The sequence below is a fragment of the Coloeus monedula genome, assembly GCF_965178545.1.
Source record: "Coloeus monedula genome assembly, chromosome: 5".
Classification (NCBI taxonomy): Eukaryota; Metazoa; Chordata; class Aves; order Passeriformes; family Corvidae; genus Coloeus; species Coloeus monedula.
The window spans coordinates 61,492,925-61,565,013 of NC_138785.1; positions in this window are offsets into that span (position 1 = coordinate 61,492,925).

Below are 72,089 nucleotides of genomic sequence, written 5' to 3' on the forward strand. Positions count from 1 at the left end.
CCTCACTTGTCCCAACTACTATCTGCAGGGATTTCATGGAAGCACTGGAATATATTAGGCTTGTTCAGCAGGCTGGTTTGCTTTTGTCCTGGTCCAATTTATTGATCCCTTTCATGGTATTTTCCCCTGCCTCCACAAACAGTTCTACTGCACCACTGCAGGTACAGCATGTATGGTGACATATATAACAATGATAACTTTAATGAAGAAATATTTAATTTCAAGTGTTTTAGCACTTGAAGAGATTTAACTTGTAATATAGCTAGATTATGTAAAAAGAATGGCCTTTTTTTTCCACTGGAAGCACTCTGAGAGATTTCAGCATTAGAATCTAGAGATGATTTCATCCTCTGAAGGACAAGGTGCGAACATGTTCAATAACTTAATTATTGACTGCTGCATCAGGCAGCAGATCTATTTCTTCAGAAAATGTAGTCACCAGTAATTCACTCACTCTTGGCTGTGTAAAAAATACTAGGTAGAGAAAGAAATGAGAATAGTGCTTCTCGCATAATACAGAAACAGTTTAGACATAATTTTGAAACACTATCCCAAGGAAACATTTCTTTCTTCCAACCTACTTAAGTTAAAATATTTAATACTAAACTACCATGAAGTTAAAATTGGATAAGGAAACATGTTGTGTTCCAGAAAGTGCCTTATTTCAAGTCTGTGCACAGAAATGGTAGTGGTCCCTTAATGGAGTGTGTGCAGCAATGGAGAGGGCAGTGCCTGTGTACTGCCAAGCAGCCCGCAGGAGGTTACAAGGAAATGTCTATGGAAATGGAGATGAGGAAGAGACACAGGATGAAAAGAGTTCAGTTCCCTCCCTTCCTTCGTGTGTGAGCTCACTTAGGACTCATTCATAAACATCACAGTAACACTCACATTTTAGATATGATTCTGCTCATTTCAGGAGTAATTCTAGTTCAAGCCTCCCTGTACCATGGCAAGCAAGAATTATTCACCTAAATCAACAAGATTCAATGATGCCAGAATGATAGGCAAAGAGCTTAAAAATATGCAGTCATACCCTGTACCCCTGAGGTTGATATAGCAAAGTATGGTCAATGACGCTATGAAGTCTAAAGGAATAGGAACAGGTAAGATAAATCATCATCAAACTCAGTATTAATTATTCTTGTTCCTCTCACTTCTGCTGAGTAGAAGGTGTAAGGGTGTCAGAGCATAAGGAGAACACGGCATCAGTCAGGTGACTGACATTCATCTGCTTCCTTGTGAAATAGATATTAGACAATACACATATATATACACTGATACATATATGTGTGTGTATATATATATACACACACATATATATATATATATATATATGTGGAGAAGATTTTGACATGGAATTCAGTTGTGGGGTGAATGTGATCTCCAAAACACGACTTGATCCAAAGATGGTTCCTCCACTCAGTCATCACACCAATACAAGTTCAATAAAAATTAAATGCTTGATTCAGAAAAAGCTTTTGACTGTAAACATAAGCCCCTTCCCTGTTCCAGTGCTATTCTTATTTTTAAACCCAGAGAAAGGGCTACTTGTATTGTGGATATGCCAGCCAAAAATCAGGATTTAAAAAAGCAAAACAAAAAAACCTTACATTTTCTTAATCTTTTCACAGTTTTCTTTAACATAAATGTTTCCTATCCATGACTTTTTCCATTGAAAAGATGATTTTTGCCCACTAGTCCCATATACATTTTAAAACATAATAGGATAACAAAAAAGATGCATTTTTCCTGAAGACTTCTGCTTATTCTATATAGTTGTTTTTATTTTCCTTAACTTGTTTTTCTTATTCAACCCTTAACTCCATATACTCATCTGTACTGTTCTGCCTCTTTTATGCTTATTTTCATGGCTTAGATTTTCATCAGCAAACTTGAAAAGATTTGTTTTGTGTCTTGATTTAACTTACCATTTCAGTAAATTTTTTCTGACAATGTTCATACTGTAGTTAGTGTGTGTACAGATTATAAGAGTTGCATTGATTACTTTACTGACAATAATAAAAGGAAGGAAACTAACTGCAATGGCTTCTCAAGGAATGAGAATTTTTTTTCTGTATTATAAAGGGAAAGGCGAAATGATATAAGCTGTACCAATAAAGAGGAAAATTAATTCCAGGCTTTTACAGATGGCTGCAGCTGTATTGCTTAGTATGCATGTCAGCTGGAGGAGAATGTTTAAGAAAGGAGATTCAGCTCTACAGTAACAAACCACAAAGCTTCTTAAATGGGCCAAATTCAGCAGTAGAGTAAAACACTGAAGTCAGATGAATTACAAAGCAGGTAAATTTAGCACCTGGTGTTCTGCATCTTTTAATACTTAAAACAAAATTAGAAGGGAAATACTTGGTCTCTACTAAGTTGCTGTTACGGACAGGTTATCAGTACCATATTAAAGAGAATTGTAAAGCAAGATAAAGTGATTTCCTTTCATTTTTTATGTATTTCTCTAGATAAAAGAGTATTGTATGACCTTTCACACTAGAATTAATAGACTTTGATAGAGATATTTATTGCCATACTTCTTTATTTCCATCTATAGGGAATGCAGATTATGGTATTAGATTGAGGAGAAGTTTAAAAATAGAAGCACAATCTTTATTAAAACAGAAGTCACCATTACAGTCTTCACCTCACCAAAAAGCCCACTGAAAAGCCACAGTGTGCTCCAATGGGTAAAGACAGAACTAAATGAGAGTTAAGTGCATTACCCTGCCATGAGTACAGGTAGCATAAAAAAGCATCTGTGAGCTGCAGTAACAATTAATCTCCAGTTTTATAATAGTTACAGTATTTCTCAAAATATATTCTTTCATACCTGACACAGCATATTTCTGATTTTCTTTGCCAACAAGTAAGTTTAAACACTTTAAAGGCATAATAAATTAATACATTTTTCTTATAAAATTGATTGCTATTACATTTCACATTGATTGTTTTTTACTTGTTTAAATTCTAAATGCAAAAGAGCATTCAAAACCTTACCGACAAAATCACGATGGAGTTTTATTTTGAATCTTTTACTTTACAAGAAAAGCAGAAAGAGAGAAGAGTGGTTTACTAGCATGTTCCTAAATCTATGATGACATTTTTGGAAAATTCTAGGTGATTTGGGCTTTAAAGTCCTCTTCTCTAAGAAGACTTGCAATTCCAGACAGGCACTTTACAGAGTGTATGTTTCAAGAGTTGCATCTGTACTGCAAGATAACTGTTCTCTGTGGAACTGAGAATCTCAGCAATGATATTCTTTGATCACCAAGCCCAGGGTGCTGCTGGATGATCTGTGTGGACTCCTGCTGGGTTTCCATCAAAGAAAAACAGCCTGCAGGAAGGTTAGTGACAAAGCAGGTTTCATCCTCAAATTACTGTCATGAGGAAGGCGTATTGTAACAGAATAAGGGGTGAATGGAGATGGCATTTCATTTGCCAGAAATTTTATTTTAGTTTGAATTTTCATCAACCTCACTGGGACTATTAATATATTGAAGTTAAGCCTGTCACTCAGTTTTTGAGGATTGGAACCTAAAGTGAGCAGAAGTGGGAATACCTGTAGTGCAGAACTGAAGTTAGGGTGGTCTCCTCCCCAAATCCACTTGCTCTGGAGGGTGCCTCCTGATTTAGGGGACGCTGACCAAGCTGGTCTCCTCTCTTGTTAAAAAGTATCAGGCAAGAGCAGAGGAGTTTCTCCATTACTAATACCCAAGTGCAGCTGCTTGGGTGCTTCCTGGATGGACTCTGGCCTTGGCAACTGCATGCAGCTCTATCTCTCACATGCGATCCAGCACTTACACATTCATCTCAGTAAATTCTGGAATGTTGCCACCTTACTACAGAATCACAGAATCAATTAGGTTGGAAAAGACCTCTGAGATCATCGAGTCCAACCCATGACCAAACACCACTCTGTCAACTAGGCCTTGGCACTGAGTACCATGTCCAGGCTTTCCTTTAAACCTCCAGGGGTGGTGACTCCACCACCTCCCTGGGCAGCTCATTTTAATGTCTAATCACCGTTTCTGTGAAGAAATTCTTCCAAATATCCAACATAACCTCCCCTGGATTATGATGTCATATCCCAGCTCTAGCTAGCCGGAAGAACAGACCGACCGCCACCTGGCTGCAACCTCCTTTCCTTTCATGTAGTTGTAGAGAGTGATAGGATCTCTTCCCAGCCTCCTTTCCTCCAGGCTAAACACTCCCAGTTTTTTCAGGCACTCCACATCAAACTTGTGTTCCAGACCCTTCACTGGCTTCATTGCCCTTCTCTGGATGTGCTCCAACACCACAATGTCTTTCTTGCAGTGAGGGGCCAAAAACTGGACACAGTAGTCAAGGTGTGGCCTCACCAGTGCTGAGAGAAGGGGACAGGGGACATTCACTGCTCTGGTCCTGCTGGCCACATTATTGCTGATACAGGCCAGGTGCCATTGGCCTTCTTGGCCACCTGGGCACACACTGGCTTATATTTAGCTTCTATCGACCAGCTTCTATCGACCAGCACCCCCAAGTCCTTTTCCAGCAGGGAGCTTTCCAGCCACTCTGCCCCTGTAGTGCTGCCTGGGGTTGTTGTGTCCCAAGCGCAGGACCCAGGACTTGGCCTTGTTGAACCTCAAACAGTTCCACAGACCTGGCCCCAGTACTGAGCCCTGGGGACACCACTGGTGAGACTGGCTGCCAGCTGGATGTAGTACCACTCACCACTCTCTGGACCTGGTCATCAGCCACTCTGTGACCCAGAGATGAGCATGCCCACCTAAGCAATGAGCAGCCAGTTGCAGTTTACAGCCTAGCAAACTCCTGGAAAACATAGCCATGCTGACCTTTCTAACTGCTGCGGAAAGGAATCAGCAGAAAGGGAGCACACAAATGTATAAAAAAGGGAATTGTGCCACTAGTATTTATTGTTTCCACCTCTTCAGCAGAACTTCACAGTTCAAAACACTGGGCTGTCAGTGCAGGATATGTGTTGATTTTAATAATTAAGCACTGCTGGGCTGCTGACACTATTAGTCAGGGGTCAGTAGACATTTTCATTACAGTTGCCATTTTCCAAGTCTTCATAAATGTCATTTTGATTCACGCTGGGTTGAGACTTAGAGTGTAGGTTATCAACTTCCTGGCACTTTTGCCTCACCAAAATAATCTACGTTTAAAGTTTTTGAACCACAGCAATTAAGATTTTTTTTTCCAATCTGCTTCCATTAGTTCTCTGTAAGCAGTGGGAACTGAAAAAGCAGGGATTTTGAAACCTCATTTCTTCTCACTCTGTAACAAACACTGAAGCCTTGGGTCTGGAGATGGAGTAGCAGAGAACAGTATTAATCAGTGGAGGACTGTGGGAGCTGTGGAGACAGGGTTTTTAAGGTCTTGTGAGTGAAGTCTGAGATATGGGTAACTTTTCTTTGAAGGTAGTACCACTCTCTGAGACACAGGTGTTGGAAAAGGAAACGTCCTCCAGAGCTCATAAAGTAGATGGAGAACATCTACTTTATAGCTGAGCCGATACATGGCATGAGGAAGCTGGAAAACCTTCACTTCTGCCCTGCTATTCCCTCTCCTCCTCTCCTGCCACACAGCAAAATATGCTATTTACTGAGCTCTGTTTCACTGTCAGCTAATGGGTGTTCTATGTGCATCTATGCTATAAGAAAGTACACATAAACAGTTTGTCAACTAGACCTCCCTTCACACTAATCTCAAATTTAACACAGTTTTCCCTCAGGAAGAATGGTAAGCGTATTTGTTGTGACAGAAAAAGGATGCAGTCCTTGCCACTATATATAGATGTCCTTGCAACACATAATAGTTCTGTTTTGACTATCCAGATGAGTTTGTCTGTTTGGACTTCAGATGCTTGTTTTGTTTTGTGATATTTAGGAAACCTGCAGCAATTTGCTTTTTATAGTGACTTTTTTTCTTTTTTTTTTCCTTTCTTTTCCTTTTTTTTCCTTTCTTTTGCATTGGGTGGACATGAAATCTCAGGGACAGTAGAAAGCCCTTCCATATAGGCTCAAGTCCTGAAGCTAATAAATACATTTGCCTGTTAGGAATAGGTAACACAGGCTGTAACACAGTGCTCAGGTCATGGACAGACCTTCTCTGCTTGAACCCAGGAGAGATGACACTCAAAGGGGAGGGCCAGTACAGTGAAACAAACTCTTATGATTCTGTAGTCTGTATTCTTGCTTATCCAGTCCTTAACAATCAGAAATGCCAAACAAAACTTCAGCAGAGCAAGCTTTAAAGAAACCTGCTGTTGTGTTTTAGATAAATTATATGACACATTAGATAAAAACAGAATAAAGAATACACAATTCTCTTGCTATTCTCTCTATCAAATTCCAATGAACAGCATTTGAAATGGATCCCACTATCCCATAATTCTCCTATTTATTAGTAATTTCTACGATATGATTAAAATGATAGTATGCTACAGGCTAACATGGGGAATTTTGATTCAGTGACCATTGGGGATCTGTTGATGTTCTTGAATTGTATTAGGCTGAAGCACATAATTCCCAAAGAAAAATGTATGCCTGTGCTCACCTGAAGAATTCCAATTATTTGGAAAATCATTTTCACCCATTCCAAAAAGAAGCTTCAGTGTTGACTATAGCCTAAATTCTGAGACAAGCTGGTAAAATATTTTTCATGTCTGTTAACTGCTTAAAAAACACTACCTTGAGCAAAGAGTCAATAGACACCAGAAGATTAAATAATTATTTCAAATGTATGGCCTGAAAGCATAAATATTGGAGAAATTCTATTGTTTGTTGAATTTTGATTAGTTTTAAAATGTAATGAGTTTGCATGACACAAAAGAGATTTTTTATGTAGTCATTTACCTTAGTTACTACTCTTCAAGTTTAGTCCTATACACTATTATCAAGAAAGGGAACATCAAAATCAGGGGAATTTAAATTGCAACAGAAATATTTCTTTATGGTATGTGAACCAGTAAATAACCTACCAATTTCACTCTCTGAGTTTCAGGTTTAAACAAAATGTCATCAAAGCAGTAAAGACATATGTATTCATATATACATGAAAAGAAAGACAAAGTCAATAGATTCAAACCCACAAAAGTAAATTTTTATGTCTTAAATATGCAGTAAACCAAGTCATCAGAATTCAATTTTGCTTATATTTCTTAGTATTCTCTTTGTAGTATTGAAAAAAAAAGCAAAATACAGAAAAATTTTCAAAGTTTTCATTTGATGAAATTGTTTTGATTCACCTTGAAAAAGATCAGAAGTAAATATATATATATACATACACACACACATATATATATAAAAGTAGAAACTACAGCTTCCAAATACCTATTTACCTTTGGTTGTGTTATTGTATTGCAGATTTGTCTATAGGGGCTTTGAAACTGCACTGAAAAATCATGTTTAAAGAGAAAAAACATCCCTCTACAGTTATTACAACCACAGAGGAGTCGTAGGTGCGAAGCAGTTCATAACTATATTACCCACTCTATAATTATAAGTGTGGCAATTAACTGAAAGCCAGAGTCAGCATTCCAGTTCATGACTCACAGCAAAGCTACCTGCAAAGTTTTATAGAAATTCACTCATTGAAAAAGCTCATATCACTGTTAGAAAAAAAAAAAAAAATTCTATCAAAAAATATTTAGATCCAGAATTTTCTGTGTAATTACCCTGAGATAAAAATACACATGGGTTTATCAGGAGTTTGGTGGAGAGCAAACAAAAAAACAGCCAAACACAAAACCCCACACCAAAAGAATAGCCATCTTGACTATGAAAGAAAATTCAATATCTTGAAAAAGTTAATTAAAAGTTCAAAACATAAAATTCAGCTAAGTATATCAAACAAATGGTCTTCTTTAATTTTTCATGTCTAAACATGGTTTTACATTTTTCAGCTGCATGTTCAATTATATTTCAAAAGAATAGTCATTTCAGTCAAAGATGGAAGCATTTTTTTTATCTCTCAGCTGTCTTGAGAACACCAACAAGCTCCAATTGCCCTGATCAGCTGTAACCATCATTATCTGCAATGAGCTTCTTCAACAGTGTCCTCACCAAGGGCTTTATCTGCTGGTGCTGGAGGTCAGCTCTGACCTGTGTGTGACCTTGGATCAGGCTGCTGTGAAGGGACTGTAAGAGGGCTCTTCCTGGTCTCCACCCGCCCTTGGGGCTGAGCACAAGCTCAGGACCTGCACCTTGCTGTACAGAAGGGTTGTAGGGACTTTTCTTGCACCAGTCTCACACTGACCTTGACCTTGTTTTTACATCCATTTTTGTCCTTGGTCCTGAACTGACATGGAATCATAGAATGGTTTGGGTTGTAAAGGACATTAAAGATCACCTCATTCCAACCCTCTGACATGGGCAGGGGCACCTTCCACTAGACCAGCTTGTCCAGGGCTCCGTCCATCTTGGCCTTGAACACTTCCAGGGATGGGGCTTATCTGGGCAGCCTGTCCCAGTACCTCACCAGCCTCACAGTAAATTTCTTTCTAATAGCAAACCTAAACTCTTTTAGTCATCACCTGTATTGCTCGTGCCTGGTTATCCTTGTCCTGCTGGATGGCCCTAGTTTCCATCACTGGATCTTCTCTGCATCCATGCCAATGAGGACCCTGCCAGGCCCCTCAGCTGTGACCCACAGCTCCTGGCTCCCATGGGCCTCAGGATCACCTTATGTTTGCAATGTCCTGGCAATAATGAGCCAAAGTGGATCATGCCAGCAATTTCGAAATGTGTAGGTATGAAAAAATGAAATAGGAACTTGTCATGATGAACACTTTTGAATCCTAGCAGTTAACATTTTCTCATTAAAAAAGATACTGGAGGAGAAAGAAAAATCCTAAATCCCAAACTGTTCTTGTGTTGCTTTGCATTTGCCCTACTTGACTGTTTACATCTGGTACCTGGGAGGAACTGTGAGATGAACTTGAATGATGTTTCTAAAAAACAAAGTTGTGAAACCTGTGATGAAGACCTTCCCATAGAGAAGTGCAAGTAATTTAGCCATCATGAATGTTAAACATTCTCCTAAAAGACCACGAATTTAGCAAATTCTATTTTACTGCTTTCTGTCTCATGTTTTAATTGTTCTAAATCAAGCATAAATATCTGGACAACTGAATAATTTCTCTCCTTAAGAAATATTTTGATGAACTGCAGATTTTAGAGTCTGACATTTGGTTGAATTAAATGTAAATTTTATAAAGTAACTTCTTGTGAGGAATTACATTAGATCCATGTTACAGTTTGAGCATGGAGGTATCATCTATTTCATCTTGCTCCATTCAATAAACTTTTTTCAGATACTGGCACTGATTAACTATATGTAATTAGAAACGAAAATGGGACTATAGAGATAGGTAAACAGTAACAGATTTGCTTAGTGATCGGTGCTTTCTTCCTCTTTAATTTCAAGGCAGTAAACAATGGTAGCAGCAGGTTCATTAAGGGAATCAGTACTTTTATGGACAGTTAAATACTAATTGTAAAGGTTGCTGCATTCAAGTGAATTGTATCTTCTTTTTTTTTCTTTTTTTAATTAGAAGAAAAGCTAAGGATATCAAGAGTAACCACATCCTTCAGATAGGAACATCAATTTTAGAGGAACCACCAAGTTTTATATAATCAGATATTTAAGACCCACGACCCCTGCCATACTAACATTGCTTACATGTAAAAAAACCGTAAGAAAAACCTCATTTTCTTTCATGGTTTTGCTTTGTTTGTTGTTTGCAGTTTCTAGCTATGTTTCTTCCTCTGTATTGTTTGAATGTAAAGCTTCATTTTAATTATGTGTCTGTAAGACAAAGAGAAATGAGGCTCCTAATTTTTCATGGCAAAGCTGTATATTCATAAAGAAAAAAGAAGTGTATATTGTGGGTGAACTGATGCTTGTTGCTCTCCTCACCCATGTTCTAAATCTCAACATAAAGAAAATTACCCATTTTTCACTTTGTTTTTTGAGTTTTTTCCTCATTATTTCTAACTTTCTATCCGTACAAATAAGCTTAAGGCAAAGGACTTGAGAAATATTAGTGCTGAAAAGAGCAAGTGAATTACATAACCAATATTTTTTGGTTACTAAAGATGAATGAAAATTACAATTTCAACCCCATCACACATTCTAGTATTTCTTCATTGTTTTCCAGACAGGAATAAATGGCAAATACATTCAGATTTTCACAGAATGGAAATTTTTTAAATATGTGCTTTTACTTGTTAAAATTCCTCTGATTAGCGAAAAAAGTGTCAAAAGTTTCCACAGGAGCTAAAGTCCATCAAAAGTTTGATCCTTTTTTCCAAAAACCAAAATATTTTCTCTTCAGTGTGCTTACTCCAATACAAACATAGTGTAGTACAGTCAATAAAATAAAATAAATTAACTAACTAAAAACAAAGTCAAAACAAAGCACCACATGTACAGTTCTTTCCTTGAGGAAAAAATTACAGAGAGAATGGATAAGACATGACTGAAATTACTTAGAGTGTTCAATGCATTTCTGAAATCTGCTCTCACATGATAACAGTGGGGGCACTGCAAGAACCTATAAAGCAAAGAAGTTGTTGCTTTGTATTCTTGCACCAAATTGAAACATCGTGTTTGGTTTTCATTTGTTATTGAGATTTCCCTATGGCTATGTCTGTATAAGCAAGTATCTTGATGAAGAAAGAAGAGATAAATAGATCAAAGCAGTTGGTACTCAGGGCCTCACACCCACACTGCATATGGCTGGAGAGTTTTACTGAATTTCACCAGGTCCCCCACATCCCAAATCTCTCCACTGCACATTTTGTTACGCTGTCTAAAGAACAGAAGGGTGGCAGTGCACATCTCTGCACACCTGGAACAGAGCTCTGACCTCTGGAAGGAGTCTTCCTTCTGTGCACTGAAATCTTTTCCTGACCCAAACCAATGTGTAGTAAGTGGATACAACAGGGAGATTAACTTCAAAAGTTCAGTTCTGTTCTCCACCAAAACACCAGTTCAAACACAGCAAATGTCAGATGAAGCTGCCTTCAGGTTGTTAGCTGGAGTACATGTCCTCATGATCTCACTTTTAGCAATGCACCACAAGCCTAAGAGTTATGCACGACAGCATTTTGAGCAGGGGAGGCCCACAGTGAATCATGGGGGATACATCCTAATCTGGAGAGCACCGCTAGGTAACACAGCAGCTGTCTGATCACATGGAAACCACTAAGCTTCAGCAAATTGTAATGTTTCAGATGGCATCTATCATGAAATAATTTTGTTTGATTTCTTCATGGGAAATTAAGGACCTCAAAAATTAACACTTGCAGAAGTTTTAGGAGAACTAGTAGGCGTAAGTTCTAAAATGATTTCCTTTAAATTAGCTATTAATATTTTTGAAAAAGATGTTGGCTCTCAGTAACACTAAGTAGGATGGTAGAGGAACAACAGATGTTTATCTTAGGTCAGATAATAACATTTTAGGTGCCAAAGTGTGCTATGATTAAAGATATTTGTGATAAAATGCACAAAACTGAAATCCAGAAGTTTGCCCAGTTATTAAATAGACCTGCATTACTTAAACAGGTGTTGGTTTTAACCAGAAAATTTGCCAGGCTTGCATTTATTGTGCTAAGTTATGGTCATGAGCCATATAAAACTATTGGAAAGGAAATGAAGGTTACAAAGTGTAGCGGTGCAAGTGGCTGCAGCCACCCTGACCCCTGAAGATCCAACAGACACCAAACTGTGGTGGTCAGGCACCGAAGCTTAATGCCTCACTCCGTGGTTAGGGTGAGAGCCCATAATCCCCCAGTTCCACAGTTTACATATTTTTATGTGATAGGTTCATGTTTTCCTCTCCCTGTTTTATGTATAAGTTTGTTAATATTAATTTCCCCTAAGTTAATATGTATTCATTCTAGAAAGTTCTGTTGTACTCGACACCCCGTTGGTTCCTTCCCTAAATCCCTCCTTGGTGTTATTTCTATTGGTTCCCTTGCCCTCAACCCTGCCTCCTGTCAAGTATTCCATTTGCTGTATCCCTTATCCCCGCCTTTCCCCACCATAAAATCCCTGGACCCGTGTCCAATCTTTAGCTCTCCCTGTCCTCCCCCTCATTGTTTCACCTCAATAAACCTTCTGTGTGGAGCTTATACGGAGAGTTCCCCCTCTCTCCCTTCTTTGCCTCTGCCTGTGTGCCTTCACATCAGCTCAGGGACAGCTCCCTCGGGTGAGGAGCACCCCCATCTGCCTGTGCTTTTGTGTGTGTGTGCCCCCACGGTGCAGTCAGGTTGCAGCTTGACCTCCAGGCTCTCTTTGAGCTAGCATGCAGAAACCTGACAACAAAGATGGTGGAGGGTCTAGAGGGGAAGCCATATGAGGAGTGGTTCAGGTCTCTTGGTCTGTTCCAACTGGAGGAGAAAGGACTGAGGGGAGATCTCATTGCAGTCTGCAGCTTCCTCGTGAGGTGAAGCAGAAGAGAAGACACTGATCCCTTCTCTATGTGACCACTGACAGGACCTGAGGGAATGGCAGGAAACTGTGTCTGGGGAGGTTTAGGTTGAATATTAGGAACACTGGAAGGGAAGTGGTCACAGCACCAAGCCTGACAGAGTTCAAGAAGTGTTTGGACAACATTCTCAGGCACATGGTGTCATTCTTGGGGCTGTCCTGTGCAGGACCAGGAGCTGGATTTTGACGATCCTTGTGGGTCCTTTCCATCTCTGGATATTCTATGATTCTATGCTATGATTGTTTTTTAAAACATGAAGAAAGGATCATTATACTAACAGTACAACATGTACAGCTGCCTAACAATTAGGGCAATCGCCTATGAAATGGGAGACCCAAAATATATGTCCAGCTAGCTCAGAAGGGTTTCCAGTGGCCATCTCTTCTCAGAAGGATAGATTAGCCTAGGAAAGAAGCATCCTACACCAAGTCTGTGAAAAGTCACAGCAAAGAATGCAGCAGAGAGAAGGAACAACACATCCAAAATACAAGGAAAAGGTAGTATTTTGCAGCTTAGTGCTATGAAGATACTTAGCTGGAAAAGCGGGACTCAGGATTCCTTGTGTTATATGAAACAAGTACTGCAGAAATTTGACAAGATATAAGGAAAAACTCAATTCTTTGAAAAAATAGTTGGAAAATGAAATTCCAGACCCAGATTCAGAGTGGACGGGGTTGCTGTTGCCATGAGTAACATGGCTCATCTGAGAGACACGGATTTAATTTGTATCCCTGTGTGTCCTGGTAACTAAGCAGCTCTCCCAGTGGAGAAAAAAGATTGCTGGACAGATATTCACTTGACCACATATAGTCACCTATAATCTTCCCAAAAGAGATTAGATCAGTTGCATGCCACAACAATCTTGACTACAGATGGACACTAGATCAGATAAATGTATCTCAAATAAGATGAGAGAAGTTGCTTTGGTAACTAGCTGTCCTCAGGAAATTGCGATGGCAGTAGGGGCTTAAGTCTGGGACTTATAATTGTCATTTGGGTACTTAAATAAGATACTCTACTACATTAGGCACCTCAGACATTTATTAGATATTGGTCTTACTGATGACACAGGCAAGAGCTAAATCCAATTTCTCCTTATAATTTTCTTCCTTGGTTAGCAACAGCCCAGACTACCAGGGACACTTGTAGCACTTAGAAGCACAACAAAGGAAAAAAAACATAGTTTAAGTGCAGAGATACTTTTAAATGTTAAGTGATACAATGCTGTGAGTTGTACAATTATTAGAACTTAGCCACTTAACAAGGCAGCAATTCTGATTACATGCATCAGCTACCTCTGAGTATTTCAAATCTGGAAATCGGTTAGAAATGACAATGTATTTTAAAGGTTTTTCTATTTAAGTTAACGGTAAGTAAAAATCTAAAATTTTTTTCCATCAAAAGAATCATCTTAGTTTGATAGCTACGAGAAACTTTTATTACAATATAGTTTTAGATATATTTATGCTTATAGCAGCTGATTCATAGGTAGAAAACAGAATATTGTAAAGTTTTATTCATCTTACACTTTCAGATTTACTAAATAAACAGAATGGCCATGCTAAGATTTTTTTTTCTGATTAATTTTATGGTAATTCGAAGTGTTTCAGTTTTAAATTAATTGTTTGAATACTAAATTATGCAGCTTTATGATCCAGGAGATAAGCAGAGCTCTAAAGATGCCTCTGAGACTTGAAAGAGACAGCATTAGAAGCTCATTATTGCCGGCACATTTAACATGGTTAAAGTAGGGGAAAATAGCCATTAAGTTAATGTAATAGTTAAACTGCATTAATTTGAAAAACTGCCCAGCAAACTGCTTACAGGGGGATGCTGGAGTTTTGTTTGGCTTTTTGGTTGGTTTGTTGTTTTTATTTATTCTGTAGCATCTTCAAATATTAAAGAGTCAAAAGCATTTGAAACTAGTCCTTTTCAAGCAACTTAACATAATGTTTAGACTTCAAGAAACATTCAGTTTATCACTCAACTATGTGTCAGAGTATCAACATTTTCTAAAGAGAGAAGAGCAGAAGTTAATATGCATAAATGATGAATGAATTCAGGACTACTGGGTGATAACAAACAAACAAAATAAGCTTCAACTCAGAAGTCCCTTTGTCCTCTGGGTCCTTGCTTCCAAACTTTGAAAAGTAGTAGTACTTACTGAAAGTAACAGTACCTGCCTCCTAATTGCTTAAAAACACCAAAGTAAACATTACAAGCTGTCGAAAAGGAGAGCAAAAAAATCCTAGAAAAGTCCACATAGAAGAAACATGGCAATTGATATCATAGGATTAGAATTAATATACTTCATGTTTCCAAATATGAAGTAATCAACCCCACAGGGTTGATGCAGGGTAATCCCCAAGGCATATATATGGCTTACCACTTGCTTCAGAGTGGTTGCAGAGTGTAGTGCTATGTTTAATGGCCTCTTCAAAATTTTTTCATTGTACAATACATTCTATCAAACTTCAGATTTTTTTTTATTGCTGTTGCAATTTTACAACTTTTTTGTTATCTTGTCACATTTTCAGTCTCAATAATTTCCTTAGTAACAGTAACACTGTTCAACCACTTTTGAAAAAAAAAAAAGATGTTATTCCCTAGATATTCACTTCAAATTACTTCTTCTGCTTTCAATTTGAGACAACGATCTACTGAGGTTCTATACTCAAACTTCATAAGGATCAATATAGATCTCATAAACACCCAGTGGTTCTGGCTGCAGGTGGTGGCATTAGATAAAAGTGAGGCAATACCTTTCAGACCATCAGGCTGAGAAATGCAATGTGAAGTCCAACTGTCTCAAGAGACAACATACAGAAACAGTAGCATTCACAGAATTTCATTCTCAGGGTGTATCCTTAAATGGGAGCACTAACTGGGTAATACAAAGTTTGGAGCTACTTCCTGTACGCTGATGTATCACACCTGACTTCACATCTGGTGAAACCTGGACAGTTGATGTCACTTTCTGCTTTTGGTGGCCAGGGCGTGTGGGGCAGATGGGCTGAGACTGAGCAAACAAGAATTGGAGGAAGAGACTTGGGCTTTTCAAGAAGCTCATCACTGATGCTTCCTCAAAATAGAACTTCCCAAATCTCTTACCAAAGCAAGGAGTAAGCTGCTCTGGGCCAGGTGAAAAAGAAAAAAACAAAGTGGGGGGATGTTTGGCACCTGCCTTGCCCCCCATTGTGTATGCTCCTTCTGCCTAATTGACTCTTAAGATGCTTTTGGTGGCAGAAGAGGACAAGAAAATACGAAGGACTGATCTCTGTTCTTAATCTCAGACATGGAATTAGCATGTAGCACAAAAGTGATGGGCCAAAATAGTGCTTGTGGGAACAGAAAGCTGATGCAAATCTAGAAGAGAGCAGCAGAGCCAGTACCACTCATTACATCACTGCTGAGCAGCTTTCTGGCAGCTCAGACATACCTAATTTACTCATTGTAACCACAAAGAATGTGACTGTGATGAAGATCTCCTTCTTTGTGGTTCCACACCATGGTGCCTGAGGAAGGAGGACTTCAGGGAAACTACTCTTCATTCTTCTTTAGTCGTTTTTCCTTCCCATTAGCCATGACTATGGCATTACAGAGCTCATTGTTCCTCCACCCTCTCCCTCGGCAGTGGTGGAAGGCTCAAGAGCTGCAAATATTACCTCTTTGCAAAAATAATTAGAAGTCTGGGCTGTGTATGGGGATCGAGTATCTACCTGAGGAAGAGGCTGCAGCTCTGTTCAGTCCGTATTATTAATCAGGCTTTGGTAGCACTGGAAATGGGTGCCAAAACCCAACTTAGACAAATTCAAATTTGACATGATGTAGAAGCAAAAGATGAAGAAAGACAGCAGAAGTATTTTCCACCCTTACTTTTTAAAGTAAAAGAAGCCTTAGACTTCCTGAATCCCAGAGGAGTTATGTTATGATTTAGCTCCAAACCCACACCTGGTAAAATAAACTCAGTGGGAATTTTTTCTAAAGCCAGTGTAGTTACCTCAACTATAACTTGTCAGAGATCAAAAGTGATTCGAAAATAAGGTGAAATTAAGAACTCAGTACCTTTAGATTTCATTTGAAGGATAACTTTTCTACTACTAAATCAGGTGAAAATCAATTGAGATAAGAGCATCCTATAATTTACTGTTCCAATATCTGCACTGTAAATTGTCTTCTTGTCTTGGCTACCTTAAACTCTACTGCATTTTCCTGACTATAACTAAGACTTTCTTAAAAAAAAAGTTAAGGAAGAAACAAACAAAAAAGGTCTTAAAATTATTTTGTGTGTATTTTCCACTGATACTCCAATAAGCTCAAATATTTGCTTAAACATTATTAACAAGTGTTGTGGTATCTTATTTCCTTTAAAGAAATGTCCAGGCTACACCAAAAACACTTTTGGTGAATATATATCTTTGGAAACTTTTGAGACTGATATAACAATTTTCCAAAATGAAGAAACTGTTACCCACTATTCCATGTCAGTGAAGTGAATGTATGAACAAAGGAAAATATCCTCTTCCTTCCCGCTGTATTTCCTCCTCTCTTCTGAATTTGCTACACTGGTTATATGACTATATGACCTTCACTGACATGAAATTTGGTCAAATTTAAAAAGAGGGAGGAATTACATGAGAAAGACTAGCAAACAGCTTTTCATTTGTTGGCAAATTCACTTTGTTATCTCCAAAAGAAATTTTAACTAGAGGATTCTCTGACAGTCTTTCAATGAAATCTGATCAAAGTTTATGCCCTCCAAACAGCAGCAGAGCACTATTCCTATGTAAAATGTGTGCTCCAAAGCCATTATACTTAGACACAGCATAAAAGTTTCATGTTCATGTACACGTAATGAATGTGCGTGCCTTGAAGGAACTTGTTTTTCCAGTGTAGCCTTGAATATTTGGATGCAAAAAGGGCCCAAACGTTTCTTTTAGGTTTAATTCTCTTTAGACACAGATACATAAGAGATGTCTTTTGGTATTCTGTGTCACTATAATAACACTGTGTATACCTACTGCAACGGCAAATTCTTCTAGTATATTCCAGTACTACTGATTTGTATTGGAATTAGTTTGTCTGGTTTTGCTCGGACATTTTTTATTCACCTTTCTTATTTTCTTTTCTGTCCATTGTCTTGAATATTGCTTGAAAAATGCCTACCATGCATCTTACCGTAGAGCAAAATAGCTGTAAAACCAGGCATTATGATTATTATGATCACCAGGCCTGCCATGAGTTTATTCCATTAAATATAAGCAACCTTCTATTTAATACAAAAATAGAGCTTCAATTTCAGTTACAGCCTCAAGGGACCTTAGACTGGAATTTTGGGTTGTGAAATTCAGATTATTGGTTTCCATACTTCTTTGTTCCATACTTCCATACTACTTCCATACTAATTAATTCTCCACAAACTGTGGAGCAACCATGTAAACTAAAGAAAATGCTCTTTTGTAGTTTGCTCTGCAAGAATTTATTTTGTTAACTCCCTCTTTCCCCAAAGTGATGCCCAAACCATTCCCTTTATTAATGGCTAGCAACACTGAAATGATGTCATTATGTGAAAACATATTCCATATCTTCAAATCTCACAGCCTGCATAGTTCAGCTTGCAAGGTGATGTTACACAGCCCAGATGACATACTATCAAAGAAGATGGCAGACCTTTAGAAGCAGGCTCGTAAGTATAAATTGCAATTAAGGATGAGAATTAAAAATCCATTACATAATTTAAACATAGTGATGATTGCTTCTTACCTTACAAAAAGTTATATTCTCTCTCCAATTAATGAAATTTTTATTAGTGGAGAAATATAAGGGTCCCAAAGAGTTGAGCAGAGCAAAACAAATGTGGATCTCTTTAAACTTAAGTACCTGCAAAATGCCATTAACTGATGTAAATTTGATAGTCAATTAGCCTTCCTGACATTATAAGTGCTTTTAATATTTGGAAGGAAAATATCTCAGCCATTAATTTTGAATTGAAAATAGGCTTATGTTAGTTGATTCTAAACTTTTTTTGCCAGAGTAGAAAACTTTTTATAATGAACAATAGGGATTCTGAGAACAGTTACCATAAGTCAGACTGGGACTATGTTACATTTTCTTAAGTATGCTTAACACTTCCCAGTTACGCAAAACTTATTTTTCACTTTCATGTAATTTGGCCAAATTTCAACTATTTTTCATGAAAGATTTTACTCTAGGTGTATGTCTATGGCTCATCATTTCCTTATCCCCGAAAAAGTCAGTGAAGTAGTTCAATATATGGCTTTAAAGTGTTAAAAATGCAATTCAACTTAGAATTACAGAGCGTTTCATGGGTCCACAGAACAGCTTTCATTGACTTCACTTACAGCTGTGTGTACTCTGCACCTGTGCAAATCTGACTCCAGAGTGTGCCCAGAAAATTGAAGAAAACATGCAATTCAACCACCTGTGAAAAATTTAACAGCTTGATCCCCAAATAAAAGTCAAAAATATGTAGCATTTTCTATGCCTTCTTGTTGAAGTGTCTCTTTTATTGTAAATTAGAAGTGAGAGATGGGCATGGGTACTCTCAATAATTTGAGTGTTATTCTGGGGGGACATATGGGGTCTGTGACTGGAACAAGGAATGAGTTAATTCTTCTACATTTACACTGACTTTGAAGGTGACTTATTTCCTCTGTGATATATCTCTATTTCCATCACAGCTATCTTGGAAAAACACCTCTCTGGGATACAGCAGATATGTTTATACTATGCTACAAAACCTGAGTTACATGAAACTAGCAGCATTTTCAGATGAAGGCTTAATGCAGGGAAGACAAATCAGTCTGCCACCACAAACCTCACTGCTAAAGGAATTCTACTTGCCATGACTGCCTCTTTCTGAGACTTTACAGGCATTGCTGCATTGGGATATCTGACTCATTATGAACAAAGTTGTGCCAATAGAACTTTGTAACAGAGACAAAGCCTTTGAAGAACTTGGTCTCACTCATGCAGTCATTTAAATGAGACTTGTTTTCTTCAAGGATGCAAGCTTTTCCTTTTGTGATATACCATTTCAAGGGATCAATGAAGTGCTGGCTTTATAAAGAGAGGCACCTCCTTTCTTTCTCATATTTCAGTTTAAACTATTTCATCCCTTGCTGTGAGTACTCCTTATAAGGCAACAGAACAAAACAGATTTTTGCATGTCTTGTAAACAACTTTCAGTTTGTATCACTATTTTGTCACAAGAATACATTAATTTGATGCACTTTTCCACTTTCCTTGAATTTATTATTTTGACCCAGATAGTAACAAGAACACATGATTACCTATTGAAATTGCAAGACATTGATGATGATAACGCACATAATTTGCAGAGAACTCCCAATAATGTATTTGCAAAATAGTAACCCTCAACTTCTTTTTCTAGCATTTTTTTTTCTTTTTCTCCAAGACACCCAGTGCTACAAGGTTTCACCACTGTACCATAGGGGCCTGTACTGTGTACAGGCAAAACACTGTATAGTCTTGCAGAAAGATATTTTTCTGTTTCTTGATAGAGCAGGCTTTGTTCCTTGGTGGGAAATGCATTGCTAATGTGCCAATTTAACAGGATAATTCATATATTCTATCTCAGTGGGACAGTATAATACACTCTTTTATTTTGATAGTTTTTCTTTTTTTCCAGAACTATCTTAATTAAACTTGGCTAATACCCACACAAAGTAATCTGTGATGATCCCAGAGACAATGAAGCTTTTAACAGTAAAGCTCTTTTTTAGTTGCTTGTCAAATTAAAACATTCAAACTTGTGAAATCCAGTAACCCTACAGTAACAGAGCTGCAGTACCCATGTCCCCATGTGCAGCCACAGTGAGGCTGAGCACTTACATATACACATGTGGGCACACATGCATGGAATATGTGTGCATGTGCACACGACCAGCCACACAGGACAACACGGAAAGATCTGCGCTCATGCGAATGCCAACAGCACCAGAATATAGAGTCCCTCACCCAGTAAAATAGTTAGAAATGGAGTTTGATGAGAACACAGGACAGACTGCAGTGATCAGGCATAGGGCATGATCAGACAAGGGCATGGTCAGTAGACAGCTAATATGCCACTGGCCCCTTTTATCCCTATCCCTCTGTTTCCATGCTTGTTCCTCTGCAAAGCATGATGATTTCTCCATTTCTGTGCCTTTGGTTCCTTCCCTAAACACTTCATAATGAGGTCTTGTATAATCTCAAGATGCTCTTCCACAGCATCCCACAATGACACCCAAACCTGGTAGGCATTAACCTCCTCACCTCACCTCCTCACTACAACCTGTGAAGTGATCATCCCCAGAGCACTGATGGCTGTCCTCTGACAGCCCTGGGAGGAGCCAGGGCAGGGGCTCATTTCTCTAGTGAGTTTTTTGGGATTCCCTCACTTGCCAGTGTGACTCTGCATCTTAGTGGAGATGAGGCTTTAATAATATAAGCTAACACACACTGGTACTTTCTTCAGAAAAAGTGGATGACTTCTGGGCAATGATCTGTTTGGAAGTTCAAAGTGGCTTAAATGCAATTTTGACAATAATGACGTTATAGTGCATTTGTGTTCAGCCACCTCTTTGATGACTGGAAGTATTATATTCCTAACACTGAATTGGAATTTATCCTATTCAGACAAGATATATAGCAATATCTGAACAGTCTCAGTTTACATTGTACCATGTTAAAATACATTTTTTTTTGCTTGATATAGCAGTGTCTAAGCTCAATATAAGAGAATGTATTTATGTCCCATTTCCTTGCCCATGCCAAAAGCGCACAAAGCCTTGGGAGGGAAAATACCAGACATTTGAAAGTATTAAACATTTTACCCCTCCCAGTCTGATTTGCTATGAAATAGGATTCAATGTACTTAAATCTGCAACAGATTCCTCTGCACGTGTGTGTGTGAGTGTATATAATAGTATTTCTCATAATTCCATTGTCTTCACTTACTTGAACGTAACCAAACAGCATTGCTGTGTCATTGGAGGAAGAATCTGCGGCAAGTGGGAAGAGCTTTCAGCCTGGCATTAGGACTTCAGAGGACCACCAGCAGAAGGTGCTGGTGATGCTTGTCGCAGTAGCTGCATGTCCCAGCTACTGGACCATCAAGACTGGTGTCCCTTTTCTCAGTGTTCTTGATAATGTGTCAGGTTCAGCTTCTTTCCTCACTGTGCTGCCATGCTTGACATCTGTCAGAAGGATGTATTCCTGAGGCTGACCCCTTTGATTGATAAGCATGGGATCGATCATAAGAGGCAAATGTCAAATCTTCAGGGTCAGTCCTCATCACCATGCACAGAGGGAGAAGGCAGCCTCTCTGAAATAATTCAACAACATGTAAAAAATAAGATGAAAAAACAAAACCAGAATTCTTTAACGGGTTCCTGACTGTATTTGGAAACAGGTACAGATAAACCAACTAAAATGTGTCATGATGTAATATCATCATCCTGGGATCTTCTGGTTAGTGACACTCATGTTAAATTATCTTCTGTCATTCTTTCTCTAAGTGCACCCCGGTCATTGACATATCCTGTCCTTGGCTTCCCCTCTCTGAAGTAAATACAGACTGAAATGACTGTATTGATTTTACATTTTCTTTCTTAGTTAGAATTAATCTGGTAAGTGCATGCTCTCCCCCAAAGTTTTCTACAATCTTCAGTCCTGATGACTGATTTAATTAAGCCAACTGCTTGTTTCTTACCTACAGAAATATAATTTTGTTTTACAGAAATTGCCTTTTCTCATTCCATTTAAAGATGTCTTTGAAATTTTCCATTCTACCAGTAAACTTCGCGAGTCTGAATGTGGTTTTTTTTGATTGTAAATCTGCCTAGTTACAGATGCAGTGCAGCATATCCGGGCAGATAAATGGGTCTTTCCAGATTGCATCTTCTCATCACAGATTTAAGCACCTAAGTTTTTCAGAAAGCTGCATGTTTATCATGCAAATCCATAAATGAGGACAAAGAATATGTCTCTTTACCAGGCCTTGCCAGAAAGTAGATGTGATATTATAGAAAAAAAATCATTTGGGGTGTTTGATTTAGCTGACCCTTGGAGACAGCCTACTGAGATCTGGAGAAATATTGGCAACAGTCTGAGTTATCCTGTAATGTGAAAACTAGTTCTGCTACTCGAACCTGTCTGTACAACTGTTGGGCTGCTCATTGCTGGATCCTTGCTGACTTTAGAAATGTAATGCAGAAACAAGAGACTTGCAGAAGAAATCAGGCACACTGATGAAGCCTGGTTAGATAGCTTACATCTTTTAATCCTTAATAAGATTAGAATGCATTACAATTTTAGAATACTGTGCATTCCTTTAAAAAGCGGGTTTGTATGTCAGGGCCAAAGTAATTTAAAAAAGGAATTAAATTAAAAGTGTTTATGCTGGGTCATGTATTTCAGTTATGGAAAAGGGTATCCCGGAGGGAATATAGTGTTGTCTACCAGCAAAAGGATTTCACTATTTTATTCCAGAACTGGTTTTGCAGAGGATCCCTATTGCACTGGTCAGTACCAGAGTCAATGTGGGTCAGTAATGATCCCCTAAAGCAACATTTTTGATGTTCCAGCATGGGTGAGAATGATGCAAATTTGCTCCCTGCAGCTGAAACAAGGAAGAAGTGTGGAAGAAGAAATGTTTCTGTACTGCTTCTGCCAGGTGACTTCTGCCCTGTTTTGTTGGCAAGGCCAGCAGTTTGCTTGTGTGATGGTTTCTGTTTGGTGTGCAGTGGAGGTCCCTGTCTAATCAGGACCGAAATGAAAACATCAGTTCCTTCCATGCAGAATGCTGCATTACCTTCAGGGATAGCCTGGGAGGGCCAAGGATGCACTTTCTAATCCTTTGCCTCTAGTCTAGCATTAGGTATTATTATAGTAATCTTTCAACTGCCTTGACAAAGGAAGAAGGTACGTTCCACACAAATCTTACAACCTTTTCTGTGGATAGAAGGTCTCCTTTTCTACTAATATCAGAAAATATGATCCATCCATCAAATTTTCCAACACTACCTACATGGCAGATTAACAGATTTTGTTCAAATGAATTTTAGGGAAGCTGGATAAATCCCTTTAAAAAAAGATAGTGACACCTGCCCACAGTACCATTTGGTCCAGTTCCAAATCTGATATAGCTATTTGAAGTTCTTCCTAAGTTGTCTGGAGCAATATGGAGAGTTGAATTTGGCCCTATCTATAGAAAATCACTTGCTACTTTACTATGACAATTTGGGGATAGTGCATATTGATCCTCCTACTGCAAGTGATACAGGCTCCATTTTAACTAGATGACTCTGGTAGTAATTATTGCATTATTGCCTTAATAAATGCTGAAGGTACAATAAAACTGTGATTAAAGGTGCATTATGAAAAGAAAATTATAGCATCTTTTAAGTTCTGTTGTTTACTTCTAGGCAATAATATTACTGTGCTGTGACACACAGCATTTTCAACCCTCAGCATTAAGCTACCACTTAGCCACTTACCAGTCTGTTTTGAGATAGTTCTCTGTTGTTAAGCAGAAAACAGAATCAATGTGCAGAATGTAATGCTTTCTAGGTGGGAAAGCTTTGGGCTTGAGCTTCTCAAATATCATAACATAATTTGAGCTTCTCAAATATCATAACCAATATCAAATATCAGGAATGTTTCTTGGAGCTGATATAATAGTCAAAAAAATGAACAAGAGGAATGATTCTTCCACAGGTGAAGACAGAGATCTGATGTCAGAGGATTCTGCCCCAAGATGAAGAGTGCCAAGGTGATGTACAGCATGGATGAAGTATTCCTACTTTAACGGTAGCAGTATTAAAGGAAATACACAAGCTTTTAGTACACTACTTAACTAGAGTTCCCCACTATAAGAAGAGACTACAAGACATTTTTTTGAGGGTCGTTGCCTAATATGTTTTCATCACATATATTCCTGGTTAAATGAAAGTGAAGAGAGAAGTTCTATTGGAACACAATGGTGAGTCCAATTACCAGTGTAACTGAGCTAATATAGCTCTGGTAATTAGATTTGCAGCATCTTCTAAATTTTTTTGCAAATTTTGTTTTGTTTGTGAAAGAAAAAAAAGACCTTCCATGTCCACACAAAAGCCAATAAAGCTTGCAATTTAGTCTTCATTAATCTTCAATCTTAATATATCAACTCTGATGCTTATCCAATTCCTGACAATTCTGTTAATCAGTGATAAAAGAGATTTAAACATCATGTTTGCTGTTTGTTTAAAGTTCATAATTTTGAGAAAAAAAGTATTACAGTTCCACTAGTGTTTTTTATGAACAGGATATTCACATTTGACCTGACAGTGCAGAATGCAGTGTACTGCATGGAGGCTTCTGTCAGCTCTCAGCAAGATAAAACAATCCTGTGAAGTGAGCAGTCCAACTCTGTTACCTTAGAGCTCTAAACACCAATTAACCCTGGGGTTTAGCTCATATTTCTTCCTTCTATGTCGTAGTTTATATTGCAGTTACAAACTTAATTAGATAATCTATCTGGATGTTTCATGTTTCTATTTAAAATGAGAGCTTCTCTTAGATAAGGTGGTAAAAAAGTCATATATGTGGGAACTGTAATGACAATGATGTGGAATTTCTTTTAGCTTTGAGTGATGGTGGGAATTTATCATTTAAGAGACAGATATAGTTTTCTAGCCACAGTTTGTTTTCTATGTTGCACATCAACATTTGCAGCTGTCCTGCATTTGTCTTCACCATATGCCAAGTATAAGGTCCTTTTGCATCAACATGTCACAATTTTCAGTATATTTAAAATCATTGAGAATTAATGAGCTTGATGTATGTTGCCACATTTTGTCTTTTCTATTTCTAACATTTCTTGAATGCATAAAGTAGACAGGTTTGAGGGGAGTTAGGAAGTTACTCTAGGTTAGGGTGGAAACAATGCCTCCCAACCAAGATAAGAAAAAGAACAAATGTAGAGGAATTGCAGTCGTGTCTTACATGCACAGAAAGTACAAGGGAGGTCAAGTAGTTGATTTACATAGCTGACATTACACTGCAGAACTTTTCCTTACTTTCCCCAAATGTATCCTCTCCACCAAGGAAGCACCCACTGTTACCTTATGGTCTGGAGAATGCTCTGGTCACCTGAAGATCTTCACTGAAATTGCTCAAAATGTTTGATTTACCCTCCCAGTGGACTCAATACCGATCCAGAAAGAAACACGTCCTCTAACACAGACAAGGAGAGATAGTGTCACAAGAATAATAAATCATACAGATAAACTGACATAACTTGAATCTAGACTCAGTTCTCATTTGCAATAAAACCTGGAAACGAGCTAATGCTTTCATCCATATGTCCTGAGTTAGAATCATAGAATATCCTGGGCTGGAAGGGACCCACAAGGATCATCGAATCCAACTCCTGGTGCTGCACAGGGCAGCCCCAAGAATAACACCATGTTCCTGGGAGCAGTGTCCAAAGGCTTCTTGAACTATGAGATAACTGTCAAATGTTTCACACACACCTCACTTACATGCTGTTCACAAGAAGAAAAGTACACAGTAAGCCAGTAACAATACCATATATTTTCATTTCTTGACACCTAGTCTACAAATATGTATTTAGTCAGATTCCTTTTAGACAGAGCTGTCCTTGAACACAAGCATTTAGGAAATGATGAAATTTTAATTATTAAAATCCCAAATACACCAATTATCTGTAAGATTTGAAATTTCATACTGATACCAAATTACCAAAGCAGTGCTGAAAAACCCTTCCCCTTCCCCCCCCCCCCCCCAAACTAGGTTTCTTTTCATAGCCCAGACCCTCTGCTGGGGGTGAGGATAATAAAAGGTCAATTGCTGCATGGAGTGCATATTTTTTGCTTGTTGCACATAACTTGCAGGTGCACAGAAATATATAGAAGGAGAAATCAGCCAAATATATTTTTATTATGCTGAATTTAGCCAAATTTGTCTGAGTGCAAGCCTGTTACTGGGTTGCTCAGATGCTTCCAGCTTCAGAAGGATCAAAAATCACCAGGATTTCTCTTTTGTTACATGCCACCATAGCTCAGACTTAGCTGAACTATCAGGACCTTTCTAACAAAATGAAAATATACCAACATATTCATTAGAGCCAAAATAATAACCTATAACCACAGTTAGGACAATAGTCAGAGCAAGGCAACAAAAGCAAAGGCTTATTCTGCCTTCTCCAGAGAAATGCTGGATCAAAATTTAAAGAATTAAACACAACAGATGGCTTCTATGACTAAGGCCAGCTCTCTAAGCAACATGGGTTATAAATACACTTATTAAACAGAATTACTTGCATTTTGGAGCCAAAGCCAGATACTTTGATATATTTCCCTTCCTATGTAAGTGTCTGAAAGGTTTTATTTTTGTTCCAGAACAGAACAAAAATACAATTCTAAAGTTCTTTTGATACAAAATTTTCATCCTCCACAGTCTAGTGCCAGATACTTCCTGAGAATATGTGCTTTTAAGCTCTCTACATCAGTTGCATTAACTTTGACACATAACAATCTGTGGCTTTCAGAAATAACACCTAAAGAATAAATCTTTTACACTGGTCCAAATGTTTAGGAGTTTAGAAGGAAGTAATTGCCTAGGCAATTTCACTAAGCAACCAAAGAGACTGAAGTGCAGAAATTTCCTCTGCACATCCTCAGAGCACAGTCAAGGTATACAGAATGTGAAGAAACACCTCTCCTGTTCTTACTGCTGCAAAAAATGAAGATGCAGTTGAAAGGGGTAATTTTAGTAAATCCTGGAAGATTAAATGAAGGCAATCATAGAACAAGTAGTGCTCCTTTGTATATAAAACACTAACAACAATCTGCTATCAGAGATGTAAAGTTTTCTTATGAACATACTTCTTTGTCTCTAAGAGCTGAATAGTTTATTATAAGCCTGCAGATCAGCATCTCTGTAGTCCAGCAACAGCTGTATCATTGAAATATGTCTGTAAAAGGGATCGGATGTAAATAATGGAACAGGACTTACCCATGACCTTCCACAGCTATTGAAAAGTGTAAGGAAATATTACTTTAAGCCATAAATGTACAGTAGTGATAATGCCAAGAGAATTAAACAACCATCTGGTGTAATTATTCATGTTCTCTAAAAATAGTTTGCATGTGAATGTGGCACCATATTTTCCTATATAATTTAGAGGTTTGAATCTAAAGGAAAATTACAGAAAATCACAGGAAATAAAGACTACTCTTTTTTTCTTTCTTCTTTTTTTTTTTTTTAAATGCAGATTAACACATTCTCTTCTAAATAAGAAGGCACAGGGAAAAATTCAGGGAGTGGGGGTGAATGGAAAGAGAGGAGTGTAGTATTGGTACTTCTAAAGCAGATACACATGTGACAACCCGTCTGAATTCATAATAATCTTTCCTTCATGTGCTGGTGTTTTCATGATGCTTTGTCATACAGATATTTTCAGATTGTACAGTTATCAGGTGAGGAATTGCATGAAGACTTTGGTTGTTGTTATTCTAAATATATGGTGTAAAAATGGGTTTGAAGTAAATACAAGTATTAATAAAAGAGTTTTTCATCATAGAAATAAATTACTCATCTCTGGGGAGGGGTAATTTGTGCATAAAAGACCATTTCCTGTCCCTGCTTCAAGAACCTACCAATGTTTCTAGGAGCATCAGGTAGTTATAGAGAGCTTCAGCAGCCTCCAAACACTGCCCAAAATTCTTTAGCAAGCCACAGACTGAGCTGCAGCTGAGTACTGTATTCCAAAAACTCAAAACCAAATTAAATTAGTAGAACCTGTCCAAGGACAAACTGCAGAAATTGTTCTCCCCACTCTTAATTGCACACTTGTATTCTGTTACAACAGGAAATAAAATATCCATTTATAACACTGACACTGCTATGAAATTGTAAATTCTGCTGGGCAACTTGAGAAAAATTCAGCAGAAATAGTTTTCCAGTGATGATATGTGACTAATGCACATCACTAATGAATTTACAAAGAACATGAAATTATTCCTCTTCACTCAGGGAAGATGACCAGAATTACCACAAACGAGGATACGAAAATGTGTGGCAAAAACTAATGGATGCTGACTGCAAAATAAATACCTGCAGTAGGTGTTGTTTGATGCGTCATTTCCCAAGACTGTATATGTGGAGGAGATTATACATACCATTGTGTATTCTGGGGCCAAGTTTCCTATACAAATATGGGCAACAGAGATGTGAGCTTAGCTATACCTCCCCCATATCAGGTGGAGGTACCACCTCTGTGTGTAAAAAACCCAGTAAAATATTATTTCAGGCGAAAATTTTTGTAATGAAAACTGCCACAGGAGCCAAGAGTGGACAGGAAAACCACAAGCAGACATTCATTCGCTGCATTTTAGTGTATGAAAGCACCGTTTGCTTCAGCTAGGCTTCAGCAGACACAAGTGCACTTGATATCAATTCTCAATTCCATCTTCTAACTTTCAGTGATCATCTAAAGTTTAGCAGTTTGGTCTCAATACTCTCAGAATCCTATTTAACAGAGAAACAGTGTATTCCTTCTCAAATCAACTAAGTAGAAATTAAGAGCAGGTAGGCAGCAGGATAGCAGAGTTAGAAGAAGAGCTTAGCTTGTCTAAGTTATGCTCCTAGGAATTTGTTTAGCTGTCAGCACAGATTTTACACAGTTCTAGAAAGAGGAGGAGAATAAAGATTGACACAAAAATGGATAGTAACAGTATTTATATGATTTATTCTCAGAAAGTCAAGTTGCTATAAATGCATCTCCACACCTACTTATTTCAAAATAATATTTTTGTATCTCTTGGTTTTCTCTGGTTTTTTGGTTTTTTTTTACAGAGGAATGAATTCAAACTAATTGAAGAAATTTCATCAGGCTTTTGTTTTCTGTCAGGTGCTTGGCTAAGACCAGTGCCCAGGAGATAGCCTTTCTGTGGGTTAATACAAAGGCTATACACACATGTAAAATGAGTAAAGGGAGTAATTTCTAGCTTGTCTTCACTTCTTACAGTGTTTTGTATTATGTTCTTTTAAATATATTCATTAGCTGCTAAGAGTCGTCTTTTTAACATATGCAGTGTGTATGGTAGAAATCTCTAGATAAAAAGTAGAAGACTATTACAAAAGGCTTGTATAGATTTCACCAACATTTAAAACAGCTTCTTTTGTCAACAGCATTCCTTCCTCTAGTACCAAACATTTGCTTTTAGGACATGATTGCTACCTCAGAAAAAAAAGGTTTGAAAGCAACATTTGTCTTACAAAGATAGGGCACTGTATCACAAGTAATGTCAGGGCATTATGTCCGAAAAGCAAAGAGAAATGCAGGGTTTATGAACAGAATAGGAAAATAAAGCAGTTAATATCATCCTGCACACATCCTTTTTTTCAAGGCAAAATCTCCACACATTCTTAGGTTAATGCTATGAAAAAATAATTATATACTAAACATTTATATGTATCAGTTCTCTAGAATTCTCTAGAGACTTGGAGGAAATCAGGAATGGTGGGAAAATATTTTACATACATAACCTGGTGCTTGCTTTCATCCAACTCCTGTTTCAATTCAACACATTAATCATGTGTTCCTCTTGAGATGCTTAAGATGACAAATCCCTTTTCAGAACTGTGTTTGCCAATATTCCTTATATTATTAATCTAGAAATAACAACCTCCAGATAACCATATTGAATGACTAGTAAAATGTTTCATGTATCCAAAAAATCAAACAACTTCAGTGGGTTCCATACTGGGAACAAAAGCCATTTGAGCATATGCTATTTATGTTAATTGGGGAAGTTGTTATCTGACAATACTTATACCATGTCTGTGCCAAATTCAGAAAGACAAAAGTTGTCTCTCCAAGAGCTATTAATACGTTGCTGTGCCTTTTGGGATGGCTGTTTAAATTTAAAGACTCTTTTAAAAATAAGTTATGTTTAGAGAGGCTATTTTGAAAACAGAAAAGCTTCATAATAAGTAAGATTTAAAACAGAACAGAAATTCTTGTTGTTTTCTGAAACCAAAGAAATGTGCCGTAAGGTAGGTCAAGCAGAGGACAGTTTAAAACTTGTATGTCGAGAACTTTTTACCACAAAGGCAGTATAATCACCAAGTTGACAAAAATTACAACACTGAATGTGTAATACCAGGCCCCTTTCATGATGCAAAACTGCTAACAAGAGAAAGATGAACTCATGAAGGAATAACAGCAGCTAATTTTGAATCCAGCCAAGCCTGAAGGAAGCATATTTTCCTCGTTCCATGAAACTCTTGAAATGGTGGGGTGCTGTAAAACCTCTCTGTAGTGAACAGGCAATAACAGATGCCACTTCCTTCCTGGACTCTACAGAGCTCATCAGAGCTTCTCACTACAGAAAAGCCACCTACAAACACAACATGCAGAAGTACAAAATTCAGCTTGGAAGCAACTGCCCATGTCACTGAGTATCTGCACTATGGTGACTTCATGGGGATTATTTTAATATTGATAAGATAATTCAAAATTATTAATCATTACAAAAGTGTACATTTTACTTTCTGTTGAAATAATTTAAACAGATATTAAAATAACACCAAAATTCAATATTATGATAAGTTCTCCTGTAAAAAATTTGAATACTTAATACTAAAAATCTAGAATAAATATTGGAAGTAACAATTGTAAACAAAAGAAAAGGGATATAAGTGAAATAGAAGAATTCTCTATATGCATAGATTTTTCCATTGCTAAAATATTACCCATGAACTATTTTCCTGAAAGGTCATATCAAGGTCATATCAAGAACTTAGGAAACCATTCTTCTCAATATCTGGCACATAAACTGGAAAGCACCCTCTCATTGGTATGTAGGCTCACTGTACTCTATGCCTGATCTGTTAGGAGTGCAATAAACTCAAAATGGTATCTAAAAGATACAATATGCTAATAAATGCTTCATTCTGTCCAGATAGTAAGGACACAGAGGTCTTCATTCCCCATCTTAATTGCCCCAATGTTGCTTCCCATAGACATTTCTTTGAGTATTTTTTTTGGTGGTCACATCATTACAGGTCTTTGAAACAATTATTGGGGGAGCAGGAGGTTTGAAATGTTTAGGAGTCAAAATTCGAACCTAGCCCTGCCATTGACTAATGAAACTAATAATTCAGTTAATTATTACTTACTTGTAGCATGGGCCACAGTTTCATGAATTGGATAGATTTTTAATGAACTTTGCCTCCTTATTTTTTGGAGTTGATTAAAATTACAACTCATTTCAGAGCTCAGGGGTGTTTAGCTGTACTTCACCATAGAAATGCACCTCTGAAGTCACCTGTTCTCATTCTTCTTGAACAGACACCTTCTTCTGTGGTCGCATAAACCATTTTGAAGGCTGCTTTTTTTCTGAAAAAAGGGATGTACCATACCAGGAGAACCCCAAGCTCCCTGCCTCATGGATAACATTGTGTCAGCCCAGAAGATGCACTCAGAGAATTCGCTGAGGCTGTGATGAGCTGCATTCTCGATGACAGCAATCCAGTAGCATGCTTTATTATACATAAGCCACCAAAATAATGTCAATTATTGAAGATTAACACGTCAGACATGCTTTAATTATAATTTTGTATAGAAAGCTCATGTTCTTTAGTTTGCCATGGGCATGTCTCCTCAAATACAAAAAATACAAGAGCTATAGTACTAATGGTTTTTTCTATGAGATCATAGGAAATCACAATTTTGCTGCATTGAAAGAATCTTATGTTAAATTATACCTTATCCCTTAATTTCAAAAGCTCATTGAGTGTTTACTTGCATAACATTGTCTGTGCAAGATTACAGATGCAATCTTTCAAACCAACAATACTGCCAATTATGTTACCTAAACAGCTGAAAATATATTATGGAGGAAATCCACAGACATCCATAAAAGCCCAAAAGAGAACCACCATCATGTTTTAAATATTGTAATCTTTGTGGGCAGATGAATTAGATAACTCAACTACATGTCACCAGGCTAGTAACTGAGACATTGTTATCAACTACTTGGTGGATAGCAGGAGTGATTAACTGCTCATCTAATTAATTGAAAATTCACTTGGACCTAGATTCATCCATTGTAACTTTAGTCACTTAAATGAGACATTCAAGTTAGGAAATTAGATGCAAGAAGTAATCTCAACAGTTCATGGAAAGACCTCAGCCTTCTGACCTTTATGTGTTTTTTTAACCATTAAGAGGTGTCAATCTTCTTCCATCACCTCTTAAGGAGAAGAAACTCACTCAGGTGACTAAGATGCAGATGTGGGGACTATGTGGAATCGAAACACCTCTGTCACAGTGAGTGATAACTAAAAACCCTATTAAATCTGCTGGGCACCTAATTAAACAATGCTGAGATGTTGATCACATAGAGAGACATCACTGTGTCAACTGAAATGAAATCATTTTACACTTAAAACAATTTGGGTGGGAAACTCTGAGAGTTCAAGCATTTAATATGTTTGATACCCACATCAGACATTTGCTGCAACTACACTAACCTCAGCAATGACATAGTTGAAGAGGAAGCATCTGAGGTGGTTTGTGCAGTGAGTGTAGTGTCCTTGTTATTAACTGCAATGGTTATTCTGATCTCACTTTGCAGAGCAAGCAGTGATGTGATGACCAATAGTGCAATCTGTAGACAGATTTTAGGGCTAGTTAGCCAGAGAAGACTGCTGTTCCTCGGGTGTCCTTGTTACTAATTTGTTATTGTGAGGTATGGACAGCCTATTTCTGATTTATCGGATTGGCACTTTTGTCACTGCCTCAGTGGTCTCTGCAGTGAATATGTAACATCGGAAAGCAAGATATTGCCCTCTGGTGTTGCAAATTGCTGGCCCAGAAGACATAATGGTCACATAGTTCATATACACTATCAGGAAGTTCTCAAGGATTATGCCAATCTCTGAATAGAAACTTATCCAAGAAGAGTTTGGATTATAAAGACAATTTTATGCTACTTCTAATTCTTTACAGCTTTGACTTAACACTAGAAGCATATTGCTCAACAGGATTTTGATATGACAGGTGGTCCTTGAGCTCTGAAAAACTTTGGAAAAACAAGTAATGCTTAAGTCAAGCAGAAGCCAGAGTATATCTTAGTATGTACTGATGTCAAGAAGTAAATTAGCCCATGAGCACACTGCATCTTTTGTTTGGCTCATGCTGTATTCAGGCCATTATTGGTTTCAGCACACAGAGTACCATGTAGATGTAAGAGCTGTAGAAAAGCACAAGGCTCAAAAGCACAGAAAGAATAAGAAAAGGGAACACAAAGAGGTTCTTCAGTGATCTGATGTGGTCCCTCCCCCAGGCTCTGCTGCCTGCCCCAAGGATTATTTAGGCATTTTGGCATTGAAAAATCCACAAATAAAATACAGAAGCGGTATCTGAGCTGGCCTCTTCCAGGGCCAGGCTGCGTGTTACAGGGCTGTGAGTTACACTCCCAGTTGTTTACTCTCTTCTCCTTTCTGGCCCTCTCAGTCTTGTTTTTCTTGCTGCACAGTGGTACAACTTCAACAGAAAAGCAGTGAATAGACTTCTGTAATTCTTGTCTTAAACCACGAAATGAAGGCACAGCTTCATTCAATATATGCAAGATATTTTGAGCTTCCTCTGAAAGTCCTCTGTTAAAGAAAAGGTGGACAGAAACTGACACCATCCTTTTCAGCTGAATTTTCAAAGAGAACAAGAAGACAGCATCCAAACACAGAGTGGCAGCTAAGGCACTGAAGCCCTTTAGGCTGTAAATGCCAGTCTTTCACAAACACGAGCTTTAGAAGTTTTCTGAACTGCTGAAAGCTGGAACAGAAGTACGAATTTCTCTCTGCCTCCAGCCTTTCCTCCTAGCTCTCTGGCTGGCTAAGGCATCCTCAGTTCAGATGAAATTTCACAAGGCCAGCTCATACTTGTAAATCCCAGCCAGCAGTCTAACTCTTTCCACTTGTGATGCCCAGAACAGGCAGTTTCTGGAATATGTCAAATCTAGTCATAGCTGATTAAAACCTCGGTGTGAGTTGTCTGCTCTCCCTTTTCTCTATAATTCTGTTATTCCTGCATCAGCATGACAGAATCACAGCTCTAGTCCACTGTGTTAGTGTAGTTTTTTGGGGGTTTCTGTAGCTGCTCATCAGTGGCTTAATCTAACACAATGAGATATGACCTGGAGCAGTGAGGTGCAAATCTAAGCTCTGTTCTACTGCCTCTACTCTTGAGGGCAGTAACTATAACAGAGAGGAAGGACAGCCAGTTGCAGAAAGAAGTATTTTAATTTACTACAGCTATACTTACCTTTACTCTTGATGTCTACAAACCCTGGCTTGTGCACAGTCTCTGCTGCCATCACAATCAAAAATTCAGCTTGCTACAGTGAATCTATGGTTTAGAGGACTTTCCTTTAGCTGATTTTAAGTAAAAGAAACAGGTATCATCCACTAGCAAAATGTTCAGGATTTTGCCAAATGTCAGATGCTAGATGGCAAAATTTGTTATCGTAAAGAAGTATTTTGTTTCTCTGATGTTATAGTTAGCACATTCAGAGAGTGTCACCAGAAGTGACCATTCTCTGCCATTTTCACAGCTTTTGTCCTGAGCTGCTGCTGCCAGTCAGGGAAGGAAAATTCCACAACATGATATAAAGCAGAGCTCTCTTACAGAATAAGAAAATAACAGTTTTGAATGCTTTTATTGAGGATAAATTGTAGAGCTGGAATACCCTGCTGCTTTCCACAGAATAAGATTAAAAGAGAGATCATCTGGCAAAAAAGTACTAGACTGGCAACTCTTGAGGAGATGGTGTTGATTTAATGCTGTTAAAGTCAGTCAGGAGAATAGAAACTTCAGATAAGACCAAAGAGCGACAAGTGCTTGTAATGAATTGCTACTTCATTTCTGAGTGGTTTGGAGCTTAGAAGTCACAAAATAGCAAACTTCCAGGTGCTTCAAAGACAACTTCTTTCCCCAAAATTTAGCATAAATTGAGGAAGAAAAGGAGTTCTCAGTGATATGTATGTGAAGACAATAAATGGATTATGCTGAACTTATATACATAAGGACTATTAAAAATATAACAGACTGCTCTTAAAAGGAAAAGCATATCCTTCTTATTTACAGCATATAACCTCTCCACTGGCTTTGTATCTTATTCTTCCCAATGTAACTTTGCTTTAGAAGGGTTATTCAGGAAATAACGGCACTGAAAAAAGAAAGTGATGTATGGGTCTGTGAGTCACATAAAATGTAATTTTGGCTTCAACATCTGAAGCTTTTAGATACTTTAAAAACCTCTGAAGCTTTATGGTGGCATTAGACCTGGCATAGAAACATGAACAGGGACTTTCTGTGATACTATTTCTCTAAACATGCTAAAGATTTTGTGATTAAGGAAATATTAATAATGGCTCAAATCTTCAGCGGTATTTAGGTGTCAAATCCCCATTAAATAAGACTTGAGTAAAAGACCTAAGTACCTTTAAAGATCTGAGATCATATTTTGATACAGTGAACCCCAACTCACGCTATCTGCTTCTACTGAAATTTTGAACCGTAGTTCAATGTTCTTCTCTGCATGTGTCACGATCCGCTAATACAAGCGAGGGTCGTGATGGTTCGTTTATCAATCTCAGAGTGTAAAAGGACACAAGAGATTTCAGTTTTAATCAAAACAGTGCACCTTTATTAAGTGCCCACAACACAGTAATGCAATAGAAGAGAGTAAGAGAGAGAGAGAGAGAGAAACAAAGTAGAGAGGGGGAAAAAGAGGGGCAATAGCTACCAACGGATGAGATGAAGTCCTCGTGGTCTTCTGCCAATAGATTCGTCTTCTTTCCGTGGGGAGATCTCCTACTTGGTTATTTTAGAAGGTCCCTTTATAGTCCCTTTCAGAAGCGAGGGGCAACTGGCCAAGAGGTTGGGAAATCTACAGCCATTGTTATGGGGTCCGTTGCTTTGGGAAGCAGGTACAGGACAGACGTACAAGACAGGTGTACCGGAGAGGTGTACAGGGCAGGTCATTCCTTTCCGCTTCCGCGCAGTCCTTCCCGCCTGGGCAGCAAGAACGGCGCAGTCCATTGTGACCTGCACTAATTTTCCTCAGGAATGCGTACCAGTTCCCAGTGGGCACACCTGTAGGCAACACTTGGCAGACATCCCACCTCAGCCAGGCCAGGACTGCTGTGTTCAGTTTCTGTCTTCGGCGATGATCGTGAGGCAGATGAGGGATTTTCGGACCGTCTCTTACAGCATGAGAATGCATTTCACAATCCCTTTGGTCCGCTTAGCATGACACCACCTTTCCCATTTATTTACATGTGTGCTTGCAGGGTTTTTTTAATCCATGCCAAATACCAGAGCTGTTACAGATGTGTTGGTCTGAAAGAGAAAACCATAAAGCCTTGGTCCATGTTTCCCAGTTCAGCAGTTTGGCATGTCCCATAACCAGGGATGGAGTTCCTTTTGCATTTTCTCGGTCCTGGGCTGGGCTGGTCCTGCAGTGCCTCTCTGTGTGTCTGTGGCACCCAGGGCAGTGCAGGGCAACTGCTCCCTCAGCTCCACTGCCACTGAGCAAACGCTGGAGTGCATTGTATTTGTGAGTGCATTGCACCATTGAACCAAACATTAAACTACTAGTTTTAATTCAGTAATCTACTGCTTCTGTCACTAATAGGGATAATTTTAATTAATTGTAATATTTTAATCCTGTGATATTAACTCAGACTTAAGAAACCATGTGGGAACAGAGCAGACAGAATACAGAAAAAGGAAGAAAGGAAAACCCCAGTGTTGCATAAAACTTATGGGAGAAGTAGAATAATGCTCTGAAGCTGATTCAGCAGGTATTTTGACTTCAGAACAAGTTTTGTCAGGCAGATTGGGCACCTAATAACCCTAAAACAACATGTCCTGTTCCATTAAGGAGGGCTTCATGCCATCAGAGGCAAGGAAGTTAAAAAACTGAGTGCTGAAGGAACTGAATTTTCTCTGGAGAAACTGAACTGCACATGGCCTGAAAAGTAGAAATTTTACTTCTAAGTTATACAAAGCCACAGAACCAGTTCCTGCAGATCTGGGCTACAAATTATTGCTTACTCAGGAAACACCTCATCCTGCTTGGTATATTCACCCAGAAACTCATGAAATATTATTTCCTTTTCTAAGTCTTTGGAACAGCCAACAAACATAATCACCAGCTCTTTTCACCCTTATCTCAGAGCATGAACAATAGCTTTTCAACAATAAAATGTTAGCGGAAGTGGGAACTGAAAATAATACTCAAAACCATGTTCAGTTAAATTTTAACTTTAAACCACATGACATTTTTCTTTCCGATTTAGTCACAGATGTGAATACCTCTGCTAGTAAAAGGAAAGTTTTGTTTCCCTGTGATTCAATACAAAATGTCAGTTGTCATTTTTTGGAGATATTATATCTGCTCCCTTTACTATTTTTCTTTGAATTCTCAGGTACTTAATTATATATATTTTTGTAAAAGCCAGTAGGAAAGTATGCACTCTTGTCAATAAGAATTGTTTATAAAAAATGTCAGTAAAAAATTCTGAGAGGGCAGAAAATACCAGGGCGAAAATTTCCACTGTAAGTTTACGAAAATTGAAAGTGTTGGCAATTTTGAAGTGTTTTGGGATCTTGTAAAGGCTTGCTTTTTAATGGATAACAATCGAATGCACAATGTCTGACCATCTTCACAGTGTTTCTAATGATACAGCTATATGTTGATCTGACATTCTCAAAGAAGTATTTTGTGAGCCACAAAGCATTTGCAGGCAATTTATCCCCAAATGAAACAAAACACCTGTTGGCACAGCAACAGTGAGATGGGATGAGTTCAGTAAGTCTGCAAGTTTCTTAATGAACACAAAAATAGCATTATGTCTGTATAGAACATCTTTAAATTAAAAGTTTTTTAGGGATGTATAATATCATTTATTCAACTAATTGAGAAAAAAATGGCAATGGCTCATGTGCCCTTCATCAAGTCTGCCTAAGAACTCAGAAAATCCTTAGTTAAGTATAGTCCTGAAGAATGATTGTCTTTTTTCTCTAAAAGTATATCCATTTGCCAAACCTCAGTCAAAGCTTCTTAAACTCATGCAGCATCACACTTGTATAAAAAGAAAAGCATTACTGCTGAAAATCCTGTACTATAATAACACAAAAAACCCAAGAGAATACATACTATTTTGACATAAATGAAAATAGAGTGGTGCTAGTTATAAGCAAAAATTGCACCAGATGACCTCTGTTCCCAGCTCACTTCCACTGTTACCTAACTTGAGTCAGTCAAAAGTAGCTTGATGGTTGCTCTACTCTAGCAGTTCAACAGCACAGGCAGAAAGAGGGCTCACAGTGCAGGTGTGAATCTCCAGGCAGAAGAATGAGGAGAACACCTTAGTGTAGGAACCAGGAGGGAGACATGCATAATTCACTGGCCAGAAGAAACACCAAGATCATGAAATGCAAAAAATAGGTATGTGTATTTTGCTGCAGTAACTGTATAACAACCAAATTAGTAACTGAAAATGTTTTTATAGACATAGGGATGGTGAGGGAGGGAAAGAAGGGAAGATCTAGGAGACACTGGGCAGTGGAGGATGCTGTAAGACTCTGTGTGTACACTTGTGTAACTGTTCTACCAGGTGATGTTTTAAAAGCATTGGTTTAGTCATAGCCCCCCACTGCCTCTGTGATGCCCTGCCTCAATACCATGCTGCTTTCTGGACATGCAATGTACCCATTGGCTTCTGGTCCTCTGGTATTTGGTGGATTTATTTGATTTATTTGATGTTTATTTTATTTATTTGATATTCTGTGGTATTATTTAGTTTTCCTTTTCTTCTCCTGGCTTCATATTTGGAAAAAAAAACCAAGCTCCTTTTCACCAAATTCTCTAATTATTTATGGAATGAACACACCAGGACATTTCTTTTCCAGTGTTACAAGGAGAACAAAAAACATGTAAAGAAGAATCTAAACTCTCTGTTTTTCAAGGGATACAGAAGCAATGAGAACAGGACCTAAGTCACACTATCATCTGGAGGAGAATAATAAATATATTCATAAAGTCTCCACACTAAGTGACTGAACACATAGCTCAATCTTAACAACAGAATTACAAAACACAATGAAAGTAAAACCTATCCTCATAACACATCAAAGGAGAAGACCAAAGAGACAGAACAAGCAGATGCATCTTTGTTACTAGATGTTGAGGACCTTGAGTATGATGTTTAGAGAAACATATTTGGAGAAAGAGATTTGAATAGGGAAACATTTCTTACACAATGAAAACATTACAATTTGAATTCAGTAACAGCAAACAGAACAACCAGACAGTCTGGGCAGGATTTGAAATGTGAACTATGTTAATGTTAGAAACATATTATTTCTTTGATGTTTTATTCCTGAATATTTTGGAAACCAAGAAACTAATCATGACTATTTTTCAGGCCAAGGAGACCACTTTTACTCATAATATTCTCTTTACCTGAACAAATAGAAGTGTTTTCATTTGTCTGTCCATGTTTTCAGCAGTGCTTATGTTATACAAAGAAACAAAAATACTAAGTTGCTGTCTTCTGGACTACCTTTGACCTGCCACATAGAGGCTCAGTAGTTCAGAGGAGAATTTTTCAAAGAACAGTAACATTTGAAAGCAGATAGTTCATATAATTTCTAATCAAAAATAGATTATATCATCAGAAGCATTAAAGCATATTACTGAATAATGAAACTTTAGAAAACCCAACAACCCAAACCAAACCAAACCAAACTAAATCACACCACTTTATTAATTTTCCATTTATTCATGTAATAATTGCAGCTATCACTGCTGAGTAGATTGTTGTTGTCTATTTTTCACTTGGGGAATTCAGTTAGCTGTTCAAATAAGCCAGCACCACATTTCACAGCCCTATATTCTCTCTTCCTCTCCAGTCTACTACTTAATTTTTCTTACAATTCTCTATCTTTGTTGCACATATTTGTCTTTGTAGTTCCAATGATGGAAGTTCTTACTGATTCTTCAAATGCTTAAATAAAAACAAAACTCTTCACTAGACAAATACAACAATATTTTCATTCTGTAGAAACATCCTCTATGATCACAAGAAATCATATGATATGGGTATGATAAACAAGGTCTGGTTAAAGTATTATAAATTTCCTTGTGTAAATTCTGTACAGAGGTCATTGGTACAAAATGTTGTTGTTCTGTCATATAACACTGCCTAGGATTTCTTCACTCATCAAATAGATACTGTTACATTATGCTTTCACTAAATTCTTACATTATAAATTATGTGAATGACATTGAGGCCGATTTAGCTATTAATTCCCTGAACAAATCTGCCCCCATTTCTTTCCTTCAAGGCTTTGTAGCATACTGCAGTGGCATCCATAATTTTTTATGTTTTCAGTTTCTTAAAAATTGGAACCAATATTTTGTAAAGCATTTATTGATCTTTACAGGGGCTTACTGACCTTCAGAGGATCTTGGTGACTTAGGAGGGAAAATGACATTGAAAGAAAACAAAGATAAAAACAGGTGACCCCAAATGAAACAGAGTAAAGAGAAAGAGAAATGCATAACCTCAGTGATTACAGATGTCAGCAATAAGACTCTCCATTCCTTTGCACTTGGGATTGGCTCCTCCTTCTCACTGAGTAAAGAGGCAGAAGATCTTTGATTTAAGATAAATCAGTTTTATCATCCACCTAAAAACAAGAAACAGAAAAAAATAGCAGAAAAATGAAAACCAAAATAACAAAAATAAAACTAGTGCTAGTGGTTCTAACACTGCAGCATGACTTTTGTTTCCAGACAAAAAAAGGAAAGTGTTTATGTAAACCTTCCTCTTATCTTTGCCTTTGCACATGGAGATCCTCTGGGGCAAGTGGGCACAAAGAGCCAGGGAAAGCAGCATGGAGTCATATACAGGAGCCTGCTTATGTCAGCACAGATCACCCCATCATCAATTCATCCTCCTCATCCTGAGACATGAGAAAAGGTGCTGCACTTGCCTTCCAGCATCTCTTTGGAGAGATGATCGAAACAGAAATGGACAGAGACATATCTGAGAGAGAAAAATAAATACACTTCTTCCTCTTGTAAGGTCTTTTTACAGAAAAAAAAAAAAAATCTAAAGTACAAGTTAGATAAAATCAGCTATTAACACAGAAAGTCAAATTTACATAACCTTGTAAACAAGAAATCCAAAACCTGAAAATTAAAACCAATGGTAGCAATGCACTGAGTGAATGCTGGATTTCTCTGTTGATAAAATTCTTACACATTTTTCTTTTCCTTGTCATTATAGAACACTGGATGAAACCACTGGGGAAGAGCTCCAGTACGATGAAAAATGGCATAGAAAACAAAGGATAAAACAAAAATGCAGGTTATGGGGTTAATACCCTACTGATCATCTACAAAATTCAATGGATTAGAGAGGTGGGCAATCACCAAGCCTATGAAGTTTAATAAGGGCAAGTGCCAGATTCTGAACCTGGGATGGGGCAACCCTGGTTGTGTGTAAAGACTGGGGAATGAGAGGACGGAGAGCAGCACTGAGGAAAGGGATGTGGGGGTCCTGGTTGATGGCAAGTTGAACATAAGCCAGCAGTGCCCTGGCAGCCAGCAGGGCCAGCTGTCTTGGGGGGCATCAGGCCCAGCATGGCCAGCCAGGCAAGGGATAGGATTGTCCCACTCTGCTCTACACTGGGGCAGCCTCACAAGTGGTGGGGGCAGTTCTGTGCACTACAATATAAAAAAGACCTTATACTATTAAAGAGCACCCAAATGTGGGCCACGAGGATGGTGAAGGGTCTGGAGGGGAAGGTGTATGAGGAGTGGCTGAGAGCACTTGGTCTGTTCAGCCTGGAGGAGACTGAGGGGAGACCTCATCACAATCTGCAACTTCCTCGTGAGGGGAAGAGGAGGGGCAGACATTGATCTCTTCTCCCTAGTGACGAGTGACAGGACAAAAGGGAATGGCCTGAAGTTCTGTCAGGGGAGGTTTAGGTTGGATATTAGCATAAGGTTCTACAGTCAGAGGATGGATGGGCACTGGAACAGGCTCTCCAGGGCAGTGGTCACAGCACCAAGCTGACAGAGTTTAGGAAGTGCTTGGACAACTCTCTCAGGCACATGGTGGGACTCCTGGGGATGGTGCTGTGCAGGGCCAGGTGCTGAACTTGATGTTCTTTGTGTATCCTCCAGCTCAGGATATTCTGTGATTTTATGATTCTGTGATTACAGTTGCTAGCAACTGTTCTCAGTCTGTTACCCTGAATAATTGTCTTTATGCAAGAGTATTTATTTCCATAACATTACATCATGTTGCAAACACCACCCTTCCCATACAACAAACTGTAAAAGATGAGAACTGAGTCACAAGCCTTTTCTCCAGAGGGCAAAACTTGCATTATGTGGAGATCATATTTTCACACTGCTGACCTATGAGCAAATTAAATTTTAAAAGCTTCAACACTCGGATTTTAAGTGACCATTAGGGCTAAGACAGTCTTATATCAGAAAAAAGTGTTCCTCCTGAATTTGGTCTCTACGTCACACAATCCTCAGTTGCTTGATCATTTTATCCTGTGGAAGAAATATTTCTAATCCTGTGGAACTGGGGAAAATTTGACGTATAATTACCAAATAATCATGAAAACCAAAAGCAAATGAAATATTGCCTTCCTAAATAAGAGGTACTCAAATATGACTTGTACATCATCTCAAGACTGTTTACTGTCAGGAGAGATAATCAGATTCTATAACCTTTAATGCTGAGATATATATCCTCTTTTGATTAAGATTTGAATAAGGACATGAGAATATAAAACAGGATTTAGGAGGACACTAGGAATTCTAAATCCAAAATGATGACCTAAAAAGGTTTGATGACACGCATGGTGACAGGCTGTCCTCAGGGCAGGGACAGGTGACTGAGGGACAGAAATGCAGTGCAAACTGAGAGCAGAGAGACCTGAGAAATCTGCTTTCTGGGTGTCCAAAGTCTTACAGAAACCAAAAAGGGCAATTTGAGCTCACCAGCTACAGAACTCCTGGCCTTCGCTCCCTCTGTCTCTGGTGTGGATGAAAGCTTACTACACACCCAGATGACAGAATTGCAGCCAAGAAAATTCCTTGCCTAAAGAGCTGCTTAGCCTGATTCTTCCTGCCCTGTCCTTGGAGAGAGTATCAGAGAAGCCTGGAGAGGTGTCAGTGCTCAATGGATTCTTCCTGAGGAATCATCTGCAGGCTCAGAGACCTCAGAAACAGTTATTTTTTGGCACAAAACCTATAAAATGGGTGTTGTTGCTGAATCTATCTCTGACTTAATGTCAAGTTAGAGAAGAGTAAACAAGAACCAGGGCTGCCTGGAGCCCAGAGGAGCTGTTCAAACCCACAGTTCTCATCTCTGAATAGCAGAAAAATACTTCTCTTCAAAAACATTTCTCCGTATACATAAAGAAAGATCCAGGAGGTGAAGAAGCAGGAGCAGAGTGGTTAAAGTATCCTTGTACATGCAGAATCCTGGGATTCCTGCCTTCAGCACTAAAGCAGTTCTGCCACAGAAATATCTTCCAAATTTATGGGAAAGGTGCTTTGGAAATCATGTAACATCAATCAATACCATCTCCATTTTCACTTCTTCATTTTTTGAAATTATACAAGATCACACTGAAAGAAGTTACAAATGTGGGAGTGTGTCTCTGCATCAGGATCTTACTTCAAGTACCTCTAGGTATGACTAACCCCAGGAAAATGCACAGTTTTAATGAAGTCAGGATCATGTTGCAGCTCTTTTTAATTAGAGACTTCATTTCTGGTACATTTACCAGGTACGGCCAGATCATCTAAAAGCCTGTATTAAACATAACACCACAGTACTTACTAGCACTATCTACAGTAATTTTTTTTTGTTTCACTGATTTCTCATCAAATGTGTTGTTCGCAGTAGTTCCTGACATTTTCTGACACTTGTCATATGTTGTACACTGACACAGGTCAGCAGATTTTCTTGTAATCCAGACGAAACTTCAGCCAAAGCCCAGGGTTTCTGGTGCACTCTGGGCACACAAACAGCTTCAGAACTGGAGGACTTCAGAAACTAGACAGCACAAAGCTCGATTTCGATCAGCAACAATAGTAGTGTATTTTCACTTATTTCACTCTTTGATATACAAAGGCAGGTCTTCCAGCTCATCAAATGCTGGCAAAGCTAATTTATAACACACACAGCAAAAGTGTCATAACTTAGTTATGAAATGAGACCAGTTCCACAAATTCCATGTTGGGAAGATGTAACAGTGAAGTTTAAGCTGCAGAAACAATATACCAGGAGATAATATAGTGATAAGAAAGCAATATCCTGGGATCTTGAGTGCTGGCTAAGCATATGAAAAGAATTTTTTAAAAAGCCACAAAAACCCCAACAATTTTTAACCTGCATCACTGCCATCAGATTAATTTGTAATTTGGCTTTCTGGGTATAAGTTTGAACTATGTTTTTTGATGAGTCTACATCTATTCTAATAGAAAAGATTAGTTTTTTGGTTTTTTAATACTGGCTTCTTTTGATGACTAAAGGCTTTATTTCTTTCCTGAAATCAAGCTTTTCTTCACTATCCTGTTGGAAAAAGAGCTGAAACCAGCCACAAGGGACCAGCAGAGATCATTCCCCTGCTCTAAGAACTGTTGGTCCAGGCTTGGAGCTTACTCCTTTTAAATTCCTTTAGAGAAGTAGCTGGAAATTTATAAGAGCCAAGAATATTAAGGACATCACTCTGAGACAAAATTTAGGATGACAGAAGCACAAAGTGCCTTCCCTATCCTTGCTGAGGATCAGAGCTAGCATGCAAAGAGGTCAGTACTCAGATTCTACCTGGATCAATAAGCAACAATAAACTCAATGGCACCATGTGTTCCCAGTAGCAGCCAAGCTTGCTAAGATCACTGCAAAGGACAGGAAAGGTTTGGGGCCTTTTATAAATGTTCAGCTTTACGTTCACATCCTCTAAATCACTCAGAATTCTGAAGGACTTTCCATGCAGAAACTCAGTTAAAGTTTCAAATATTCTGGTTTCATTCTCATAAGTACCAATATCATCTGGACTGTAAGCTGTAAGACCTCAAGCTTTTCTGTATCTAGGGTGAAATGAAGACTTTTGCTGGTGCTTCAGAGTGACTTGTTATCCCATGCTTACTATATGAATGCCTGAATTTTCAGAGTCTTAGAAAAAATTACAACTAAAACTCCATAAGCTGTCTTAAAAAAAAAAATCTGGTTGTTCCACCCTAACTGAAGCATTTTAGCTTCAGTAACTTATAAAGAAAAATCTATAAACATTTGAGATAGACACGCATACATATATACCTATATATATAGTTTTAGAATGTTGATTCAAAACAAAAAATCAAAATACCTAGTTTATAAACTGTCAAAATTGAACTATTTCCTATTAGAAAATGGTATTTATGGTGGGGTGAAGCTATTTGCCAGATTTGGCATAACATCACCAATAGATGCAGTCAATCAAAAAATGTGGTTTTGGATAAATCAGGTATTTGTGTTTTTATAAAAATTACCCACTGATGTTCTCTACTGATTGCTTAAACCTAAGGTTTATATATTTATTTAATTTGGTTTTTTGTGATATTGTTCCAGTGCTCTTGGAATTGCTTTGAAATCTGATGATCTCTATTGTGGGCAAGTTTGGCTTGAGCTTTGTACCCTATTTGTACTTCAGAAAGCAACAATAAAGGCAAGTCTAAATGAAGGATTATTATTTTCCAAATTTTTTTTTTTAAAGTTTAAACACAAAGATTAATAGCTTTAGATATGATTTTATACACTATATTTATTCTCAGAGAGCACATTTCCCATCTTATATGAATTACGGATACCTGTTTCTCATTCAAACCGGCTTTTGCTCCCCTCAGGGTTCAAGACCCTGTATCCTGTGTGGCTGCTGCCCACAAACTCACATGTATTATAATTACTGTAGATGGGATGAACCCAAATAACCCCCCTTTAAGCAGATCAACTATTAATGACTTCCTGGAGATTCCAAACTCACTCCCATTAAATATTAATTGTAAAACAACCTATTACCCTACTGAGAGCAAGAATAATACCTCCTTAGTGACCTCATGCATTCCGACGATAGCTAATTCAAGACTGATGGAAAACAGTGGAGCTCAAAGGAACAAAGGTGCACAGTGAGACTTTATGATGCCAGTGGCACCACAAAGAAACCTATATGGCTGCAGTTTACTTTGTTGTTATCAGCTGAAATCGCTTTTCACCTCTACATGCAAAGTCACCTGTATGCAAAGTCAGGTCTATATGTAAAGTTAAGGACCCAAACATCTCCAAAGAGCTGAACACAGAACTCCTGGACACTCAGTTAGTTATTAAGTGTTAAACTGTCTCCTCTTTCTCTGTTCCACAACTTCTACCAAGACTGGGTCCTTTATTTTTCATATAAAGGAGACAAATGCAACCTCATGTATCTCATGAGGTACAGCTGGATTTTGCTGTGAAGTTCACTTCTTTATGGAGAGGTAGAAAAGGAATCAACTGCCCACAAAATTGCAGTCTAAAATTTTGGCCTGCTCCCTGTCCTGGTGGCTGAAGGCGCAGCCTCACACATCAGCTCATCATCCCCAGGTAGGGATGTAGCCCTGAGTCCATGTGCAGGGCCAGTCATCCCTTCATCCTATCACATCTGCTTCTCTTCCTCCTGCGGCTCCAGTCAAGCCTACCACAGCATCAGTGAGTTTGATATTGCAAGAATCTCAGACTGTGATTGACATCTAGATGCCCCATTGCTTTTGTTTAATGCACTGTTGATGCCTCTGGTATGTGTCTCCTAGAGAGAGCACAGGGCTCTGTAAGGTTATGTTTGCCATGCTGAGGAAAAGCTTCCATCCGGGTGGGAGACCATGGTGCTGTGATCTCTGCTTGGCAAAAAAACAGACAAAGAGAAAACAAAAAATAGAGGATAGGTGATAAGTAAGCTCTAAGCCTGAAGCCATTGTAACTCAAAGAAAATAACAAAGCACAGCATCACCTACACATAGAGATAGTCCTGAAGTTTCTTCATGCCTTCAGTGAATATATGAAGAGCGAAGGTAAGGGTTTGAGGAAGGCAAAAGCCGGCCAGCAACAGAAAAGTGATCTGCTATGACAAAAACACCTCTTCTCTAAACTAGCAAAATTAACCTTATAATAAATCCACTGTGATGAGCTCAAGGGATGCAGTGCTACAGCTGAGAAACAGTGCACTTGGATGTTTTAAGTTAATAAACTGTTGAGGCACCTGGAGGTTGACTCCTAAGAGTGATGCCAAATGCAGCAGCACTTAACAGTGGGTGCTTCCGACCCACTGACACCAAGAGTTTATGGTTAAAAATTTTATTGTGTGTTTTCCAAGCCTGCTATTTAATTAATGCACTGGCCTTGCAGTATTGAATGAAACTTTAAGTGAATTTAAGATACACTATCTCAAAGGACAATGGAGTCAAGCTATTTCAAAGCTATTTCATATAAATAAATAAATAAATAGAACCAAACACGTCTTCATGTTTGAAAATCTCAAGACCAAGTTTTCCTTATAGATTCTGAACAAAAGTAGTTCCTTTTTTTAATCTGTCACTCAAATTGGACCTAAAATTAGCAATTTCCCAAATATTAGCTGTCAGGTTTACTTAGGTTTGAGGAATGAAGGTTTTCACACAACAATCAGATCTCCCTGTGGTACACAACGTGTTGTTCCATCTTTCTGCATTACCCACCATGTGCAACCAGCTCCCTGAGCAAAGACAACCCCATGGATGGGTTTGTCTGTACTCGAGGCAGAATTTATCCACACAGTCTTTCCTAACAGACCTCTGACATGCACTACTGGGACCTTATCTCCATCTGCTGTATGCAGGGATTCAGATTGGGCGGGACCAGCTCTATTGGTGGAACCTCGGATGTTAACTAACCGGGTGGCCTTTGCTAGATTCTGTTCCCAATTTTTGAAGGTTCCCCCACCCAGTGCCTTCAAAGTGGTTTTCAACAATCCATTACACCGTTCCACTTTTCCTGCAGCTGGTGCATGGTAAAGGATACGGTACACCCACTCAATGCCATGTTCTCTAGCCCAGGTATTAATAAGGGTATTCTTAAAATGAGTCCCATTGTCAGATTCAATTCTCTCAGGGGTGCCATGCCTCCACAGGACTTGCTTTTCCAGGCCCAGGATGGTGTTCCAGGCTGTAGCATGAGGCACAGGGTAGGTCTCCAGCCATCCTGTGGTGGCTTCTACCATTGTGAGCACATAGCGCTTGCCTTGGCGGGTTTGAGGCAGTGTGATGTAATCAATCTCCCAGGCCTCCCCATACTTGTATTTGGACCACCGCCCACCATACCACAGAGGCTTCACCCGCTTGGCCTGCTTGATCGCAGCGCATGTCTCACAGTCATGGATCACCTGGGAGATACTGTCCATGGTTAGATCCACCCCTCGGTCTCGTGCCTACTTACAGGTGGCATCTCTGCCCTGATGGCCTGAGGCATCATGGGCCCACCGAGCTAGGAACAACTCTCCCTTGTGTTTCCAGTCCAAGTCTACTTGTGACTCTTCTATCTTTGCAGCCTGATCTACCTGCTTGTTGTTTTGGTGTTCTTCATTAGCCCTACTCTTGGGGACATGGGCATCTACATGGCAGACTCTCACAACCAGCTTTCTTACTCGGGCAGCGATGTTTTTCCACTCTTCAGCAGCCCAGATTGGTTTTCCCCTACACTGCCAATTAGCTTTTTCCCACTTTTCTAACCATCCCCACAGAGCATTGGCTACCATCCATGAATCAGTGTAGAGGTAGAGCTTTGGCCACTTCTCTCTTTCAGCAATGTCCAGGGCTAGTTGAACAGCTTTGAGTTCAGCGAGTTGGCTTGATCCACCTTCTCCTTCAGTAGCTTCTGCAACCCATCGTGTGGGACTCCATACAGCTGCTTTCCACTTTCATTTCATCCCTACGATGCGACAAGAACCGTCGGTGAAAAGAGCGTAGCGTGTGTCTTCTGATGGCAGTTGGTTGTAGGGTGGAGCTTCTTCAGCGCGTGTCACTTGTTCTTCTTCATCAGCGAGACCAAAGTTTTCACCTTCAGGCCAATTTGTGATTATTTCCAAAATCCCAGGGCAATTCAGTTTTCCGATACGGGCGCGCTGTGTGATGAGAGCAATCCATTTGCTCCATGTGGCATTGGTGGCATGGTGGGTGGAGGGAACCTTTGCTTTGAACATCCACCCCAGCACCGGTAGTCGGGGTGCCAGGAGGAGTTGTGCTTCAGTGCCGATTACCTCTGAGGCGGCTTGGATTCCTTCATAGGCTGCCAAGATTTCCTTCTCTGTTGGGGTGTAGTTGGCTTCAGATCCTCTGTAACTTCGGCTCCAGAATCCCAGTGGTTGACCTCGAGTCTCACCAGGCACCTTCTGCCAGAGGCTCCAGGACAGACCATTGTTCCCAGCTGCAGAGTAGAGCATGTTCTTCACCTCTGGTCCTGTCCTGACTGGGCCAAGGGCTACAGCATGAGCGATTTCCTGCTTGATTTGGGCAAAAGCTTGTTGCTGTTCGGGGCCCCAATGGAAATCATTCTTCTTGCGGGTAACCAGGTAAAGAGGACTCACAATCTGGCTGTACTCAGGAATATACATCCTCCAAAAGCCTATGGCACCTAGGAAAGCTTGTGTTTCCTTCTTGTTGGTTGGTGGAGACATTGCTGTGATCTTATTGATGACCTCAGTGGGAATCTGACGCCGTCCATCTTGCCATTTCACTCCAGGAACTGGATCTCTCGGGCAGGTCCCTTGACTTTGCTCTTCTTGATGGCGAAACCAGCTTCCAGGAGAATCCGGATAACTTTTTCTCCTTTCTCAAACACTTCTGTTGCAGTGTTCCCCCACACAATGATGTCATCAATGTACTGCAAATGTTCTGGAGCCTCACCCTTTTCTAGTGCAGCCTGGATCAGTCCATGGCAGATGGTGGGACTGTGCTTCCACCCCTGGGGCAGTTGGTTCCAGGTGTACTGCACACCCCTCCAGGTGAAAGCAAACTGGGGCCTGCACTCTGCTGCCAGAGGAATAGAGAAGAATGCATTGGCAATGTCAATAGTGGCGTACCACTTCGCTGCTTTGGACTACAACTCGTACTGGAGCTCCAACATGTCCGGCACAGCAGCGCTCAATGGTGGAGTCACTTCATTCAAGGCACGATAGTCCACAGTCAATCTCCATTCTCCTTCAGATTTGCACACAGGCCAGATGGGGCTGTTGAAGGGTGAGTGGGTCTTACTGACCACCCCTTGGCTCTCCAGCTCACGGATCATCTTGTGGATGGGAATCACAGCATCTCGAGTTGTCTGGTACTGTCGGCGATGCACTGTCGAGGTAGCAATTGGTACTCTTTGTTCTTCCACCTTCAGAAGGCCTAATGCAGATGGATTCTCTGATAGTCCAGGCAAAGTGTTCAATTGCTTAATGCCCTCTGTCTCCACAGCAGCTGTTCCAAAAGCCCACCTGAGTCCCTTTGGGTCTCTAAAATACCCGTTCCGGAGGAAGTCTATACCCAAAATACACGGGGCCTCTGGGCCAGTCACAATGAGATGTCTCTTCCACTCATTTCCAGTCAGGCTCACCTCAGCTTCCACCAAGGTCAAATTTTGTGATCCACCTGTTACACCAGAAATAGATTCTACCCCCACATGCTGCGATGGAATTATTGTACACTGCGCACCAGTGTCAACCAAGGCATCATACTTTTGTGGTTCTGATGTACCAGGCCAACGAATCCACACAGTCCAAAAAACACGGTTTTCCCTGACCTCTACCTGGCTAGAGGCAGGGCTCCTCTATGCCTGGTTATCCTTCTTTCCCTGGGCCTGTATCTTAGAGGTTCCTTCATGGGAATTGGACATGCCATCGTCTTTTCCATCATTTCTGGCAGTTTGGCTACAGGCAACTGGAGCTACTTCCTTTTTGGTAGATCCTCCTTTCTGAGACTTGCGCTCCTTCAATTCACTCACTCGTGCTGCCAGAGCAGAAGTGGGTTGTCCACCCCACTTCCTCATGTTTTCCCCACTGTCACACAGGAAATTCCACAGCTCACTTCGTGGGATGTACCTTCTCTCTGGGGAACGTCCACGGAGAAGGCACTCTTTAATCTCCTGGTGATTCTTCTTCATTTCATCTTCAATTTTCTGCATATGTGTTTCCACAGCTGCGATTCTTGCATGCATTGGGCCATGCACAGAGTCTGCATATGCTCGGAGCTTCACTGCCATATCCCACACGGTCTCATTCGCACCGTAGTCTGGTTTCATTATTGCTAAAGCAGAAGCGTATTCTGGTGGCCCAAGATGTATGAGTTTTCGCCACATGTATGGAATAACTCTGGCCCGGTCTGGACTCCTCAATCCTGGGTCATTTGTGAAGACAACCTCTACCACCCCTAGTTCTCTCAGGTGTTGGATCCCTTGTTCTATGGTCTTCCACGGGGTTTGCTGCATGTAGAGATCATCTCCGCACATATATCTTTCAGCCACACCTGTCAAAATCCGTCTCCAGAGACTGGTAGAGTTAGCCTCCCTTTTCATCTCTTGGTCAATTGTGGGATATGCCCAGCCACTGCCCTGGAGGGATGTCTGCTGAGATAAGAGATTTCGCAATCGCCCAGCAGGACTCCCTGGAAAGGACTTTTGAGTCATGGTGAGGAAAAGTAGACCCATAATCCTTTGGGGGGCCCTATGCAGATCATTCTGTAACCCATTGGTCTGTCCCAGACCCTCTGTAATCCATTGGTCCCCTTGCTGATCCCCTGTATCCCTATAAAAGACCAGTTCGCCTCTGTAGGAACAGAGCTCGTCCCTGGCCTTCCCTTCGCCGGAGGGAACCCCCAATAAAGCTACCTTCATGCGGAACCAGCCATACGGGTCTTCTCATCTCTCTCTCCGGTCTGGTTTGGCCTAGAGGCTGCTCTGCAGAGCTGAGCTGAAATCACGAGCTGAAATCACTAAAGAGCTGATAGCTTCTGCAAGGGCTCCTCTGCCAGCAGCTGAGAGGAAGACACCGGACCTTGGGCAGACGATTCCTTTCGGGACCATCTCCCCGGACCGGTCATCTCTTCCTGGGTCGCAGCCACGGACCCCACCACCAGCTGTAATAGTCGATCACTGGATCTTGTGACAGGGATCCCAAATGCCTCGCTTCAGCACCGTCCAGCATCACATCATCACCTGCTGCATCCCAAATACGGACCATCCAACTTATTATGGATTCATCGGACCGTCGGGTGTAATCCTTTCTTAGGCTGTGAAGGTCCTTTATGGACATGGACTCAGTAATGGTTTCTGTGCCTGAGTCTGTTGATGGTTTTGAGGTTCCTTCCCCGGCATCTTTTGAGGTCCCTTCCCCTGCATCATCATCATCTTTCACTGGGCGATCAGTTTTGGTTGTGTGCTTTTTCCTCGTGACAGGAGCCACTGTCAGTGGCTTAGACTCTCCATCTGGTTTGGGCTTGCTATCTGGTTTATCTGCAGCCTGAGTGACTGGGGTATCTGCAGGCTTTGCTGATTGATCTTCCTGCCTCTCTACCATTACCTGCTGCAGTGTGCGATAGGCATATGCCAAAGCCCAACATATTGCAAGGAGCTTGTTCTCATTAGAATTGTCATTGTATTTCTCTTTCAGGTATTTTTCCACCTCAGCTGGTTTCTGAATTTGTTCGGATGGGAAATCCCAAACTATCGGGTCAGAGAATTTCTTTAGGGTTTGGCCAATGTCCTCCCATTCCCCACACCACTCAGGATTTTCCACCTCTGGGTCAGGTGTCTCAGCAGTCACCCTGGAAATCTCAGCTCTCATTCTAGACAAGCTGCGAACCACATAGAGGAAGCTTACGAGATAAAATACCAGGAAGGTGGTCTCTTTAACATCCAGGGGATACTGAACATTCTCAAAAGATAACCTATCAAATTTAAAGGGAAGGGAAACCCTGTCTCCTCCTCCTCTAACAATCTGGGTGCAATTACTAATAAATTCCCAAAACAGGCTACTGAAGCTAGGACTGGGGTTAGGACGGAGAAACCACTTATCATACACACCTCGAACAGCTGCCTGTACCTCTATCAACTTCCCATAAATCATTATCACCGAGCACAGCAAAATAGAAATCCTGATTTGTCTCCCTTCTCTGTAAAATTTACATATCAGGGACAAGATTGGAGCAAGTTGTGGATAGGCAAACAACCCTAGGGACCAAAAATGCACTAGTACCTCAATGAAGCCTAAGGACCAGAAAGACATGAGTACATCGAGCCAGAGAGACATTATGAACTCAACCAGCATGGTGACTATTTTACCCCAACACAGAATAAGTAAATTCAAACTAAAATGTAATTAGCACAAGTTTTTTTCACTTTCCTTTGAGCCTCACATTGGGCGCCACTAAATTTGTTCCGGTTTGGCCAAATTTAGAAATATATCCTCTGAGAGAAGGCACAACCACCCCTCCCCCCACCAGATTCGGGAAAAAAAAAATTTTCCTCGAAGGAAAGTGAAGATAAAACTATTTATTTAACGAACACACGGGAAAGGAAAATAATGTTAAATGGTAAAATCTATCGCTGTAGAGGAAAAACCTGGGAAAGTGTTCGAGTCCTCCCTTTGGTCTCCTCGGAGCTGGGGCTTGGCCCAGGGCCAGGCCCTCTGTGCCCGGTGGAAAGTCCTCCTGATGTGCTCTGATGTTGCAACAATCAAGCAGTCCAGTAGAAAATGGGAGAAAATCCGAAATTCCAGAGAAGGAAAAGCTCAGCTCTTAGTCTCTCTCCAGAGAACAAGAAAACTGGAAAAAACTGGCCAAAAGCTGACTGGAAAAACCGCAAGCTGGGTGCTTCCTCGCTCCCCTGCCCCAGCTGGGAAAAAAAAACCTGCTATCTTTTTGTGTCCTTGAACAAGCTGCAAACTGCTTTGAGAAAGTTTTTGCTCAGGTTTTTTTCTTCCCCCTCTCAGGCTCAGTTTAAAGGCATAGAAAGGCCCAAAAATTAATTTCTGGGCATAGGCAGCGATATGGGATACACATCATAAGGTCACCCCAAAACACAGTCTCAAAGCACTGCCAATTTAATTGACTAGTAAACTAAGTAGGACGTGTTAAACAAGAAATTTTTAGTGATTTGGTTGCATAATCAACAGAAACTAGTAAAAAACTTTTTTACTGACAAAAAGGCATTCCAACTGTGTCTGGATAGGAGGATCAGGTTTGTCACAGATTCCCTGAGATGCAGCATTTCCTCTTCTGGTGTAACATATTTCCCAGGCATATCAACCTGCAATGGTTTTTCAGGTAACTATGCTCAAATAAAGAAAAATAATCTAGTCCTAATATTTTTAAAAAAACATATAGAAGCAGTAATATAATATCATCTAAGTTTAAAGTCCACATAAGGAGCAAACTAGATAACAAGGATTAAAGTAACAAATTAAGAAACCTCAGTTAGGAAATGGAGAATACGGCAGAGGGCTTCGGTGGATTGATGCCGCGTTTGTCCCTGCTGGGTCCCTCATGGACCTCTTAGGCGGCGCTCTGCCAGCACCTACGCGTGCACACAGTCTCACCTTGGCAGTGGTTGTGAACAGCCGCTCACACACACAGGCTGTGCACAGACCCGAGACAGAGAGGCGAGAGGGGTTCTCTGCGTGCAATTCCGAGGTGTTTAATGGCAACACCCCAAAGAGAACAGAGGCAAGAAAGAACAACAGCCGAAAGCCCACGCCCATTTTATCCCAAGAGCTCCCAAAGGCGGACAGAGCATCCAAAACCAATAGTCTGAGGGCTAGGGGGCAGAGGCAAGGTTGAATGACATAACAGGGGCCAATGGGAAAAGGGATGGGAGGGTGGAGAGGGCCAGTGACCAGCAGGATCTAGACAAAGGGAGAACTTTCTAGCACGGTGTTGTAAGGAGAGTCCACTTTTAAGGCAACTTGGGGAGTGTACTGTGGACTTAGCCACCACAGCAGGAGAGGAATAGCGATGGTTGGTAAATTTTCTTAATAACAAGAAAGGAAAATCTATCCCTTACTCAGCTGTGAAGGGCACAAAGCATTCAACTCCATTTACAATGAAAAAAATGGAAGACGTCTGCAGAAAAATGAAAGATGTGCCAATCTAACAGCAGGAGAGAATAAACAAAATGCAATTGTTTTAGAAAAAGCTGCTGAAATACTTTCTCTCTGAGCATATCTATTACTTTTCATAATTAACAGACACTTGAAACTTATAGAAATTTAAAATGAATGGAGGAGTGCCACAATTAAAAAACTGAATAAAAGCAGACGCTGTGGGAATTTGAGAGCACTTAGATAGCAATTCCTGGGAAAAAAAATTGAACCAATTTGAGACTGCCAATTAAATTTAGAGACTATGGAACTGTTTGCCATCAGTCATCATGAATTTGTGGAAAGCAGGTTTTTTCAAATCAACTATTCCTTTCTTATGTCAGGATTTCAGGTCTAAGGGATATAATCAAGCTATATTTTTACATATTTGGGATTGTCTTAGAATTATGACAATTCTGTTTCTGATTTTGATCTCAAGATCTTGGAACAAAAAGACAGGAAAATTAATCAAAACTTGGTCCCCTGATGGGTCTCAAAATGCAAATCACACTGAGAAAGTAGTCCGGAATGGAGCTTTAACCGTAAGGCCAAAGGGAATTTATTCTTGTTCCCTATTTTTATCAGACCTAAAGCTACAAAAATTTTACCAGCATAGTAAGTGACAAGATCAAAGAGTACACTTAATAGTCCTGTTATTCTTAAAGGGAGACCTGAATCACTTGGTAGATGATCGCAAAGTAATAGAAGTACATTTTGTATGGTCAAATATAACACAAGATAGCTAGGAACCTAGAGTACAGGTTGTACAAATTTCTGTCTTGAAAATGAGTAATTCAGAAAGGGACACAGAGGTCATCATGGGTAATTGTCTCAACATGAATTCACAGCACAAAACTGTGGCAAGAAGTTCTTGTACACTTAAAAAAACTAACTTCAAGGGGATGACAGAAACATGGGGTTTTTTTATCTTTCTGCACAGCACAGGTCATGAATTTCCTGCTGTGATCATGTGGGCACATCTTTCCTAATCAATTCCCTGCCATTGCAGAGGCCTCAAGCTCACATCTTGGTCTCTCCTGTCTCTTTGCCAGTGGCACACAACACCTGACTCTCCTGGTGACTGAACTTCCCATTATTTAGGCCGACCATCCAGCAGCTTTGGAGTCAGTATTGAAGTTCCTAGATGAAAATGTAAAGAAATAGTGGTATGGTGTGGCGGTGCAGGTGGCTCCAGCCACTCTGTCTCCTGAGAAGGACTCAGCCAGCCAGCTGTGGAGGTCAGCAACCCAAGTTTAGTACATAACTTTGCAGTCACAGTGAAAATCCCTAATTCCTTTGTTTTGCCGTTTGCATGTTTTTCCTTGATTGGTTAAGGTTTTCCCCACTCTGTTTTATGTGTGAAGTTATGTATATTCATTTCCCTTGTTTAATATGTATCAGTTCTAGAAAGTTCTTTGTTCCTCGATGCCCCATTGGATCCTTCCCTGAGTCCCTCCTATGTGTTGTTCCCATTGGTCCCCTTGCTGTCAACCCCGCCTACTTGTCCCTATCCTGTTGGCTGAGATCCCTTTCCCCACCTATTCTGTACCCAGTACAAAATCCCTGGACCCTGTTAAGAATTGGGCTCTTTGTCCCTGTCATTCACCAGAATAAACCTGCATGGAACACATATGGAGAGACCCCTCTCTTTCTTCTTCACCTTTGCCTGCGTGCCTGCTTAACAGCGACAGAAAGATACAGCCCCTTTTGGGTGAGGAGCTCTACCCCGTTTTCATTGTGTGTTGGGCACTGAGTGCTGCCTTCCAGAGGGATTTCAGCGTTGATCTCCAGGCTTGTGTCGGCACACGAGGGGTAAACCCCCTTCTGCCAGCTCACTGCTGCTGCAAAACCCCTCAGTATAGGTAAGGGGATCAAGCTTCATCAGCAGAAGCCAACCCTTCCACTTTCCCAAGCTGAGTGATAAGACTTCACGAGGCCAACTGTGCTAATACACACAGAATTTCTCTTACCAAGGGCAGAAAGGGCTCCTGGATAAACTTTTCCCTATGATGTGGGACAGCCTACATGGAGCTTCAGAATGTTTGTACCTCAGAGTCTTGCTGCGGGATATTCTCCTCCCAGGGAAGCCAAATCCAAACTGCATAAGGGTTGGATGCAGTAAAACGGCTACAGATTGGCACTCCTTCAGTCAGATGAATCGTGTCAGCTTTAAACTCTAGAATTTAGTGGTACATATTGTGCCAGTATTTATTTTATAAAATTATCTTGCCAGAGACAGAAAACATCAGGCTGGCAGCTCTACACTCAGCTATACAAAATGGGTGCATGGATTTTTATACTTGACTATAAATGGAAATATGTGGGCAAACTCTTCAGACCGTGTTCCTTCTTTGTGGTACCCTAGTTTTTAGTCACATTAACAATTAACAGATTACTGTTCACATCCCTAGGAGCTTTCATTCAGAAGCTGGTGTTTCACATATTTGAAAGTCATAGAAACACCATTTTCAGAACAGTACTTTATTTAGTTATCTCTTCTCTCAGGTATTTGAAAAGGTGTGTTAATAGAACAAAAGACACAGACTCACAGTTTTGTGACCAAATATGAATTAAGTTAATGCCTACTACTCTTTCTGGGAGAGGATGTCACCTGTCTTGCTCAGAGCATATCACTACTGCTCTGCATTTCTGATGACTAAGAACCCATTCCACCCCTTCCTGGAGACTCATCCTAAAACTTGCGAAGAGTAAACTTCCAGCCTGATGGAGATAGAGACTACTTCCCCACAGGGAGACTTCCTGTCTTTCTAGACTTGTGTCTATTCCCTACCTGTTTGGTTTATCCTTTAGCAGATTATTTTATACAACTCCTAAAGGTCAGATAATACAATAAAGAGAATTTAAAAGCATGTAATTTAAGAAAATAATGCCTGCAGTTCTTTTATTCTTTCACTTTCCTTTAAAGGATTCCATAAAGTGTTTAATACTTGACATTTGTAGAAAGATCACAAGGTCACTTTTTTTCTTTTAATAAATCATAAATTGAGAGAACACAGGGAGATAAGAGAGATAACTTGGTTAAATCATTAGCACAGTCCTCTAAAAATGTGGTTCAATACATAATCAATCATTTTTGTCTGATCTTTATTACTCTCCTAGGGCCTGAGTAAAGCAGAGATGATAAAACACCTGGAGTATTATTAGGAGGAATTAATTGATCTTCATGAAGGTCTTATGCACTACAGAGACGAGGGTCTCAAAAGTCATGACAGATGGACATTGCTTGAGCTGGTGTAAAAGAATCACCGTCATGATTCTTCCCTATTTCACAGAAAAGGAGACCACTTGCTTCTCGCAGATTACATAGACTAATTTTGCTGGAGGACAGAACCATTCAGGAAATCTGAACTATTCAAGAATTTAGTTCTAGTGCCTGGATATGGGGCTGTGAAGAGAAGAATCTGACTTCACTTAACCACAGGAAATATCTCCAAGATTATATTCTTCAGGTTGTTTTGAAAACAAAAAGAACACTTGTTCTTTCAAAAATTTCTCTTCTGGGATGTTAGTTCTTGACTAGTTGAGTTTCAAGGCATAAATATTTATGTTTATTGAATGTGAAATGCTCAGTTCAGTTTCTTAGCAGCAAGATCAATGCCTCTATTGTAGACCGTGAAGCAGGAATCACAATGGATTTAGGGGGATGTTGCCTACTTTAGGAAAAATACATTGGGAGCAATAACTCAGTATTTGATAAAGAAAGTCTCCTGCTGATCCCTCTTCACTGCGTGAAGCCCTTGCTTCTGTCCATGGGTATTTTGGTAAAGGTCCATAGACCTTGCCTGAACAGACTTCACCATATCTAAAGTCACAGATAAACATCAACAAGAATTGATGCTTATTTAATATTTCATAGATAAAACTGCCATTCGCTTCAAACGGGCCAGTCCAGAAACTAAGTGTGGTGGTTTGACCTGGGCTGGAGGCCAAGTGCCTACCAAAGCCACTCTATCATTCCCTTTCTCAGCTGCACAGGGCAGAGAAAATACAACAAAAGATTCTTGAGATAAGGGCAGGGAGAGGTTACTCACTGGTTACTGTCATGGTCAAACTGACTCCACTTGAGGAAATTAGTTAAATCTGCTACCTATCAAAATCAGAGTAGGATAATTAGAAACAAGACCACCTTCCACTAACCCCTCCCTCCTTCATGGGCTTAGCTTTATTCCCAATTGACAACCTCCTCCCCTCAGTGGCACAGGGAGATGAGGAATAGGGGTTGCAGTCAGTTCATCACACATTTCTGTCACTGCTTCCTCTTAAGGAGAGAACTCCTCACACCCTTCACCCGCTCCACTGTGTGGTCCCTCCCATGGGAGACAGTCCTCCAGAAGCTTATCCAGTGTGAGTCCTTCCCACAGTTCCCTGCAGTTCTTCACGGCCTGCTTCAGCATGGGTCCCTCTCATGGAAAGCAGTCCTTCAGGAACAGGCTGCTCCAGTATGGGCTCTCCATGAAGTCACAAGTCCTGCCAGCAAACATGCTCCAGCATGGGCTCCTCTCTCCAAAGGTTCACGTTCCTGTCAGGAGGCTGCTCCAGCGTGCGCTTCCCACAGGCCACAGCCTCCTTCAGGCCCCAGCATGATCTGGTGGGGGTCTTCCATGGGCTGCCAGTGGTACTCTGCTCCTCCACGGACCTCCATGGACTGCAGCGGGACAGCCTTCAGCATGGGCTGCAGGGGTATCTCTGATCCAATGCCTGGAGCACCTCCTCCCCCCACTCCTCACTGATTTTGGGGCCTGCAGGGCTGGTCCTCTCATATATTCTCACTCCTCTCTTCTCTGGCCACAATTACTTCTGCACAATATTTTTTTCCACCTTCTTAACTGTCTTATCCCTGAAGTGCTACCACTGTTGCTGATGGGCTCAGCCTTGGCCAGTGGTGGGTTCATCTTGGAGTTGGCTGGCACTGGGTTGGTTGGACACAGGGAAACTTCTCACAGATGCCAGTCCTGTATTTCTCCCACTACCAAAACCTTGCCACCCAAGCCCAATACACTAAGCAATCTATTTCTCATCCACAGAGTATTTTGAGCCAGGAAATGCTAGAGACTGTTCTTCCTGTTTCTTCTATGTCCTCCGTTTTTGGTGCAGCTCTGCGCTGTCTTTTGGGAAATACTGTTAGTCACAACCATGAAAGCATCTCTGTTTAGACTGTGAAGACTTAGTAAACTGACAATATTAAGCAATATTAAGGTCCACAGGACTTCAAGCAGGGCTACTTCAGAAACTATGACAAATTTGAAGACTACAGCCTATTGATAAATTAGCAAGATGACTCAGAATGAGCAATAAAAATAGATATTAATTCAAATCATGATGACCGTAAGTTTGAAGACAGAATAATGCATGGAAGTTTAGAAAATTATAATATTCTATAACATATACAAGCTGAAAGAAGGCAATTATATTCCATGATTTTATTAAATTGCACAGCAATTTAAAAATACAATTACGTTTTAAATGAACAATTGAAAAGAATAATTATATTTCATTATGTCAGCTGGGTTGCTCAGATGAACACTGTGTACTCCTGGATAAACGCAGTGGCATAATGTGATCAGCTTAAGAAAATCATGATTATCAGCCCCATATTCTGGAAGATAATTTATTATTGCTGCTGGCAACTGACATATTTAAACCTCATTAGTTGCAAATGAGATAGAAATTGGGGAGAAAAATAGATGAAAAGGTAACACTCATACTTCAAAACACCTTTTTTCAACTTCAATCCACCAAGAAATTGAACTTTTTTAGTATTTGATTATATAGCTGAAGGTAAGTAGAGCTCCTTTAGAGTACCACGTTTTGCTAAAGCACCCATTCTGCAGCCCTTTGATAATCTCCGTGGGCCTCCTTTGGATCCTCTTCCATCTCTCTGAGTCTTTCTCAAATTATGGGGACACGGTTAGAATCATAGAATCATAGAATATCCTGAGTTGGCAGGGACCCACAAGGATCATCAGGATCAACTCCTGGCCCTGCACAGCACCATCCCCAGGAGTCACACCAGTGCCTGAGAATATTGTCTGCAAGTTGCTTGGACTCTGTCAGGCTTGGAGCTGTGACTGCTGCCCTGGGGAGCCTGTTCCAGTGCCCAACCACCCTCTGGCTGAAGAACTTTTTTCTTATATCCAACCTAATCCTCCCCTGACACAGCTCCATACCATCCTTTTGGGTCCTGTCACTGGTGCCACAGGGAAGACATCAGTGCCTGTCCCTCAAATCCCCCTCTTGAGAAAGCTGTAGACAGTTATGAGGTCTCAGCCTGACAAGGGCTGAATAGAGTAGGATGATAATTTATCTAGGTCTGACAGTAATGTCCCTGTGGATAAAGCCCAGGATCTGATTTGCTTTCGTTGTCACGTAGGTGCACTTCTGACTTATGAAGCTTCTTGTCACCTGGACCCCCATGTTCCTTTCAGCCACACATCCTAATCTGTACTGTTCTCTTTGGTTATGCAGGAGCAGGACTTTGAATTTGGCCTTACTAAACTTTGTCTGTACCTTCCTCTCTGTACCTGAGAGTGTGAGCACACTCTTCCAGCTTGTCCAGGTCTCTGGACTCTCTGTAAGATGTCCCATCTGACATGTTCACCTCACCACTCGTTTTGACTCATCAGCAAACTTCACCAGGGTGATTCCAATACCATGATTTAGAGCTTTTATCACAGAATCACAGAGTATTCTGAATTGGAAGGATCATAGGATCATTGAGTGAATGCCCCAAACGGGGATCTAACCCATGATCTTGGTGTTAATTAGCACCATGCTTTAACCAACTAAGCTAATCTCAAGGTTAATGAAGATGTCGAACACCATGTGTCACAGTATTTGTCCCTGGGGTATCCTACTTGTGACTGGCTGCCAGCATGAGTAGAAACCTTTGATTACCACTCTCTGAATGCAGCATGTGAGCCAATTCCCTACCCACCTTGCAGACCACCTGCCCATTGTGTATCATACCAGTTTTTCCAGGAAAAGGTTGTGGGAAACCCTGTTGAATGCTTTGCTGAAATCCAGACACACAATATCTACTGATTTCCCTATGTCAACAAAAAATGTTATTTTGCTGTAGAAGGTGGTCAGATTGGTCTGGTGATTTCTTGATTTCAATTCTATTCAAAACCAAGAAAGGCTTCACAGAGTACCAATACACTGGAAATCAGAGTTCCAAATAATATTTAATACTTTGAAAGTTTTAAAGATTATAACTCAGCACTAGCCTGAAGATGGAAACTCGGACTTAGACAAGCAAGCCAGAATGATGTGGGAAATCAGGTCCCCTGAACTTGTTTTTCAGGATATTTTCTAACCTCTCATGGTGAGGTCTCTCAATCTGACTTTATCAAGAGGCAGCTACTATTCTTCTGTTTGTTAAAGGTTTTGTATGAAATCAGAACTGTCTGCTTAATAAAGGACACCAAGACTTTTGGTTTACATGTGATCTATTTAGTCAGTGGTTTATGACACTTCATTATCATGTTCCATCCCATTTTCCAGGCTAAGAAGCTATACTACAGTTTATAATTTTTCTGTCAGTGCAGACTTCACCATATTACTTCTCCTGCCACTCCTTAGCACTGGAATAGCACAGGGTGCATGGTTGGAAGGAAGCAGGAAAGGTTATGACATTTCTCCATCCTATACAGAATTTCTAGCCTGCTGTTTCAATTCCATGATCTAAATAGCAGCCAGCAAAAAACAGGCATAGCTCATGCTGGTATGTAGAGAACAAGAAAAAAAGAAAAGGCACATAGCTTGCACAGTCTCCTAAGTCATGCCTCAGTCTTAGTTTGAATTTGGGAAACTTGGAATCCTGGATTCAGAGAATTTCAGTCTTTCAGTGCTGACAGGTAATGATCCTCAAAAGCACACTGCAGTTGACCTGAGGCCTTGGGAAAGGCCTCCCTTTTTATGTGATAGCAATGAGATTGTTGCTGTATAAATAAAAAGAAATTTGTTATGTCACTGGGTGGAATATGTAGAGATGTAGAAAAATTAGGTTTAGGGGATACAGTAACAATATGGAGGATTTTTGGGTGTGGATTAGTTCTTCTTCTTTCCTCCTTTTTCTTCATAAATTGGGGTGTTCTGGTATTGGTTCAAAAAACCCATAGTGCAAAAATGAATGATTAGTTATTGGATTATAAGTAAAAATAAATTAGTTGGCATTCCATAATTGGGTAGATTGGGCTTTAAAAGACCTTGGAAGTTAGAACTTGGGGGCCATTTCCACCTTGTTAACTTAAGAGGCATATTCCGTACAGCTGTGCCATAGGTAAGAAATAATAAACATCAATTAGAAGAAGAACCCTGCGTCTCCTGCATTTTAATCCAAACCTCTGAATTCAAGAACTTGTGAGTCAGAGGCAAAATGAAAATAGAAAATAGAACAGGAAACATCTTCTCCAGTAAGTTTAATAGCTATATGTAATAGCCGCGTGTGCTGGCTCAAAGAGAAGCCCGGAGGCAGAGGCAGAGAAGCAGAGAGAGGGGACTCTCCGTATAGGTTCCACACAGAAGACTTAATCACATGAAGAGATGGGGATGAAGAACTGAGGATCTGAGGGTTTCCAGGGATTTTAGACTGGGGAAAGGAAAGGCGGGGATAAGGGATACAGCCAATGGGATTTGTGACAGGAGGCGGGGTTAAGGTTGAGGGAACCAATGGGAACAGTACTTAGGAGGGACTTAGGGAAGGAACCAATGGGGTGTCGAGTTTAACAGAAGCTTCTAGAACTTATACATATTAATTAAGGGGAAATTAATATTAACAAACGTACATAAAATAGGGAGGGAAAAACATTAACCTATTGTATAAAAATATGTAAACTGCGGAACTGGGGGATTATGGGCTCTCATTCTAACTAGAGTGAGTCATTAAACTTCAGGGCCTAACCGCCACAGCTTGGTTTTAGTTGTGTCCTTAGGGGTCAGGGTGGCTGCAGCCAGTTGCACCGCCACAGCTATAGTAATCATGTCTTAGTTATACGACGCAAAGCTATCTGCAACTTCACTAAGTTAGAAGGAAATTGCATGAAGTAAAAATTGTGAGTCTTTAAAAATGTTTGTAAATTCCATAAGTCCTGCCAGGAACTGGAGATATTTCTTCTTGGAATTATTCCTCCTTCAAAGTTATATTAATTTACATCCATTATGTATCATAGTGTTCTGGGATATTTTGTGTTTAAATGCCCATTGTTCTTAAAATTCAGTCTTAAATCTCTGTGATGTCTTGTTTAGGCAAGGATATTTTATTAATCAGAGCACACACCATTGGTTAGAAAGTATGACCTATTAACCAGGCAATTGTGCCATCACATTTATGTCATACTCATCAATTTTAGGGTTCATGTTTTCTATGGAACTTCCAGACACCATTTGATTTAACGAGTTAGATTTTCGGTCTGCCCAATCTTCAAGAATTACAAGTAGCATTAAAAATTCAAGCTGTCTTCTGTCAAAAGAATAACTTTTTATAAAAATAATAAAACCTTATATTTGATGTAATACTCATGGAAAGACCTTCAAATGTGTTCTATAGAGGTGGCCCAGTTGTTATAAGACGGTAGAAATTTTACATTACCGCTTTGCACACTTTAAAAAAAATCTCAAGAAAGAGGAATTGAGCAAATAGATCAGAAATTCATGTCGTAATATTTCAGATATGCTCCAATTTAGCTTCTAAATCACCACTTGTTGAATCCTTCACACTCCCATAAATATCCACTTTGTTGAAAACAGACTGTGCAATGAAAGAAGAAAATTTCACTCTCAAACATGCAATTAGAGCTAATGTCAACCTGCAGGTATTTGAATCTCATTAATGGACAAAAAAATATAGAAGTTATTTTTTAGCTTCCTAACTGCATTAATAGAACTTAGAGAAAGATCTTTTGGTTGTGTAAATATCTGCATTTGCCACATGTGACAAAACATGGATGAGCCTAGCTGCACCTTACAAGTCTGAATAATACCTGTCTCTCTCCTTCTGACCCATTTCCTCATGGTCTCTTCTGCCTGATTGATTTGCTTTTCAGCCTGCCAGTGATTTTTCGTTCTGGGAAGAAATGGAGACAGTGGTGTTGCCCAGGACAAAGTTTTAAGGACAATGTTTCTGATAAGTAACACTCCCCTTTATGGAAATGCTGGTAGTCATTAAAAGTTTTGAATAACTTTTTAAGACTTCTGAGTGGCCTTTAGAGTAAATACTGTTTATTCACCATCCTAGAAGTTCTGAAACAGGAGGAAACTTTTCCTGGAGGCATCTTTCAAACTTGAAGTGTTGGGCCCAGATCTGTTCTCAGTAATCCAAGGAAAAGTCCGAGGCTAACAGACTTCAAGTTTGCACCATTACAAAAACAGATTTGTTTTTTGTAAAGAAACCTGTCATCCATTCTATGAAGTCACACTAGAGGCAATTCAGAGCACACTTGATCCATAGAGCTACAGACCAATTGTGTGTCATGATAAAGCCAGCATCCACTGAAATAAACTCATTCTTTGTGGCATTTAATTTACGCCATCTGGATGTTGGTTCAAAATTCTCTCTCACAGTGAGTACATTTTCAAGTGGTTTTTGTTTCTAGGAGCTCCAGGAAGAGACTGTTCCCAATGTCAGTACAGGTTTTTGTTCAGAATTTCACTTAGGCTGAAGTTTCATTCTAATGTATTGTTACTACTTACATGTCATTTTAACTTTGTATATACTTCTTCATACTCCTTGATTTTAATGCATTTGTAGTTGAATTCTCACGTCTTCTATGTTATTAAAATTCGTAGACATAAATTTTCAATCTTAAGCAAAAAAAAAATGGGCATATTTCTTGTCGCAGATCAGATTTTTTCTTACAGTGGACAGTAGCTTGTAGAAGAATAAAGTACATATAGTTATGACTCTTTTCTTGACCGATGACAGTAATCAGTAGTTTAGGGACTCCTCAAGATGGAGGTTACCTCTGGGCCACTGTATTTCATACCATTCTTATTCATGAATTTGCCTAATACCTTTTTGAACTAATTTGTAATTTTGACCTCCTTGCAAATTGAGAGTCATCATTTAAATTACATATAGAGGGAAAAAAGTGCTTCATGCTTTTTAAGTGCTGCATTTATTATTTCACTAAGTCTCCTTTTTCCTGACTGTGGCACAGAAAAACCACTTCTTTACAGTATTAATGTGTTACTGACCTTTATCATGTACATTGATTTTTTTTCAAAATTAGAAAGTTCCCTACAACTGTAGGGAAGATTTTCATACTTTGATATTTTTCTTGTCTTTCTCTGAATATTTTTAACATGGAAGGACCAGGACACATATAGTCAGTAAATCAGTTCTGTTTTCCAAACTCTTTCCCAGTTCTAATGAGTTTGTTTTCTCAGAGTTTCAATTTTGACTGTAACAATGCATTATCAGTTACACATCCTGGAATTAAAATGCATCATGCAAGTGACAGACAAGGAAACTTCAAGCTGGAGAAAACACAGGAAAGTTGTCAAAACATTGAAAGCCTCTCAGTGCCAGGGACAGGAAAGTGACAACAGCATGAAAATTATAATTATTCAGGGCCAGAGATCCCCTCAGCAGCATTAAGGATGTGTTACAGCTGTGAAGAGATGTGGATATTGTTTCTCAAGAACAGAGAGACAGAGGACTTTCTGATACATTCTAGTGTAACAGCTCTCAGCTGGAATAGAAGTGTTGCAAGTAAACATTGAAAACCACAGATCATGTGAGTTTGCAAAAATTACTAAACTCCTAAGCCCGCAAGACTAAGGAAACTCATTATTCTCAGTGCTGTTAGAATGACATTCTACAATTCTACATTTTTTTTGAAATAATCTCATAATCTCAGCAAAACTTTAGAAATCCTAATTTGTGTTCCATAAGAAAGCAAATAAATTCCTTTTTTCTGATCTTTTCTGTCCCAAATACTTTTACATCTGATCCTATATTTGCAAGGTGCAGCAGGGCCAGGCAGGGAGAGAAATAAAAGGAAACCAGCACCTATTTCTTTAAGTGATATTTTTAAGCTCCCTTCTTCCCAATTCTTTTTTCTCCATATTCCTTGCCTTGTGACATTTGGCAAGGCAAAGCCTGAAAACTCTATTATTAGTTAGTGAGAAAATGCAGCAAATGGCTTAGATGGCTTAGCTTCCACATTCCCCTTCTCTTACACACAGTGTTATCCTGCAGCTCCCCTCCCTTGAAAGGTGGAGGAAGAAATTCTGTGGTTTGAAACCCTGGTGAGATTGCAGTCAGTGAGGCAGGGAAGGAGTGCAAGTCCATGTGAGGAAGGACAGAAAAAAGTACAGCAATATAAAGGGTGCTCTGGAAGAAGCCTAATGTACCTGCAATTGGTTGGACTGAGAGTTTGCAAGCATCACAAGGAGATTTCTGAGCAGTAGTATCTAATGTATGCTTAGGGACCTCCTACTAAAATTGTCTTTCTAATGCTACTTTTGTCTCTGATTTGCTTCTGAAAGGGCAGTTGTGTTTTTTTCTGACGTGCCACTGCCAGTGAGCCCTTCAGGGCTCACAAACGGGCAGCTAGAGGAAAGATAAAGGCAGAAATACCTCTTTCTCAACAGTATTTCAATAATCCTTATTTGTCTATTTCTCATCAGACAATCTCTCTTTTTTTCTCTTTCATTCATATTTGCTGATGTAGGTTTTAGAGGTTAAAAATGAAACTGCGGCAGGGAATCCACCCTGTTAGAGAAAATGCAGTGTAACCTAAAGTACTATAAGAGAGAAGAGGAAAAGTGGCAGTTGTTTGAAGAAAATATTACTACATAGTAGAAAAACATTTCTATGAGTAGTACACAAAAAGAAAGAATATTTCTACAAGAGCAGCCAAGTAATAGGACATTTTCATTCAAAACCATTGTGGTTTATTGGAGAGACGCATAAGCGCCTCCAAAAAAAACCCCAAAACAACCAACACCCAGAAAACAGATTCTTTTTAGCTGTTATACTAGAATGTATCAGAAAGTCCTGTGGCAAAGCTCTGTCTCCTCTGAAATAAATGAAGAAATTGCTGTGGTCCCAGTGGAATTTAATTTTTCACATTTATGATTTTCTGTGAATGCTGGGAAAACCTTGGTGTTATTGCTTTGCTCCATAGAATTGAGATGTATGAGAAGATCTTGCCCTCTGCCAGTTCCTCACTTTGTCCAGGTGAACACAACCTTTCCTACATCAGGTTGCCCAGAGTTGTGGCTGACACACCTTTGGAAGTGTTTAAGGCCAGGTTGGATAGGGGGTTGAGCAGCCTGTTCTAGTGGAAGGTGTCCCTGCCCATAGCAGGGGGTTGTAACTAGATGAGCATTAAGGTTCCTTTCCAAGCCAGACCATTCTAAGATTTTATGATTTGATATTATTCATGTGAGTAATCACGTTGTATCAAATAGGGTACTTTCTTGTGTACCAGGTGGGCACTGATATCAGTGTTTGCCGGTTTAGAGGCCATTTTCACAGCAGACTTCAATATGAAAAATTTAATATTAGATGAAAATTCTGTCCATTCAGGAACCATTTTCATCCTGCTTTTTAATGGGAAATTTCATTTCAGAATTATAAATTAGCCATGTCTTTATGCAAAGACTTTGGTTTTCATGATACAGAAACACAATGTCCAGTTACATATTTGACTTTAAAAATTTTCCTTTAAAAGAAGTCTCAAATATTGGACCTTCTCTCTGCGTTGAATTTCTACTGAATATCTACAAGTTTAGCCCCTTACTGATAATTCTCTTAAGGAATTTTCTGATTGTCATTATTCCAGAAGAGGAAGACAGGTAATTGTAGGTGCCATACCTGTCAAAGGAATTATATTTAAGCTACAGGGTTTTCTTCTACAGGAAATCATTGTTATGATTACTGCCACTTTCAGATTTAAATGAAAGAGTCACCCTTGACTTTCCTTTAGTTCATCAGAAACAAAGGCAAACAAATAAAAATCCCATAAACCTCTTTGCCTCAAATTAGGAAAGAAGAGTCCCATTATTTCTATTCTAATTAGTTAAAGTACATTAAGACCCTATGTACCTGAGACCTTTTTACTAAAACATATTTGTGGGAGGTGGAATAAAAGGATGTGTTTTACAGAAACATGAGTGAAAGTTTAATAGGTCTTTTTTGTCCTTTTTGAATCCAATTATTGGTTTTAAAATCAAGCACAAAACCATTATACCCTTCAATTTCCTCTCACCCCCTCTGTAAAGCATACCAACCTCACAACCAATCAAGAAAACAAACAAACAAACAAAAAAGCAAACAAAACAAACAAACAAAAAACCCTAACCAAAACAAAAACAACGACAACAACAACAAAAAAAACAAACAAAAAAAAAGGCAAAAAAAACCCCCCACAAAACCCAAAAACCCAGAAGAGGCAAATGCTTTTCTGTTTGCCTGGGCATAAGCTAACATAAGAATTTATGATTTTTCTGTTATTTTCAAGCAACTTCTTTTGTCTTAGTTTCCTGTCCTTCCTGTTTTTCTTGGCAAAAGCTATTAACAGCTCATAACATTTCCAAAATACTCTGAAATATTGCTCAGGAATATTACTTTTTTCAGTTCCTTGTTCATTGCTAGTGATTATTTATCTCAAAGGAAAAATATTTTGAAAAATATTGTCCTTTGAAAACTTATTTGCCAGACAGAAGACTGTGTTAAACAACAAATTCCTTTCTCTGAATTTTGCAGATTTAGAACTGTTAATGTTCAGAAGGAGTATTGAATTAAATTATTATTACTCATCACTGCTTCATTAGTAGAATAAGGAATGATATGCACAACATTGCTGTTTTTTCAATCGCTGCGGTTTTAAATTTTGAATTCCAAAAGAAAAGCAAAGCAAATAAAATTTCAGTGCCAGTTTAAAGCTGAGTGTGTCAAAACTATTCCTGTAGAACTAGTCAAACCAAATAGGTATTACTACAGATAAAAGAATCATCCTAAAGATGAGGTTGCAGAAGGCAATAGAATGGAAACAGGACATGATACTATCTTTGAATTAGCCGTGATTCACTAACGTTTTACACAGCGGATATCCTTACAAAGTTAATTTTTCTTCATACTACTTCAACAGCAACTGCTGTGCATACACTGGTCATAAATCACAGGGAAAATGCATTGCAAGAGCAAGCAAGACTCTGCATTGTAAAGATAATTCTGCAATAGGAATCTCTGTTCAGACTTGTTTCCTTTTATTTTCGTAAATACCACTGTATTTTCAAGTGGCTACTACAGAGCATGCACACAGAAGTAAGCTGAAAATAATGAAAAAGCGTCAGCATTGGGGTAAAAGCAAACAAAAGATAATGAAGTCAAGATATTGAATACATTTTAGTGTTAACTTTATACAGAAGACAGGAAACCTTAACTGAATTCTCAGTAAAGAAAGTTAATTTCAATAGATTTTGGAGGAGTATTTTCATCTTGTAAATGTTAGTTTTCTCCAGTTCACTGATATATTGACATTTCAATGTTTTTGTTCTTCATTCAGAAGAAAAACACAGATAAATAATTTCTCCCAAAATGTAAATTTTAGATACCTCTTTTTGAAAATGTATGTATGCTAAATATGTTATGAGAACTTTCTTTGGAAACCTTTTTCTCCAAATGGGAAAAGTCCCACATGGAAATGTCATGAACATCTTAGCCAAGCTCCAAAATATTTTTAATTTTGTCAAAACAGAATTTTCTGTACCAAATGGCACCTTCTGCACTTGCAGAGTTTTCATTTCTATTACAGCATGGCTTAGGACCTTCATTTACTCAAGGTCAATGCAGGACACACGCATGCAAGTGTCCTTCACTGAGAGTGTTTATAAACTGAAGAATGTTTTAGAGGAAATTGTCTCATCCCAGTTTTACTGTTAAAAACAAAGACTAAGTTTTCAAAGATAATACAGGAAATCTGAGGCAGGATCAGGACTGAAACACACTCATTTCCTAAGTGTCAATGCAGTTCTTCTTATCAGAAGGATGAATTTCTGCCCCACAGACATAGTCAGGGATTCTTACCTTGATGCACAAGCTTTGTTTATAAATTCAACCATTCTTTAATATGGAATTGGGTTTGCAATATAGAACTAACAATCGTTTACTGCTTAAAGTGTCACATTAAAGAGAGCCTATCACAAGCCTGTATTTTATTTAATACAAATTTAGATTTTAGTTTCAACAAAAATAATTTCCCATAAGGATGACACTATGTTTGTAGCTGAATGACTTTTCTCCAGGAATGTGAAGAA